The sequence below is a fragment of the Rhodnius prolixus genome, unplaced genomic scaffold (genome assembly GCF_049639745.1).
Source record: "Rhodnius prolixus isolate KJV_2025 unplaced genomic scaffold, Rpr scaffold_1, whole genome shotgun sequence".
NCBI lineage: Eukaryota > Metazoa > Arthropoda > Insecta > Hemiptera > Reduviidae > Rhodnius > Rhodnius prolixus.
Genome location: NW_027411581.1, coordinates 26,226,579 through 26,298,667, shown reverse-complemented (window position 1 = coordinate 26,298,667; position 72,089 = coordinate 26,226,579). Strand labels below are relative to the sequence as shown.

Sequence of the window (72,089 nt, the reverse complement as noted above, 5' to 3'; positions counted from 1 at the left end):
TCGACTGTATCTATAAAATCGTATTGAAACCTGCATAGATACTTGCAGCAGAAGCTAGGGTACTGACAGAGCAGGCTGAACACCTGTAAAAATAAAAGCAAAGAAGATAACAAAGTGTTTTTGTTGCGTAAAAGAATTCACTGTGCCCAACTGGGGCAATGACGACTTCGAAATGAGGTGCGTAGTTCAGTGATGGTGTTGGTTAAAGTTCAGTGTCTTATACCAGGAGTACATTCTATTATAGTCATTTATTCTTACATTAAAAAATCTGATTGTTCATTGCTACATTTTTCACAAAAAAGCTAGCCACAAAAGTAATGATAATTTAACAACTTCTCCCATCTCTTAAAAAGTATTATTTTCCGCGTTCTTCAGCTTCTTGTATTACGAACTACATGATTAGCATCAAGCAAAATTTTCCCGCTTAAAAAGTTAGATAAATAAAGAAAGAGCTCGAAGAGAAAGAGCGGATATTAAAAAATAAAAAAACACATTATTCTTTAACATCAGTTCTTTTTCATCCTTTGAGCTTCCTTACCTTAGCGAAGGAATTAAATTTCCTTCTGTTTTTTCTTGTATCAATATGTTTACGATGTCTCTCTTTGATCTGTCTAAATAAACTTTCTACTAGAGCAACTGTGTTTACTTCGAGTAACCTTTGGTAGCTCTTTATTTTTCACTTAAAAAAACACCAACTGGTAAAAACCGGCTAAAGTTTTTCATTAAGAAAAAAAATAATACGTTACATATTTTATTGACTAAAACCTAAAACTTGCAGAAAACCTGAGGAATATAGAAAATGTTACTAATCCATAAATCATAATCAATACATTCCTTTTGTTCTAACGGCGAATTAATGTTCGCTCAACCTGTAAAAAGCAATTGATAAAGCTTGCTGTGGGAAATTCCAAATAATTTTCTTTTACTGATCGAAAGTAAGATATTACGCACTCTAAAATTTGCAGGCCAAGTTGTAATCGTATAAGACAAAGATCTGAATATTCTTATGGGAGAGTTCCGGAAGGGTTTTCAGCTTAAACGTTTATGATTCTTATGATGGGAATGGTTTTTTAGAGGCCCTGGAAGTTGGTCCATATCGGCCAGTCTCCAATTACCCAGAAGTGCTGCTGAACCTTCTTAGTAGAAGCGACAATGTGACTTTGCGAGCAAAAGTGTACAGGAAAGCAATTGAGGCAATCTCTTATTTGAAAAAACACTAGTTACTATAGAGACAAAAAGAAGCTGTAACTTTTTCTATGTGATCTACAGCTGCAAAATATGGACGATGCCTAGGCTAATTAAGAAAATGCTGCCTGCCGCTGAAATTAATTTTTGGCGTAGGAGATGACGGGTGGCCCATCTTCCCCATAAAGAAGTGAGGCGTGTGAGAAAGAGTATACAACGTGAAGAATAGTGCTGCACGAGAAACGAGACAAATCTCGGTACCGAGACCGAGACCGAGACCGAGACGAGACTTGAGCAACCGAGACCGAGACCGAGATCGAGACATGATATATATCTCGTCGAGAAATCTCGGTCTCGTCTCGGTTTTTCAAATATTAATTTTTAGCTACAAAATTATAAAATTGTGTTCTTTATTAATAAATAATTATTACGGGTATTGAATTAATTATTAAAAGATACGATTTTATTATATATGTTCAATATTACTACATCTATTTCACTTCGAATTACATAAGTAAAGTAAACAAAGTAAAGAAATCGCCTATTTTTTCAGGCGGGGCTTTACGTCCAACTACCAATTAGGTGTCGCGGACGGAGGCGACTAGCAAACATATTTTACTATAAATTTCTCGTATTAAACATTAAATAAAATCCAAGGCCTAAGACCTGGAATCGAACCCAGTACCATAATACCCATTAGCTTTGCAGGTCTCGCACCGCTCGGCTGCCACGGCCCCCTTCGAATTACATAATTTTTACATAAATTCACTAAATTTCACTATTCATATCATTCATTCATTCAATTTCATAAATTTCACTATTAATAATCTAATACTTTGAACTTTGATATTATTTGAATTATATTTTAGAATTTTGGAATTAGTGAATTTGAAAAAAAAGACTATCTATGCACCTAAAAAATATTGCCACAGATTTTCGTTTTTAAGATACACTTTGCCCAAGCATTGATACATAAAAGAGCTTTTACTGAGTCAGAAGTTAGAGAAGATTTTCTATTGGTCATTATCATCGCAGCTTGCGAAAATAATCTTTCCGATGGCACTGAAGTTGCACAGATACTAAAAATACCTTTCGCCATTCTAGACAAATTTTTGAAGGAATTCTCAAGTGTTTTCCACCATTCTAAAATGTCAACGTCTACTGGTGCTTGGTCTAATTTGGTGTAATTAATTATTTCTGTCATCCATGCTTCGGTGATATTTGCTGATTTTTGAGCAAATGGTGCAAAAATATTGATGCAGTCGTCGTCGTCGTCAAAAGGTGAATCATCAGATTCTTTATCTTCACCAACAGCCATAACTAATGGAGCGGGAAGTTTGTTGGGAGGTGTATTTTTTATTTCACAAATCGACTTGTTATAGGAGGCAGATATGTTATTTTAGTCTTTCATTTGGCGCGTTTTTAACATTTTTTTGAAATTATATAAAGATATATAACAGTAATAGTAATATATGATGCATTGAAGTGTAAGTAGTTGTCTTCTTTTACACACATTTTCATTACCAATATATAAATTAAAATAATTATTAGAAAATAATAACATTTTTTGAAAAGATTATTAATAGCAAACCGCTTTTAATACTTAAACAAAAATTCAAAAAACCGAGACCGAGATATCTCGACGAGACCGAGACCGAGACCGAGACTTGAGCGACCGAGACCGAGACCGAGATCGAGATTGCATAAAGTCTCGCCTCGTCTCGGTCTCTTGCAGCACTAGTGAAGAACAATGTCTCTTGTCTTCGAGACCGTTACCAGCTGGATGAAGCAGTACGATGATGCCAAAATAATAAGAGCAGCTTTGATCTAAGAGTCAAATCTGGGGGAATTCAATTTCCGATTAAGCAGGAAAAGAAGACGTTCGCTTATGGGTGTGTTGTGCTATGTACAAGAGGCAAGTGAATGGTAGTGGTCTTCCGGGGGGAGAAATTCCTAATACAAGAAGAGTGGGCGTCGGTGATATCAGGATCTGAACAGAGGGCGCCAAGACGCCGAAACAACCTGTCGGTAATGTGTTCCACATGGAATTTAGAGAATCTACTCCAGAAGTTGTTCTGAAAGTATGACTTACTGGTGAGCACTCTAATTCCTTATTTTAGTAAACATTCCGAACAGTCTGAAAGTTAATCTGATTAAAATTAATTGGTATAATTCGGTTATTTTCCTGAAATTATTGATTTATAGCAACAAATCAGTTAATAGCGATTTATTTAATTGGTGGAAATTATTTAAGACCCTCTTAGCGTAATAAAGTGGTAAAGTTGACGTTAATAACGATATTTGGAATGTTTAATGATTCCATCCCTAAATTAAGTGGAAAACCTCTTGCAAATTAGGATGGGTAGAGAAAAAACGAGTTTGAGGAAAATATATAGGAAAATGAAATGGGTAATAACATTCAATTGCGTGAAAACCGCTTCAGCTGGAAACAAGGAAAACGTTCCTCACCAGTGTACCCTATCAGAATAATAAGAAACAATGGAGATTTTATCTTCTCACATCAAAAAGCCATCCTCAGGGTTCAATTGTAATAGGTAATCATTGTTTTATTTTAAAATGATAATGTAAAAAAAAAAATTTAAATTATGCTTTTCTTCCTCCTGTCTTTTACAATTTAATTCCTTTTCCAGTAGTCAACGTAGTCCGCTACCTTGGGCTTTACGTTGACAGAAGACTTACATGGAACCCTCATACTCGACTTAAGACAACAGAACTAAACAGAGAACAGACACTTCCGACAACTGAAAAGACTACTCGACAACAGATCAAAACTCACTCTGGACAATAAAAGACTTATATATGTAACTATATTAAAGCCAGTCTGGGCTTATGGCATCGAACTGTGGGGTTCAACCAAACGCTCAAATCTGCAAAGGATCCAGGCCTTGCAGTCTAAAATTCTTCGCTCTATAGTAAACGCTCCTTTCTACGTCACCAATCAAACCATTCAGACAGACTTGAACATTCCTTTCGTCACACAAGTTGCTAAAACACGATACAGAAAATTCCTTCTTAACATTCAATCTCATCTCAATCCTCTTGTACAACATCTATCTTCAAGAACATTTCCAGACGTCTTAAAAGACAGTGGCCTCGCGATCTCCTCTCTGATGAAGAGAGTCAGTAGAATTTAGAATGTTTTTGGAGTGTTACCGCTGGGTAACTTCTCCACTCTGATATGAGTGAATGTTATTTGTTGTTACCCTTGTTGCTTATAATGCAAAATGCGTTGCTTGTAACTAAATAAATGATTTTTTTAAAAAATTATGCTTTTAGATTAAAAAAAAAATGGAATTTCTGGTAGTTGGAGAGAAAAAATAAACTTTCCTAGCCACCCGCTAGATAGAGTTCCATTTTTCGAAAGAATACATTGTGAATAAAGCAGAAGCCCGTTTGAACAACCAATATAATTGTTATCTAGTTTTTTATTTTATATTTCTGGACAGCTTGTATTGTTCTTGTCATTGCATTAGTTATTTTCAAATTTCTTTAATACTTTACTCCTACGAACTAACTAACAAACAGTCAAACTACAAATGATATATTGCGCTAAAATTCTGAAAACTATTTGCCATCTACAGCAACGATTGGCGTAATAAAAAGTCATGTTAGCTTTTCAAATAATTTTTTTTACTTTTGAAAAATAGTTAACTAATTTTTATTGAAATGAAGTTTTTTTTCGATAATCGTAAAAGTTTGTAATTAATAATTAGTCATCCAGTTGGTCTCTTAAAATATCTAAAGGGGTGCGACAACAAAATCAGGCTTGCTGCCTGCGGCTAAAAGTAACATATGGCTCTTGCTACCCGGAAGCAAGATATGGCTCCATATATAGGAAGTCGGCTGTTACTGAAATGACAAACTCGAAATTAATTTTACATTTTCCCATCACGCCTCACATTTTAGCAAATTGCCAGTAAGAGATTAATAGCTACTCTTAAATTGGGGTGTAGTCCCTCGAAGACCATCTTGTACGTATTTTTTTAACTCTTCAAGTTCTAATCCTCGATCCATTCTCGCAATACATGATCTCGCCCCTGTGATCTCTGTATTCCCTCACACCGTACTTCATCCTTTGACAAATCTTTCTTAATTCTTAACTACCTCTCTCTGGAACTCCTTACCATCATCTGTCCGCCATGCTCCTACCATTTCCATCTTTAAATTCCATCTGTTCAATTATCTCCTTTCTACTCAGCTTCCTCCGAAATAATAATTGAATGCATTTATTTTTTTGATTTTAATTCTTATTTTTGTAAATACTTGCTTATTCTTTGTATATAAATATCTACAACCACTAGCGCCTCCAATTGTACATGTATTTATTCTAAGGGGACAGTAGTCCCAGGATAATAACTCTTATTTTCATTCATCCATTCCAAAGTCAGACACTGCTATTCTCGTCTTCCAGCACAGACGAAGTTCGTGCTTCTATTGCTGTACTCTTTAAATAACTTATTTGGACTGTTGTAGCTGCAAATCAAATTTACACACCCTAAAGGAAAGGGAATTATCTTTCGCAGTGAGAGATCCAAAAAAAAAAAAAAGGCAATTTAAACGCGAAAAGAAGTTAAGTTGATCTAATCCAAGTCTCCTTTATTTTGCATAACTTCCTAAGGTTTAATTCTTCTACGTAAATCGAAGGATGACAATATATTTGTTTTATTTTGCAAAAAATCTGCTTTTCTCTTCTTTTTTAAATTAAAAAGCGAAAATAATTTCCTTATTTATTAGATTAAAACAATATTAATTTGTCGCTAAGCCCATTATAGCAATGGACAGTTTGAAGTCAGTCTATTTATCTGGAGTGGCAAACTTTCACTAAGTTCTGTTGGCTATCTCCCTTACAATGGTTCCCGGATATTCTGTAATTTTCTTTTCACTACTCTTTGTAACTTTATCGTATCACGCCATCTCCCTTGTGTTCAACACGCTAGAAGCTTTTTCTTAACTACAATCAAAGCTCTTTCCAAATATTTAATCTTTCTTTCCTTTTGTTTGAACAATATATGTTTGTTATTTTATGCTTCAACTTTTTTCGACTAAAGATTTTCTTGTAATAATTTAAGTATATATCTTAAACTATATTAACTGCCCGACGAACTTTAAGGAAAGCATAAACATGGTTCCCTGCAATAACAATAGTAGAACGAAAATGATTCACTGAAGTTATGATTGGGTAGTCATTTTCTTTTCAGCATTAGCCTGGATTGAGTCAATTGATTGAGCTAAATGATTAGAGATTATTATTTCATTGTAACTTACATAATATTAATTAAAAACATCTCACCAAGAGGAATAGAGAAGATTGACCAAGAATAAACTCCACCCACACTACCTCTTCATGTCGTAACAGATCCACTTAGAAGAAAAACAAATCCATGTCGAAATATTTGCAATTTCGCAACCATAATTCATTCTAAAGATATTGCATAGTGTTTACCCCACAGCTAAAGGGTATGAAGGGTACTTTTTTAAGTCATCAACTTACTTTTTGCACTAATATCAATTAAATACGAACATCTGAGCAAGAGTAATTGATGTTATGCATCAAATTAAACTATCCTTTTATTTAGTTCAATTCGCACTGCTATAGAAACATGAAGATAGGTTAGAAGTACTAACTAAGCTGAACAATGCTAGCCATGAAAAAGGCAGTAACACTGAAAGGCACTCAATATCGATTTGCTGAACCCAAGCCCCAGGTAGTTAATGTGAAAATTTACCTGATCAGAGGCGACTTACCCTTTTGCAGGTTCACAGAGTGACTGAATAACTCTGTACCTGATAGGGGTAAGGTGGAGCCTGTAATTTGAAACAAGCAGTGCAGTTTATGCTAGAAATCTATTGAGTATCGCTTTACAAGTGCAGAACAGTGACCACTGCATTCTAGTGAACAAAGGTAGTTTAATTTTATTTAGTCCGTGAAAGGCAACAGTTTCGGTCAAGTGATGTGTTACTGAGCAAAAATATAACTAATTGTTTGTAAATTGTGTTCCCATGCAAAATATTCTTAACCGCAACTGGGGGCTTTAATTAATTTATTTTATTTAAAACATCGAAGAAACTTAAGTTAACATAAATTTTATTTTATTTATTTATTTTTTAATTGATAGTAATTATTAGCAGACAGGTTACCGCATTGGATTTCCACGCGGATGTCCTGAGTTCCAATCCAACTGCCGGGGCCTTAGATTTTCTTACCTCTTACAGTTCACTGTCCGGAGGTCAGCACTGAAAAATACTCCGGGTCTCAATGTCCTCAGATGTTGACGCTTCTTAAATGAAGAGCTAATGAGCTTGATTCTAGCTACATATTGAGCATGATTATGAGTTAATATTTAGTACAGAATATAGTACTGTTGGCTTCCTAAGTCTAATAAGATTTATGTCGATGACCCAGTATTCACTGGATATTGACATTTGCGATTTTAATTCACTAAATTTGAAACAGACAATACTCACCTACCGAAACAATTTTTTTTCATGTCACCGCATGTGAACGAACGTTATTATAGTGTACGCGTGTGTAAATTATGTTATATACGTAAATGTGTGAGTGATTTAATAGCGGAAGCGTGTCCGAGATGAATACAAACGCTCCACACTGAGTTGTCTCCATCGACGGGATTTAATGCTGACATTGGTTTCAATATCCGAGGCTATGCCCGTCGTAGCTGAAGCCAGAAAAAAAGAAGAAAAAAAATCTAATTGTGAGGTTTTATAAGCAGAGAGATATTTTAATATAAAAGGATCGGTTTATTAACAATGTTCACCAGCTAACGCTGGTAACCCACGGATAAGTTTACTTTATATCAGGTTATGTTCTATTTAAAATAATTATATTTTTTAATTATTTTTTGGTGCTAGGCCTTTGACTAATGTTGCAATATTCTACACTTTCTTCACTGATCACGCAAATAACCAAAATTATGTTTTTCCGGTTTCTGGTCGGTAACCATCAGAGGTTGGTCGATCCGTCTGGTGTAGAGAATTTGATTTCCATTTCACTGTTTCTTAGTGAGAAATAATATTATTAAATGATTATTTTGCCATTAACTCAAACCTAATCATTTTTTTTAAATACTAAAGCACTACTACTCTGATAAAATAGAAAAAGGAGAAGAGAGTGGTTACAAGTAACCGCACTGTTTTTTACTAAGGTTCAATTCTACTCCTTATCTCGATACTATCGATTGAAGTGCAGCCTTTTGTGAAGAAGTTTGAAGTTTCGAACTCTTTTGGGTTGCAAGAGCTTGAAAATGAATTTTATACTGGCTACCTCAAGTTTGATTAGATTGCTTCCTTGATCAACGATTTAGAGAAATACACCGTATTCTTGGCTAGTCCATTTCTACAAGTGTGTACAATTAGCTACGCTAGTATGTTCAAAACGTTCAATGTATCAGATCAAAATTTATTACTAATCATTCAAAATTCATATAGTTGCACCGAGTATTGTAATAGCAAAAGCTGAAATTCCCAAACATCTGAATAGGCTTTAAAATGTGTCTACTATAGTTTGTCAGTTTTATCGGCTAGCTTCCGCTTCTGCTAGTTGCCATCTTCAAACTGTGCTAATAATGGTTTACTGCTATCATTAGCATATTCACCTATACCAGAGGCAAATTTAGCAAAAGGGAATGTAAACAAGTTTTAGCTTAATGAGACTGTTGAGGGCAAAGCCATCCTAGAGCACGATGACAGCAGAAGCTGGTCTATTCGCCATCATGCTTTATAAAGACTAATTAACTAAATGGAAACCAAAAAAAGAGAAGATAAATAGAAAATACCAAAATGATTTGGTTAGTAGATAGACTCTGACTGCTCGGTACCAACTTCATAACTTTATTTATTCTTGAGGTCCTTTTAAAAGAGAAATTATCAGTTATGGTTCAATCATAGTTATGGTTCAACCGGTGCAGGGCAATTAAAAAAAAAAAAAAAGAACTCGCTATTTATTGAAAAAGAGTGAAAAAGTTGAATTCACCAGGTTTGGTCTGCCCGAGTGTAGCTACTTGACGAGGAATTGTAAACACTTCAGTCTAGTGAGCAATATTCAATTTGTATCAATAGTCAATACAATAATGGATTCTTTATTGCAGAAAACAATGTTATTCTAGCATTTGCAAAATTCAAGCTTTTCGATTCAATTTTGAAAGTAGTGTTATAAGAGCAGTTTTTGGAGCTCAAATCTAGGAGGTCGAAAATTTAGAGAGGTTCTTAAGAAAATTATTTTACAGCGCTCCCTGGGTGCTAACTATATGGTATTTCAACAATCAGGTTAAACTTCGGATGTCACTCTACAAATTCTAACTATAACGGAATTATTAAAACTGTCCGGTAGGACAGTTGTATAAGGGTTGATCGTCAAAAAGTGCACGAAAAAGCGTAACGTTAAAAAACACCCAACTTTGACAATTTTTTTCTCTTTTTCTATAAAAGATAAAATTCCCAATTTTTCTTTAAAATATAGGGCGAACCCTCCTTTATAACTGTAATTTTTTTGCAACCACCCAGACCTAATAGATTTCGAGAAAAAAGTTGCCGAAAATGAGCAAAAACGGCATTTTCAGAAATTGTTGTTGTTCTTGTTCTTCTTCTTGTTGTTGTTGTTGTTGTTACCTTTTTTGTAAACTACGTAGCGCCTAAACGCGTGAACCGATTTTCATGAATGAGGTGTCATTCGATTCGGAATTTTATGTAGATGTGCCTTTTGGGGGTCTCGACGCTGTACACCGAATGGGAGAGGAGTTAGCCCCCTTTATGTAAGGCCCCCTTCAAAATTATTATTACTAATTACTCTGTAAATCTTAGCCCGATTTTGATAAAATTTGGTAGGATGATGGGGTTAGGGCTCCCCTATGTAACATTAAAGCGACGATCTGCTCTTACACTAGTTAAGGGGAAGTATAGCAATCGTTTCAAATTATCGACACATGAACTGATTTTCATGAATGAAGTGTCATTCGAATCGAAATTTTGTACAGATTTGCACTTTAAAAGTCTCGTCGCTATGCCTCATATGGAGGGGAGTTTGCCCCACCCAAGTAAGGCCGTTTCTAAAACTATTATTACCAATATTTCTATAACGCTTTGTCCGATTTTGATAAAATTTAGCACGAAGAAGTGATTAAAGCTCCTCTACATGGCTGTGAAGTGCCATCATGCTCTTACACCTACTAAGAGGAAGTACTGCAATCGTTAAAATTATCAATGGGTGAACCTATTTACATTAATGAATTGTCGTTCGATTCATAATCTTTGCCTCTTTGCCTTTTAGGGAGAAGTACTGTAATCGCCCGTTTATTTTTCTTACTCCTCTTAAAAGGAAGTTCTGAAATCGCAGTTTAAATTTGCTTTTTACGTACAAATACCTTCCTATTTTATATAAAAAGGCTTTCTCAAAAAAATTGTTATTGAGGATGGTTTGGGGACCGCAACTATAATCATTCTTTAAAAAGATCTCTCCAGTGGTAGTTACGGTTCCTACTTAACACCTTATCAGGTTATAATGATAGAATTGCTTATTCCAAATTTAAAAAAAACAGTAAAGCAGATATGTAACTTAGCAAAATAGACAAAAAGGAAAATCTATCCAAAAGGTACAAAAATCTCCTTAACAAAAACTTACAGTTTAAAAAGTTAAGTATAAGGGTTGATTAAACCCCAAAAGGTACACAAATCAGCAAGTACCCAACATTTCATTCAAGCTTAGTTGATATAATTTAAGTAATTTTGCTGCATTAACTTTTCCTTCACATTTTTTAGAATTTATTAGATGTCACAGACCCTTATGCTGGCCATTTTCATCTACAAAATATTTGTTCAAGTAGCACTGTAGATTGACTTTAATATCTATTAATCTATAATAATCAAACTATTAATTACACGTTAAAAAGAAAACGGTATAAAAAATAAAAAAATTACGAGGCTACAAAATTTAAAAACTTTTTTAAAAAAATGCTTACACCAACATACATCAATGATTTTGTTTATTTTATTTTTAATAAAAATCGTCGGTTTAAGTTCATTCTTCGATTAAAGTAATTGTTATTTTATGTAGTAGTCAAACGTTTATTACAATAGGTAATAATTATCTGGCATTATCTCAAATAATATAGTTTTCTTCAATTACATTCTCCATCTAGGTGTTCTTCCCACAATGTTGTATATATGTAATATAAAGTAAATAAGATATGCATATATTTAGGACAGCTAATTATTCCAGTATTTTACTATAAGTAAAATTAGGGGGACTAAATTAAATTACAATAGAGAAATGAATAATTATTGTTTAATAATCTACTTGTTATTAACTGTGTGTTATTTGTGCTCACGAATATTTCGGTAAGACGAATTCAAGTCTGAAATATTGTTTTAAATCCTCCGTGATTCAAATTTAAACAGTAGCCGACTCTAACTTTGTCTTTTTCTACTTTAACATGCATGTATAAGATGTGACAACTTCAGAATAAAGGGCATATTAAAGATAAATCAGAAGAATAATTTGGAATAGAGTTAAAATAAATTACCTATTTAAAAACGAAGATATAATATACATTTTATCATAATTATAACCAAATAATATTATGAACGAACTGGCCAGCATAAGGGTCTGTGACATCTAATAAATTCTAAAAAATGTGAAGGAAAAGTTAATGCAGCAAAATTACTTAAATTATATCAACTAAGCTTGAATGAAATGTTGGGTACTTGCTGATTTGTGTACCTTTTGGGGTTTAATCAACCCTTATACTTAACTTTTTAAACTGTAAGTTTTTGTTAAGGATATATATATATACAGGGTGACCAAAGTTATATGCTCCACCTACTTTTTTTTTAAACGGCGGGAAATTTCGAAAAAATAAAAAACACGTATTTTATCATTTTTAGTCTAGTTTATTTTCAGTGATTGACCCATTTTTTAAAACCCTTGTATCTCGAAATACAGCATCCAACTTTTGTTATTCAAATGGAACGTTATATTTTTTGTTTCATATTTTTGTAGTATTTGAGCTCCTAAAAACAACAAAAAATTTTTTTTTGAAATCGGTTAGGTTTTTCAAAAGTTATAGTAATTTAAAATATGAAAAACAAATTTCAGTTTACTGTCAAAATTACCTTGTTTTTTTTTTTAAAGAATCTATTCAAACTGGGCACAACCAACGGATAGGCAAGCCAAAACTCTAGACTCCCACGCTTTGCTTTTAGCAGCACTTGTGGTGGCAAAGTCAAGTTTTTCATATTTTAAATTACCATAATCTTTGAAAAACCTAACCGATTTCAAAAAAAAAATGTTTTGTTGTTTTTAGAAGCTCAAATACTACAAAAATATGAAACAAAAAATATAACGTTCCATTTGAATAACAAAAGTTGGATGCTGTATTTCGAGATACAAGGGTTTTAAAAAATGGGTCATTCACTGAAAATAAACTAGACTAAAAATGATTAAATACGTGTTTTTTATTTTTTCGAAATTTCCCGCCGTTTAAAAAAAAAGTGGGTGGAGCATATAACTTTGGTCACCCTGTATATCCAGAGCCATAAAGAGGGCGAAAAAAGAACAACAAGACAATCCCTGCAGCTGAAGATGGAGAAAAACATTCTGAAGAGATGAATATAGAAAGGATACAGGAAGGCAGTTGATGCTCCTTCTTCTTTCCGATGAACGAGATGCATTGTCTGCTAGCCTGGAAAGAAATGAGATGAAACACAGCAAAGGTTATAGATGAGAGGCCTCGGAAGTTTGGCGGGAACCAAAGGTGTAAGTAAATACGATGGCGGGAATGAAGCGCGGATTGATAAGTAGCGCGATGGCGGGAAAGATAAGCCGCAAAGAGAAAGCTGTTTACGACCGCATAATAATAATTAATAATAATAATAACAATTAGCAGTAGCAATCGTCTCACATTATATTTCTGAACAACCAAGTTCGCTTCAAAAGAGGTATGTATTACTTTATATATTTTTTTATTTTTTTTCTGGTTAATAAAATTCCAAATAAAGTAACGAACTTTTAAAAATGAATATTAGTAAAGTGGGAAAGTTGTTTGTGTTATGGAACATATTTCATTACATTCAAAGCAACTGTTGAATGTTAGTTAATAAAGACTGGCTATAAAGACAGTGTTGGTAGAGCGGCGCAATTTTGAGGAACAATATGTTGGCGGGAAAAGGAATCACATTCATTTGAAAACAATTTCCAAGGGGTGCCTGTTGGGAAATTAAATTTGCAACATTGGCCATGTAAAGAAACTACAGAGCGACCAAGACAGTTGTGGAGAACTTTGCACGCAAGTAAGAGCATTGTGAGTGAGCAACACTTGGGAGAGGAGGGAGAACATGTCGGAGCCAACCTTCCCCAATTGACATTCTAACAGCCAGCATTCTCACTGGCTCACTTTATCATCCTATCTCACTTGCTCGTCTCCGAGCCGCGCTCGACTCGCTGCTACACTCCATCGCTATCTCTTCCCTCTGCCAATTTTGTTTCCTTCAACTCGCCTTAAGCTTTTTTGATCCCTTCCGCTCGCTCCATCGCTTCCAGTTGCCTTGCACTCATCTGCTACCCAACATCACGTTAGCTTGTTTTTACGGACTATTGCCTTCAATTGCGTCAACTCGCAAAATATTATTATTCCTCAACTTATGGAATTTTATCGTATGTGATGTTACATTTATGAAAATAGAAAATACAATTTTAAGAAAAATGTTTCATTTTACATTTCATCCAAAAATCTGGTGGCACACTCACACGACTTTCCCCCGCTATCTTCCTTCAAGGTCAAACTAACCAGTTCGAATATTTCAATCATATTAGAGAGATTAGAGATTAGATTATCGGGGTGGGACCTATGCCCCACGGCACCGCAGCCAAAAGAGGCTTATTGTGCCATCCCCTTTGGATCTAGTAGACGATACTTCCTCTACTAAGGAGGCTGAGGACTTACCCTACAAGTTTTTTTTTTTTTGGCGCTACTATCTCCTTTGGTCTCAAAGATCTGAAGGTTTTAAAGCGCAACCACTCGATTGCAACGCAATCGAATAGCAGTTGAGAGACCGTTTCCACCTCATCCTGACACAATCTGCACATCAGTTCCGAGCTAATAAGCCCCACCTTGTACAGATGACTATGCCCTATGTGTATTGTGTAAATGTAAGGGTGTAACAGTATATGTTGCTTATGTTCATGCTGTTAGGCTGGGATACCCGCAGGGACGCCAATTATCCTGAAGAAGTAGCTAATCCTCTTCCACGGGGTCAATCATATTAAATCACCTCATACATTATATGTTACAGTCTATAACGAACATTGACCTGAAGATTAAATTCTTACTGGGAAGCCTGTCTCTGAAAATGAATAGAGTTGTAAGAAAAATGAGCAAAATTTAAATGAAACTGAAAAACAGAATAAGTGCATTCTCATGATTAATTTTTCAATTATGTATTTTGTTAAATTTTATTTACTAATTTTTCATCTACATTTTCAGACAATGTTGCTTTAATTGCCCTGATCTTCAATTACCTCTCGTCGATTTTGTCCACATTAACATCGTCATTTCATCATAAATATCATTACATTAACTAATGAACTGCCTACAATATTGGGGTGACTAATTCGCCCATTCTGAGCACTGGAGCTGTGATTATAAGACACATACATACTCAAGCCGAAGCACTATTTACACACATATTTACACTCACGGGCACTGTATCATTAATTTCATTACTCAGGCCGCCATATTGTGCAGTAACTCAAGCTGTCACTTTTTTTTTTTGAGGGGGATTAAATATTAACGTAAATCAAATTTAATAATATGCGCATTTTTTTAATTTAAGGCAGGTAAACATCTGAGGTTATTGTTACCTTGTTATTGTTATTGTAGGCCAGAGCCTCTTTCAGTGCAAACCCTGCCTCGGTGCAGTGTTCTCACGTCACAGACTACACTTTGTTTCACCGGACATTGAGGAGTGAGAGGCCGTCTAAGAAGAGAAACTCAAAGAGCCGCATCTGGATTCAAACCGGATATCCCCTCAGAGGGGATTCCAATGCACTAACCACTAAGCTAATCTGTTCACAAACATATTATGTAAATATATTAGGTCCTCATAATACGATTATAGTAATGATGTATATAAATACAAATCAGTTTTTAAATAAAATAAAATATCTATCATTAATCATTATGTACTACAAATCACATTAATTCCTATAAAGATCTACTTCGAGGTTTATACAGAAAAGTGGAAAGATACGAATACAGCGGGCTGGTGTTATCTATTTAAATTAGCATTTGAATAAATTATTTATTCACGACGTATTACTCGTGAGTTAGTTAAGAGAGCGAGTGACGGGAGAGATGGAATGCTTGTAGTAAACTTGCAGAAACTGGAACACCAGGATATTAGTATTCCAGCATTCAATTTTACACGGATTATGTATTACAATGATTAAAAATTGATTACATGAAATTTCATTCATTATTTTAGCGTAAATTTGAGATAAATGAAATTTTTAGTAAATTCTTGAATCGCGCAACAAAATTCCTGAAGCACTATTATACATTTACAAAATATAAATATTATACTATATAATTAATATATTAAATTTTTATATTTTACCGGCAGAGTATGGAATTCTGTCATTTTATCTACTAATTATTTATTTCTGTATTATACGAAGATAGCAGTTACAGAAAGAGCCTTTTACTACAAAAATATAAATACAAAAATAATTAAAATAAATAAACTTATAAAAACCGTAGGTGCTTATAAATACTGTACTTATAAAATACAAACTTATAATAAAACTGTAGCTGAATTTAAAAAGAAAAAGGAAAAATGACACTCAATAGTACATAAACTGTTCTTTTTTTTTGGTCATATACGAAAGGAAACAAACTAAGTGTTAGCTCAGGGAAACAACGTAAACCTATAATAATAAATAGGAATCTAGGCAGTACAAAATCACAAATTATTCATTCACATTACCGACTAAAATAACATTATACATACAGCTAGTGAGCACAGACTGGACATTACTCTTGCAGCAAAGCACTACGTAGTCTCATTGCATTAGTAAAATAGTTATACATTAAATACTTGAGTTTTATTTTCACATATAAGTATGTTTATTAAAGAAGTATCTGAAGGACTATTAAGGTATTTATTTCTATATAAACTGTAGTAGGGGCATTTTAAAAATATGTGTTCGAGAGATTCTTCGCTTGCTCTGCATAATTTACAAGATTCAGATAGTACAACGCTATAGCTTTTTTTTTTTTTGTATAAATAAACTGCTCCACAAAAAAAGTGGCGCACTTTGAAAAAAGCGTTTATTTTTTGTTTTATCACATTTTGGGGAAAGATTATTAGTTTTAATTATTTTCATAAACTGTCAGGGAACAATTAATCGAATCAAGGCCCAAAGTTTCTTGTAAATAGAGAAGCAATTCCTCGTTTAATCCCCTTCGGTCTTTTTGTGTAAACAACAACATGAACTTTACCTCAACAGTAAAAAAATTTATTGACCTCTACAGTTGCGTTTCGACTTTTTTCAAGCTGAAAGCATTGCAAACTCTCAATTACAGCAGAGCAAGTGGCCCGTATTATTGCATTAGTTGAGGATGGACGGAGTCAGCGGTACGCAGCACGAACGTTAGGATTGCCTGAGACCACCGTCCGTAGAGCCATCCATCGTTAACAGGAGACAGGCCTCTGCACTCGCAGACAAGGTTCGGGTTGACCAAGAGCCACAGAAGCACTTGATGATCGATTTATTAGAATTCACTCTCTGAGAAATCGTACATCAACTGCTTCTGAAACAGCTCAAACACTGTTTACTGTTCGTGGAGTTTCAGTCAGTGCCGAAAATGTACGAAGAAGGCTCGCTGAAATAAATTTACGCTCTAGGAAGCAAGCCACAGGACCATTGCTCACCGTTGACCATCGGAGAGGCCGTCTAGAGTTCGCTAGGGAACACTGCAACTGGTCTGAGAACGATTGGAGTAACGTTCTCTTTTCAGATGAGTCCCGTTTTGCTCTCTACGCACCTGATGGGAGGCGACGAGTTTACCGAAGGCCTGGGGAGCGCTACGCTCCGTGCAATATTTCTGGTAGACTACCATTCGGAGGTGGTTCAGTGATGGTGTGGGCTGGGATTTCTATGGGGGCTTATACTGAGCTCCACGTGTTCAACAGGGCAATCTTGAATGCAGATTTGTATGTGAGGGAAATTTTGCAGCAATATGTGATATCCTATGCACCATTTATTGTGGAAAATTTTATTTTTATGCAAGATAATGCCCGACCACACACTGCCGCCTGTGTTGTTCAATATCTCTACGATACTGGCATTCGTATTCTGAGATGACCAGCACGCAGCCCGGATTTAAATCCAATTGAACATCTTTGGGATGAGCTGGGTAGGCGATTAAGATGGAGAAAGAATCCTTCTAGGAGCTTAAAAGAGTTGCGAGGTGCTTTGGTGGAGATATGGGAGGAATTTACACAAGATTTCGTGAGAACTTTAATAAGGAGTATGCCGAGGAGGTTGGATGCAGTAATGCGAGCAATACACGTTGCTAAAATTCTTTTTCTCTTTTTTTAATCGTAAGAAATACTTTTTTTTCCAAATTCATTTTTTGCCGAGAAGTACTTTTTTGTTAAATTAAAGGTTTCTATTTCTTTTAGATCATTTTTTATTTTATTTTAGCCCTCACGTAACTTTATACTTCTTATATTTGCTAACTAAAATAAAATGTAGAACAATAAAGTTACAGAGAAAAAAAAAATAACGCATTTTTAAAGTGCGCCACTTTTTTTGTGGAGCAGTGTAGTACATTTTTTAGCAGAACTAATCCTGAGTTGACTGAACACTCTGGAAGCTATAGCTTCCAAACCAATATTATAAAATAAGCAATAGTTCTCATATTTTGCGTGCAGGATATCCTTATGCAATGAACTATACGAGGAAGAATGTGCTCTCTCCAGGGCATTTGAAATAGATTTCTGCCTCCAATCACTTAACAGTTTGTTTTTAAATGTTTTCATTAAATCTCCCACAGCCAGTCATACCCTAACGCTATGAAATAGCTTTTTATCTGAGATACCCAAAAGTATTTAATGATATTACTAGAAGAGCTATCTATATCTTATAATTTATTTATCTACAATTTAATTACATTATAAAATTCAACAAATCGATTAAAAAGTTAGTTACACCTCTTCTACCATTCGTTTGAAATTAAACAGAAAGCGGGTTATTCTTTTTGACTAGATAATAAGGTGTCTTATAAAATCCCAGAAAGAGGAACAGAAAACATTTTGTGAAACATTTTGGCATGCACTGTTTAAACACACATTCAATAATTGAATAGCTCCAATTATTGGAGCTATAAAAAGCGTTGACAATATGGCGAAAAATTGTAGGTTAGGATTCGATTATCTGGATGTTCCTCCTTAAATCCAGTTCTGTCTCAGAAGAGCTTTGTACAGAGTTAGTTTGTTAGTAACGATTTTCAATACTAAAAACATGTTAAGCGCCCAAACTTTAACGCCTTTTATCTCCTACATAAATACAGCTAGAAAGCTGTGATTCTGCAGCACTGAAGAGGTAGATGAGTACTATAATTGTTTATATTTTCGCAGAGATTACACCAATAAGAGAGGAGATACAGCGATTCGAAATATGAAGGAAATGTAAAAATCCCAAACTCTAACTCCTTAAATCTCCTTCATAAACGCTGCTAGAATGCCGGAATTGTGCACAATTGTAATGGTAAATGTGTATACTATAAATGTACATATTTTAGGAAAGTTACTAGTGTAACATTATGCTTGGTAAATTTCATTTTCGAAAAACGATTCGCAATTATAATTTGAGCCAAATGAGCTTACAACTTTTAGTTTCAATTTTCTCAAATTATAAAATTTTTCTTTTATTGGTGTTATAAAAGTTTTTTTTTTTTGGATTCTGTTTCCAAAATGTGTCTTAGTTCATAATTACATTAAGATAATCAGTTCCATTTGGAGATAATAAACAAATTTTGTAAAACAAGTATGAATCACGCGGGCCATAAAATTATTTAAGGCGGGCAAGATCCCGCGGGTTGGCCGCCCTTGCTCCTAAAGTAATGTAACTGCTATTTATATTGTAAGAGCCGGCCATATTGTACTTATTTGAAATAATTTCTCAAAATGGCGACTTGGTGGGGAAACAAATCATGGAATAAAGTGAATGAAAATAAATTTTTGAAAATTAGTGATTTAGTAATAATCATTTGCATTTCTGATCTTTACTGATCGTTAAATAAATAAGCAGAAAGTCTAAATAAAATGTCAAAATCAGATAACTATTAAAGGACAGCTTCTGGTGCTGTATGTACGTGTGTCAAACAGAATGGAGCCGTTTGGTACGTGTTAGAAGCACCTTTAAGGTGCACAGAACGAGCCATACAAGTTGGCAATCTGCCATGCCAACACTTGTACCTCATACCTCTCCTTTCTTACAAGAAGCATTTATTCTGACACTTCCTATTCTGATATATATGTGTTATGTTTGCCATTAGTCAATGTACAACCGTACAATATAATCAGGCTTCTAGGATAAGCATTCAGCACCGTACAACAATGGAAGTTATTTGTGGTCTAACATGTTTACTATCCAAACATATTTGCTTATCAGTTTATGTACAAAGTATAAGCTAATTGTGTTGTACGTATGTCATTATAATAGGGGCCGATTTTGATGTAGTGGTTACGAGCGTAGATTAGTAAACTGGGAGATCTCAAGTTCAAATCCCGCGATTAGCTACTTTTTATTTGATGGACAAAAATTAGTAGTGAAGTATGAGCTTCCGCCCCCGTCCAAGTAACTGGCGGTTTTTCCCTGCCTGAAAAAATAGGCGATTATTTTACTTATATGCCGCCATAAATTATTTAATTGAATGAATCGTGTTTAATTGATTTCAGCTATTTACTGGAAGTAGGACCGATACGTTCAGACGGTGAAATAAGATACTGATACTGGCGGTGTTCCGTGCACAACCACTTATTGCTCAGTCGGAAAGACAGATCTCAAGTCAATGGGCGAAGACAATTAGGGAAGGAGATCCCCAAAGCAAACTTCTTAGTTCTCCAGGATCTTCAGTATAAAGTAAGCCTCAATATTATTCGCTTAAAAAAAAAAAAAAAAAAAAAAAAAAAAAAAAAAAACCTTCAGGCTATCCCAGAAATGATCTTCAGAAAACTGAAAGAAAAAGATGTTCCATGCAAAATACTGTGACAATTGCTCGGCACATAAGTACTATAGTTCCTCTTATCAAACTAACGATTCAAGATTGGCGAGGAATCGGTCAAATAAAAAACAACTCGTCTCTTTGTCAACGTTTCGACAAATATATTGACCTCTTCAGGGCGTGGCTATGCGGGTTGGTTGAGTTACAGAAACTCCTTTTATCTGCATTATCTGAAAGATACATAACGTAAACACTACTCAAATCAAGGTTGTTAATCATCTGTCAAATGATTCCACAACGACCAAATGGCTGCTGCAACGATATAGAATGAGGCCAAATCTATTCAAGGTCTATTTAGAGGTGAGGCTCTGGAACTGAATGCTGTAAAATGGGATCCGCTTTGGAAAAATCTTTTGCAGATAAACAAGTCATAATTGCTCAAGATTCAGAAGTCAATAGCTACTTGCTCCTAAAATTGAAGAAGGATTAAAAGCACTGGCAATTTGAAAATGGCCTGGGAAAAAACTGCCAGAGAAAAAGCGAACAATTTGAATCCTGATCGTTTCTTTACTCCAGCGACTTAGAAATTTGTACAGGAGTTGATGAAGGTTAAAAGTTTTCAATCTAATTTCATCACATCAATTGCAGTAAAAGAAAGACTGAGTGGGCAGACTAGAATAGTTGTGTTCATCAGGTGGATGATTATGACCGAAGTTACCTACAGCTTTAATTGAAAACCAAAAATTTGTTTTCCTTCCTATACATTGTCTTCTTTAAGATAGCTTGATTCAGTTTCCCATGTATTTCTGTCAGTATATTGGTATATTTTACTAAGATGTGATGGTTGAAGTCATTTTGATGACGATTAGTAGTTTCTCTGCTTAAGTGTAAAGTCGCCATTGCAAGTCTAGTTGCTAAATAATTACTCCCCGTGTACTTAATTACCTTTTAAGGTATTTTAACCTTTTCAGTCCTTCACTATATTGCCTTGTATATTTTGACTTTCTCAGACCCTTCGTGATTCATACATAAGGGACCTCAAAACCTTCATCTCCAGAGTAAATTAATTTCCAAAAAACTTGACACGACAGCAGCATCACCTGGGTGCTATTTTTTTTTGCTTTTTGTTTTTTCTTTTTTTTTAATTAAATGAAGAAAATGTTGTAGAGAAAAGATGTTCTGTCATCCTGTCGGTTAACAGGAGAATAACACCTTTTTCATTTAGAAAATAGTAAGAGCCTTGCTTATGCTTGACAGCGGATGTAGTAAAGGAAATTGTAACAAGAAGATCTTGACTGGGACATTGAGCTCCACCTTTCCTATTTTCAAGCTAGACAGCCATTCATTCACTTTTCTGATTAATTTTTTTGTTTACAGGAAATAAGAAGTGTAATTTCTGAACATTTGTCCGTCTATTCCTGACATTCTTTCTCACAAGCAATTTATGGTTCATGTTCCGTTACCGTTTTTCTTTAAAGTATAGGTTTGAAAGTTGTAATTTGTTTTATTGTTAAACAGTAACAATAGTTGCAGAATTTAATTATTTTATTACAATTTCAGGACTATGAAGACATGATCTGTACAAGCCAGTATTTTACAAATATGTCCATCGATTAAATATTAAAATTTGACTGATTGAAAGGTAAGAAAGTTTCAGCTAGACCATAGCTATTTTCCGGTTGTTATTAGTACAATAAAGATCAGTACCTTGGTACTTCAATCCAGCTCATAAGCGGCTCTCCCTCATTTCGGAATAACTTACTTTGCCTGGGAAACCAGTTTTCCCAATGATTGTTGAATTTAAATTCCAACAATTTCCACGCTAACTGATTTTTCCGGTACTTTAACCACATAATATGCTCTCGCCACGTTAACTAGAGTGTAGTTTGTTTCACCAAATAAGTTCTATATTTTTTCTTATTTGAAGACTACACGGGAAGAAAGGGTTAAGTCCAGTTTGTAGATTTTTCAGGAGAGCAACTTTAAAGTTCGAAACGGTTACAGTTTCAGTGTTTATTGAAATATGCTTTTGTAATTTACACAGTATATTGAATGACCATTCTTTAGTATTCCTTAAAAGTATCAAGTAATTTTCCTCTTTCTCTGTGTCTATTTTCCCGTTTCTTAGTATAACAATAGAATCAGATTGTGAAAATAAAAATATAATTTAATTTAGAGATCATATTTCACTATATAAACTCCATGCATCTCCCATGACAAAATTTCTATTCATCTGTGAGTCAAGTCATCTATCTTACAGGGTGTTCAAGACTAATTGAGTTTCAGGAAATAATAATATTGTTTACAAATTTTCTGCTTTTATTTTGAATGAACTTATGTAAATTATAATATATAACTTTCATAAATAACTTTCATAAAACCAGACAAAATAATACAGCTTAGAAATCCACACCTGCAGGACTTCACTCTTTCTGTCCGTGTTTTGGGCGGACTTCACCAATTTTCTCAGTGTATACTATATACAGTCGAGCCCCCCATAAAGGACCCTCTCACTAGCGACCACCTCCATTTACGGACAGTTTTTGGATTTCCTCGTTTTACCCCTACACACTTTCTTTATAAAAGAACCTCCGCCTAACAGACAGACACTCTACAAAGCGACGGCGGACATTGATTTTGGGGATTGGATTAAATGTTGCACTTCCCACTAACGACCACCTTATTATTAAAAGTTCGTTTGACGCGGTGATCAAAATAATTATCCCCTCTCAAGTTTTTCTTTTTTCCTAAAGTTTCCTATATAAGCTCATACATCTTGTACCATTTTAATCATTTTTCAATATTACTTTGGACGAACAATATTTTTTTTTCCGATATGTCTCCCAAATGAAAGTGGTTAACTCTAGAAGAGAAAATAAATGTATTGGAAGATTTTGCAAAAACCAAATCGAGCCATCGGTAACTTGCCGAAAGGTTTGTTCTATTTTTCTAATAATAGTAGATGATAGTATGATGATAATTTTACCATAAATTATTACTGTTATGAATAAATGTGATGATTATTATAAAAATTGTTATAAAAATTATTAATTAAGTCAATAATATGTAGTTTTTTGATAAATGTTTTGGATAATTAAGAACAATTTGATGCATATCATATAGCTAAATAATTATGCAATTATGCACGTTTTTAAATCTATTAATAATAAACAATTTTTAAATAGATCTTTGGAAAGAAAACAACATATTTTTTCATTATGAAACTTGCCTACCTCCTTCTAACGACCACCTCCAAACAGCGGCCACTTTGCTTTCCCCCGCTAGTGACCGTTATTGAGAGGTTCGACTGTATTCATCTGGATACAACCCTGAGGCTAAAACCATTACATTCAACTAAGTTGACCCATCTGAAAGATTGTGTGATGAACTACATAATGATGCCAAAAACACATTTTCGTCAAAATTGGACTTTGACCCGTTTTTCCCGTGTAGTCTTCATTTATCATTAATGCTACTTTCAGAAAAGAGTGGATAGCATATCTTTCCCATATATATCAAGGAGATACGGGAAGATTTACAACTTTAAGCAATTGTTTTATTGCAGTGTCTCTTGAAAACGAATCCTGGTATAAAAAAAAAGTCACCCAGAATTAAAGAACAGGACAATCATTCCTCACCCCCTCCTTTAGTTATAGCCTACGCCACACGATTTTAATAGCCTAATATTTCACAATGTCACTGCCGTTCACTGTCATTGTTGTTATTTCTAAAAACTTGCCATGCAACGTGGGGAATGAAGGCTGAAAATATTTCTGAGTTATTTGACATTTCCTCGATCGTAGTAGCTTCAACGTTCCTTCAACGTTTTTTTCTTTTAAAATAAATATTTATAAATAATTAAGTTTCGATTCAAACATTTTCTTTGCTGCATAAATTTTGTAATTTCTGGCTATTTTTTTTATTTGTTTTTCATTTGGAAAAAAAATATTCATAACGTAAATTACAGTAAGAGAAAGTCCTGTAAGTGTTCACACCTGTCTTTCTCCCTTATGTATCAACATATATCACTGTGCACAGGTCTTGTTTGGCTACTTAATAACTGATACAAATATTTTATGTTTACATCAAGTTTAGTGGTGTCAAATATTTTAGTCTGATTCTCTTAGTTTCTAATATAGCCCAATTTTTTTTATTTTAATTTTATCGCTGTGTCACCTTATCATCATCTCCTAGAAAACTTGAAACTTGGGTAATGATTGTTAGAAATAAATGGCTCCCTCATTCAAAAACTAAACTCAGCATCATTAAAGTTTACTACAATGCTAACCACCATGACTCTAATTTTTTAAAATGAACTATTTTTGAAAAGACCTAATAAATATAGAAGCCAAAGTATTGGCATTAATAATAATCCAATAAAAAGCCATAATTGCACGCTTCTTTATGGTAGTGGTAAGTGGGGTTGGTAATAAAAGTGATAAAATTGATTTATGAAAGGGTAGCAACAGCATAAATTCATTGTAAAAGCATGATGTAAGGTAGACAGAGGTTTATGGGGGCGTGGGTTCGATAACTTCGTTAGAGGGAAGAGTCATAGTGAAAATGCGTGCGAATATATATATAGGGGTTGCATTTGTCCTCGGCCGCCCAGGTAGCAGCACAGGTAGTGCTAGTATTACCAAACCTGCTCCTTTATCTTCTCTCCTCAAGCTCCCTTTCAACTTAAGGTGATTACCTACCAAGGCCTTTTACCTAGACTTTGTCTCTCTCGTCCTACCAATAACGCTACATCTCCTGTAGAATCTCTCGCACGTTCTAACAACCTTAACTCTCTTACCTGTATCCTATCTCCTTCGTGCACTTTCTACAAATGAGCATTTTCTTTAGCTCCACTTATCTTTCTAGTTAGATACCATTATACACTGAAACAATCTACTACATTACAATACAGTAATAAACTTAAATAAAATCTAAAACCAATAGCCATTTTTATCTTAAGAACTAATCAAATTTACAGACCTTAATAATAAGGAACTGCAATGTAAACAAATAGAGACAGAAGCAAATTACAATTTAATCAGAGGTAATTCGTTTATACAGGAAACGAAATTACATTTCCTGTAAGCGTAACTCCGCGACACAGTATATAAAGTTGGTGCTTATTACCGAGAAAATTACAAATGGAATTACTATAAATGTTTATTCGATCTAACAGACCAACAAAGGGTTGATTTATACACACCACCTAATGTCCGGCCTGTGAAGGCCATTATACTGTAATTGTTAGGTCAGCATCTGCTCTGATGGAGGTTTTTAAAGTGGTAAAGCGAGGAGTTACAGGCAGAAGGTAAATGCGGAGCAAGCAAAGTGTATGGTTATGTCGAGGAGAAGGAAATGATTTTGGCGATTTTTATAGTGGGGGGAGTACTATTTATGGTGACGGATCGATTTAAATACTTAAGGTCAATTATGAGAAAGAGCAATGACGGCGTGAAGATGTTCGCAACAGCCAGCAGCCGGAAATAAATATTTCGCTGCCTTAAGACATCCTCTAAGGAATAAGAATATCTTCGGACGTGCTGAATTAACTGTACTGTATTAATGGTACTGTCCTGCATGGAGCAGAAACCTAGACACTGACTGCAGGCGTCTAGGTCCGGCTGAATTATTGAAAGAGGACTAAAGACTTGTTTGGTCCAATAAACAAGTGTATGGCCAAGGAGAACCTTGAAGGAAGCAAAAAGAGTTTCTTAAAGCGGAGAGTGCTAGGACAAGAGACAAAATTTCTAGGTTCCGTTTGTAGAGATACTTGCCTCACATGAAGAAAACTCATGGTCATGGTCACGAAGAACTTCCAAAATGGCCTAATGGTCGGGCACGCCTTAAATTTTCCCCCCAATTCGTCTATGGTTGGTTAGTGTATGGCAGTCTTTATGGTGATCTCAAAGCTAAGCTCAAGCGCCTCATGAACTGCTACGTTCGATTTATTTTCAGCATTCCCAGAGACTCTCGCATTTCACAATACTAGTTGAAGTGGCTTTTTCCTGGCCACCGCCGCCAGTATTTTTTGGCTTTATTCTTTTTCGAAGCCATCCAATATCAAAGACCACCTTATATTTTCAAACTCTTCAAGTTCAAATCCTCGATCCATTCTCGTAATTCTAGATCTCGTTTCTTTGATCTCTATATTCCCTCACACCGTACTTCATCCTTTGACAAATCTTTCTTGATTCGTGGCTACCTCTTTCTGGAACTCCTTACCATTATCTGTCCGCCATGCTCCTACCCTTTCCATCTTTAAATTCCATCTGTTCAATTATCTCCTTTCTACTCAGCTTCCACCGAAATAATAATTGAATGCATTTATTTCCTTGATTTTAATTCTTATTTTTGTAAATACTTGCTTATTTTTTGTATATAAATATCTAAAATACAGGCCAAACCACTAGGGCCTCCAATTGTACATGTATCTATTCTAAGGGGACATTAGTCCCAGGATAATAAATTTATTTTCATTTATCAAAAAAAAATCTATCTTTAACTCTATAATTTATTTCAAAGTACTTAATATTATGCAAACATACGCAATACATAAATAATTTCAATAACTCATTAAATTCATGTATTATTATTATTGTTATAGTACTATCTAAATATTGTTTTACAATTGGATATAATATTATTTGATGTTCGTCTATTTGTTTGTCTTGTCTGTCTATATGTTTGTTAGTCTGATCTTGTATTATCCGCTTATTTTCATAGCAAATAAACTGTTGAATGAATATGATCCAGAATAATAGAATTGCAATTGGCTATTAATTTAGCTAACCGATATGGGAGTATCTCTTCTAACATATTCCAAAATACGCTTAGATGACTATCTAGTACCCGACTATTTTTAGCGAATGAACTTGTTTTCAAGTCTGGCAATAATAATCTAGATAAATATTAATTTCTTTTTGTCAATTTCAAGGTGGTGTAGGCACTTTCAATAGATTTTAATCAATTTATTTAGTATTTCTAAAGATTTAAGTTTTATTGTATTTTCAAAACAGGCCTTTTGAACATCTTTTTAGCAACAGGAACGAATATTTATTGTTAAAAGAGGGTGGTATATAATCGTTTAGATAATTTCAAATGCAATTTAGCTTTACTTGAAATTCTAGGCAAACGTGCTGTTCAATGTCGGGGTGAGTAATTAATTGATCTTAGCCCCAGATGATGGGTGCAGCATCTTTAATTATTGAATGCTCTTTTTCTTATCACTGTACTATGTGTTCTTAACCCTCCAGTTTTGCTAAACATTTGTGTTAGTTATGCCTTACGAAAGACGCTCTTCAATCACCACTCCTCTCGGCTTTTGCTAGTTAATTTCCTGAACGTTGTTACCCACTGGACTAGTCCGAAGTCACCCTATTCTCCTAGATAAAGAAACTCATTCGGGGTGTAGACCACTCTTTCCACCAACTCAGCAGCCTTTGACAAATTATATAACCCTTGCGTTTGCTCTCTCATTCTACTCTTTGCTGTTCTTCCCTTTTCATTCCAGTTCTATTCAAAGTTTTTTTTAGATTCCCTTCGCCTCCTGTATACGCAGAACTTCAAAGATAACTAAATATTGTAGAAGGTTGGAATTTCAATCGCTACAAGTACGCTAGTTCTTTAGACGAAAGATTCAAATTTGCATTTTCTCTCATACAGATGTAAATAAATAATATAAATAAAAAAACTCTTAATAAATATATGAAGTTTGTATCCTAGGTATTTATATCTCATTAATTGGAATGTACCTGGACAAGAGACTTACCTGGAACCCCCATACGAGACTTAAACGTGCCGAACTAAACAAACGATACAAACTTCTAGCCATACTACTCGACAAACGCTCAAAACTCTCACTACAGAACAAACGACGACTCTACACAGCTCTTCTCACTCCAATATGGACTTACGGACTCGAACTTTACGGAACAGCTAAAAAATCAAACATCAATAGACTGCAAACACTCCAATCCAAAATACTCCGTCGCATAGTAGACGCTCCATTCCATGTTAGTAACCACACAATACATACAGATCTCCAAATTCCACTCATCTCCGAACTTGCCAAAATCCGATATAAAAATTTGCATCAAAAACTCTCATTTCATCCCAACCCTTTAGCTGCAAACTAGTCGTCAACTACGCTACCCTCTAATCCTCGAAGACGGCTGAGGCTGGAAACATAGTGGAGCGGCGATGATGGCGAAGAGTAAAGCGGCGAAATCAAACACAAGTTAGCATATGGGACCGCACATAGTGGGGAGCAAGGCGAAGATAGAGCAACGCTATCTATAGAGAGTGGAGCAAAGCGTTATGACATGTTTGATTTCTTCGCTCTCATCGCGCTCAATTTGTAAAGGTTATTTTTCAAAGGTTATGGATATTGATACATTTATTGGTTTAGTTTGTTTAAAGAAACCTCTGTGGGACCACAGTATTTGCGAAGCTACAATAGTTTTTAACAACTAATAATTAATAGTTAAAATTATTTAACAATTAGTAATTAATGGAGAATTCAGGTAATTTTTGCTACATTTAATTTGGTTCTCAATCCCTTAATGCTAACTTTCACGTCCTACTACTTCTGATCAGAACGAATTCTCCAATCCTTCTGTAGCGTCGTACTACTCTAGTTTTTCAGATGAACAACATTAATTTACGACAAATAATGGTGTAGTGATTTAATAAAATTATTATTTTTTTTAATTGACCAATTTCTTTTTATCTGTATATATTTCTACGTTTTATTTATTTTTTTTCTAACCTTAAAGTAACTGCTAGGATTAATGGGGTTACACAGATATGTATTTAGTTAATTTTTCTATATTGTGCCTAACTTTTGTTGTGAGTTGTATTATTCAAAAACAATAAAATTTGATTTTGATTAATGGGGTTACACTGGGCTAGTATGTAATCAAATGTTGACATAGACATTCTAAAATACGAATGAAACATGCCAGGATGCTCCCGAAGTTGTTGGTACAAGTGATGAAATTCACCAAGTTCATTTCTAGACTTATTTATATCATGTACACTGCAGCTCCTACTACTAAGTTGCTTCAAATACCAAATTTTCATATAGAAATAGTTCCTCATCTTGTTTCGTCGAAAGGAGAAACGCGACTAAACTCGTCACTATGTACATGCGACTCTTTGTTCGCTGCTCGTCGCTCTCTTTGATCTGAAGCAGCTATCATCGCCGCTTTGCTCGCTGCTCAACTATGTTTCCAGCCTGAGGCGCCGTTGGCCCCGTGACCAACTGGGTGACTAATGGCGGCCATCACTGGATGACCGTCATTCACGTCTGCCACGCTAATTATTTATACACTTATCGCATTTACTTAATGTACACTTTAGGTACAGGTGTAAATTTCATTAAAAGGATAAATAAATAAATAATTTAATTATAGGGAAACATATTGTAAAGTTTTTCCCCTATCTTTCTCTATTTGTAAGAAAAACTTCACCCCTACAACTAGTGACTGCCACTAGTTATTAATAAGTGGGCTCGTAAATAATAAAACTCGCCAAACTTGTAACCAAACTGATTTATTAACTCAGTAACATTACTAACATTATTAACATTTACTAGCGACTATTACTATTCACTTCATTTATCATTCCCTACAGTCACAACAGTTTACTGTTACTTACATACTACGTAAAATACACTACAAAAACTGTTCCACGACTGACTCTGGTCCGCACTGCACTGAATTGCACTAGACTCGACTGCACTAACAAAACTCATCTCTACTCGACTGCTTACTCACTCACTAACTGACTAAACCGCTTACTGCTAACTCCGAAGAACCCTGTAAAACTGACTCACTGGGGCCGCTCACTTGGTTTTTATACAATAGTGGAACATTCTAGAGTTCGCCAGAAACTTACAGAACAATCTAGGCCTTTCTGTCTGGCCCCGGTAAAGTCTGGACTTCCGACTTTTGTTAGCCCCTCCCAGCGGCCCCTCAACGAACCATAGGCTCCATCCCCTCCCAAGAGTCGGCGCCAAGGTCACTTCGTTACAATATAATTTAAACGAATCCCGAAAACCGTATGTTCCTAGAAAGAGATGTACATAAAAAAATCAACTTGAGAAATAAAGTGTTAAAAAAATATTAATCTTTATTTCTTGGTTACTATAGTGTAAAATTTTCAAATTGAAGTTTTTATTAAACATTCTTTGGAGGCCTCCCTGAGTAAAAAAAAAAAAACAAAATTGTTTTTAAAAATATTTTGCCTATGTGTAGACTGGCGTAAGCGGAAGGTGATATTTTAACTCAACTACGAAGAGTTGCAGAAAGAATATTTGAAATAAAGTTTAGCGTAAACCAGATGAGCACAACCTACATCCCGTCCGCTACATCTCTCGGACCCGATTTCATCAGATTTAAAACCAAATCAGCTTTCAATCAAGAGATATTCTAAAATATTAGTTTCCCTTATTTCTAATTTCCTAATAAGTGCAATGAATGATAATTTAAACTTTCCGAAATTAGGATTTTAAAAGGAAATTGCACATTTTGAGGAGGATATGAGGTCTCCAGAAAAGTAATAATAGAAGTTTAACTGCTTGCAAAGGTCAAAATATTTAAAACATTTAAAGGCAAAGGAAGTTTTAGCTTTGTAATGCATGTACATCTTTATGGATGCAACGTTTCTGTGTGTTTCTCGCCGGATTCAAAACTGAAGTAAATTATTTTGAAATTAGTATTTAAAAAACCAAAAAACGAGATTAATTTAAGGTGGTAAGTAAATTAGTAAAGTAATTGCCTATTTTTTCAGACGGGGCTTTACGTCCAACTACCAATTAGGTGTCTTGGACGGAGGCGACTAGCAAACATACTTTACAGTAAATTTCTTTTATTAACCATTAAATAAAATCCAAGACCTAAGACCGGGAATCGAACCCAGTATCACAACTACGTATTATCTTTACAGGTCTCGCCTTTAACCGCTCGGCTACCGTGGCGCCCTGGTAAGTAAATTATTTTTCATCAATAACTTTACAAAACATCTTATGGGAAATAGGCTTATACCTACAGAATAGGTAAATGCGGCACTTGAGTACCTTCAGACAATAGGATAACATCCGCCAACTGGCAGTGCCACTTCAATGAATTGATAATTTTTTGGTTTTTGTTTTAGTTTTTTTCCCCCCAATGCCGCCTGCGATTTCATGAAACTCGCACATTAATTGCATCTATGAACAACAAGTTTTCCATCCAATTTTATTTACGCAGTTTCTCAGGGAAAGGTTTTCCTCTAATGCATCATTTCAGTTATTACTACTTTTTTATACATGATCATAAAATTGATTAAGACGTCTAATTAAGCACTTTTATAGCAGCACATTGCAGTTAAAATGAAATTAAAAAAACAAAAACAAAAGCTGCAATTGTTTAGTGCATACATGCAAGATCTGGGTGATTGAAATCCAGTTGGACTCAAATAACTTTTTATACATAAAAACCAAAAACACAAAAAACCACTATTTTTCTTTTCTTAATTAAGAGATATGAAAGACAAAAGAGATCATGGCCGCTATCATAGTATCTTGTACTAGGGTCATCTGCGGTACAGCCACCGCTCTGCAAAACCATTGTTGTAACCATTGCGTGCCGTACAATTGTTTCAAGTTAAGCTTTTTGTATTTAATATGGGACAAAGGTAAGGTAGTTGTGTATGAGAAGGGAACAGAAAATTAGAATTTAATTCCAAACTATTAAATTCATTTATGACTAAGTTATTTTTCATTTCGTCTACCTACATTTACTTTTTGTATTTACTAGAATTTTTTTCCCCCCCCCCGGCACTAACTAGTATTGAAATTTCATTATTTAGCAAATATAAACGTACTTTTCTACTTAGTTTATCTATGAAAAGTGCCGGCGATATAATAATTTGGTTTGCATTTTTTTAATTTGATTAAATTTGAAAGGGACAATCCCAGGAGGTCCAAAAAATATCAATTGTGGCTCTCTTTAGTGACAGTATTTATCAGTGAATTGGGACGTCAGTAAGGGGTAAAATGAAGAAGTGATGAGCTAAAGTCTAACCAAATAGTTGTTCCTATCAACTAACCATCTTGACAGGCACATATGTATGAAAGGCAATGTTATCCTTAGGACACGGCTAGCACCCTTATTATAGTGTCCGCAGAGGAGCTGTGATAGTCACAATAAGGCAATAAAAGAGAAGTTATTCAATCTACAGAGTATAGTTTCACAGAAGAGTGTATTTCGAGTCATCAGCTCTGTTACTACTTTAGTCTTACAGACCTAAATATTAAACTGCTTCTTATCCAATTAATTCAAGATAATGCCAAATTTAATCTCTCTCTCATCCCAGCTGGCTCTAACGTTACAGTCTCTCTTAAATCCAATACACAAGAATTAGTTTGTCCTCGCTGAATGTGTAAATAGTAAATTATTGTAAACAGTTTATTCGTTACGTTTACGGTAATGCTGTTCATTTTCTAATCTGATTCTAATCCAATTCCTTCTCTTCAACGTTTGCCTAAATGCCTTGAATTTAAAGAAATATGTGGAGTTGCTACAAGTAAAAAAAAATAGAATCAAGAAATAGATAAGCATTCAATTCTCTGAAAACCACACATTCGTAAACTCAATTTTTGAACTCGGAATAAAAAGAAAAAAAGGCAAACGTTTAATGACTTAAATTATTCGCAAACTACAGAAACTTATTGGTGAACCATTTACAATATTTTACTAAAATTACTAAGATGTATTTTAATTTTCTATAAATTATATTGGTTTTTTAATATTCTTATTTTCTATTTCAGGCAGAGAGAGGTAATCTTGATGTTGACTGGTTACTTAAAATTTAATAAAGAAGTTTTAAGTAAGCTATTGATTAATTTTTTCACCTTCAGGACAATTTAGACGTGACGGGTATTTTCATTAAGATATTGTTCTTTGTTGAGTGGAGTTAGTTACTGGTTAAACATCATGATTAACCTAATATAAAAGAACAATATGTTAAAGTTTTGGTAAGTTATTGAATTTACAATATTAGAAATGTAAAAATAATTAGGCAAATTTAAACGTTAAGATATTTTTACAAATTATATTTTGTATATTGAAGTTTATGGCGCTTACAGTGAGTGATTGGTCACCTTGGTTAGTTACTTTCTTTCTTGGCATTACAGCCCTTGAAGTGTCCTAGCCACCTCAGTTTTCTAATTGAAATTCTGAGACTTATTAGGTTTCGCATGGTAGGGTTGTGGGTCCAATCCCCGATACAATGGAGGATCTTGGATTTAAAGGGTTTACCCCCTTTGCCTGAAGCTATCTCCAAGGGAAGGTAGTGAATGTACCTAGATGCGCTTGTTTACGTGAATTTAATGTATTGTGACCCTATCGTACAGTGTAGTGCTTGGAGTACTGTGCTGGGATTGAAACACCCAAGAAGCTGCATGCAACAGCGACCCCTTGCGGCCGTTTAATGGGTTACTAATTTCATATTAATATCGCAGAATACAGACATAGCACCACGGCAGAGTTTTTCTGAAAGTTTAACATTCCTGGAATTGCGCTGGTTTCTTAAGCTAAGGGGAGAACTTCTCTACTTAAATTATAGGCCTTGGATAGACAGAGACCCTGATTTGGAAAAGTGTTCTCTGTGTAACTGTGGTACGCGAGAGGAGGTGTATCACTTTCTTGGAGAGTGTCCTTTGTTAAGAGAATTTCGCCTTGTTTATTTCCGTAAGAGTACACTCTCCAGAGAGGATATTATTTCTTCTTTAACTGGCCAATCAGATCCTCGTCCAATTATCCGTTAGCTCGCCATGCTTGGAAGGCAAAGTACTCCTGGATTTCCGATATGTAATTCTGTTCATTTTGTTTTTACCCACTCTTTATTTTGCGTTTGATTGAATTTGATTTAATATAAAATTGTACTTTATATCTCAGTGGAATGGAAAGAAATTATTAATTTACTTTATTTTATTTAAATTTTATATTAATTTACTTTATTTTATTTAAATTTTATATTAATTTACTTTATTTTATTTTAATTTTATATTAATTTACTTTATTTTATTTTAATTTTATCTTAATTTACTTTATTTTATTTTAATTTTATATTAATTTACTTTATTTATTTTATAGAATATTTCGTATTTTTTAATTTATATGTAAGCAGTGCACTCAAGCGGCTTTGCCATTGCTTTATTTATTTTTTAAATCTACTTTGCCTATGTGTATATATGATTTCTCAATAAAATAATAATAATAATAATTTCATATTAATAACTTTCAAGTGAATAATTTTGTTAGTTTTCTTAAATTTTATTTAATTTTAGGTGCAACACCTTCAGAAAAATATCCATCACTATCGCGTGAAATCAGCCACAGCTTCGTTACGTTAGATCTGTAGGTTACTGAACTGGGGTGTCTAAAATATTACGCAATATTTTAAGGAATTGCTAACGTAAAAAGTGAAATTTAATTTAATAATACTGAATTTAAAAATCTATTGAATTTATATTTCATAATTTTATTCGCTTGATTAATGAAAGAATGAGAACTTACTAATTTAGGCACTCATAACAATAGCGCAAGTGCACCAATTGGGGTTTGAAAATTCATATTGATTGAAATTTGATCTTCAGTCACTAAATTAATACAATAATTAGCCTATAATTCAGCGGTTACAGGAAATTGATATTTATAAACTTGAGGTGGTTTTAATTTTACCGAACAATAAATATAATCAAGAGATTTTACTTAAATATCTACTAATAATGCGATTAAATTTTTGTATAAAAATAAAAAATGGGTCAATCTGTTTTTTTTTTTTCTCGCAAAATTGGCAAAAGATGGAGGCCGACATTCCTGATCTCCGTAGTGAAGTAGAAGGGAGACTGGTAGACATTGTTTCCACCACATTGAGCCATCCACTTTTCAAACATAAACGCCATCTTTTCCTTCACGATCAAACAGTTACACCCTTGTTGTCCCAACATAAGATAAGAAGATTACTATGTGGAGGAGCAAGCTCTTTCAGACAGTTCCCTAAATCGGCAGGTGAATTACCCGCAGATGTTTGGCTTCCCACAATTTCTGTCTTTAAGCCTTGCTATTTTTTCTCCTCTTCTTCGTCTTGTTTTTAATAAGATAGAATAACCTCTATTTATCAAATAAATTTCTCCGTTCACAGAAAAGTTTCATACAGTTATAATTCAGTAACTAAATATTAAATATAATCAGTCTATATAATACATTGAAAATATGAACATAATGATAGTAAAAATTTTAAACAATTTTTTTTTTTTGTTTAACATTTATTTAGTGATTTACCATCTATGTAAATATATAAACAATGAGTAAATAGGAAGTAAATATGATGGAATGGTGAGGGAAAGGCAGAAGGAGAGAAACTACCCAGCGGTAGCACTCTCTACAGGATATTAGTGATGATCATGGTCTTCAGACTGCAAGAATGGCGGGGCCATTGACGATTCAGTCGGCATGGAAGATTGTTAGGGATGTCAGAGCAGGCGAGAGACTGTACGAGAGGATTGGAGCAATTAGAGAGGGCAGTAATGGATCTTTTAATATTTCGTCTTGGCAAGTTGGTGTACGAATGGGATGTAGAGGTCGTTGTAAAGAGTGAGGTTAGTCACGTAGAAAGGTGCGTCAGCTATCTGTCGGAGGAGTTTTGACTGAAAAGAATTTTAAATCGAGGGGTTTAACAATATTCTGCAACTTTTAGGATTGTGTACTCCTTACTGGGGCCAGGAGAATCATCCCTAGAGCCCTTCTTCAGTCCCACAGTGTAGGGTAAATCTTAGGATCTGAGAGGGTTCCAGGGAGGGTAAACCTTCTCCATCACGTGGCGATTACCCAGGTGTCTAAATGTTGTTTGGAAGTTTTTTTTGGGAATAAATTTCTCTATCTTCCCGCAAAATCTGAACGTGCCATCACGTACATGGAACTAGCTTCTTCAGGAGCTCTCTGAAACGTCAATGCCTTGTGAGGAAACTTGACATTTTCTAAGGATGGCTCTCCAAAATTCTTCCAGCTCTCCATTCATGAAGATTCAAGAGAAGTTCCAGGAAGAGAGTATATAATAATGTAATATATAATGTATAATTATATTATAATATAATATATAAGTAGTAGGGAAATGGGGGTTCTGGCGCACCTAAAATGTGCCAGATCCAAACACCTCCAAATCTGACCGGGTAATCATCGAGTTCAACGAAGCTGTAAGCCATACCCATCAGCACCATTCTACCCCCACCTATCATCTAATTTAACGAGGCTGAAATCCGCACCCTCACAAAAAAAGAGGAATCGTTTTAAAAGATCTAGATTTAAATCGTATAGATATACTCAGAACTCAGAACTGTTAAATAATAATTTTGTTCAGAATAATGTTTGAAATAAATAGGTTTATGACAGAGAAGTTTAAAATAAACAACAGACTAAAGGGTTTTTTTAAGCGTATGATTATTTTTTTCGAAAAATGAGTTTAAAAAAGCACTCACAGAAAACAAATAGGGTGAAGGGACCGATAATTTAGAGCTTAAGAAAAAATTCGAGTTTCGTTTAGAATATCTTCCGTTATTTTGGCTCCAGGTGTTGGTTGGTACAATTGTGCCGCTCCATTAGATTGTATTATGTATTCAGTAAATTCTATTTTTATGTCAACCAAAAATTATTACTTTTTTTTAAAGTATTTCAATGACCCGGTGATTGACATACCGAATTTTCACTGGTACCAGTGTTTGACATGGGGTGGGACCAGTGATTGTCAACAAGTATATTCCTGAAACGACCTAAAAAATTCAAAATACCGAAATCACTGTTCCACTTAGATTTTTAACAAAAAAAATCAGTCTTATTCATAATTAATAACAATCGGATTTTAAATTGGCCTACATAAATAATGTAATATTTTTCAACTTTACACTTTTTCATGCAGTTATTGACGATCAACCCTTATACAACTATCCTACCGGAGAGTTTTAATTTCATTCAAACCTTCTAGGGCATCTGCGTCATTCAATTATCGAGAAACATCATTATACAAAACGTTCAAACAGTTCGCTTATGCTTCTTGCAATGATAAGATGACGGTTCCGGAGTGCATTCTACAAAGATTTACCAGGTAGGTTATTATTGAAAGGGTTCGGTATATCTAGTTTTTTAATAAGTTGCCACACACTCATCAGTAGAAAGCTTTTAGTGATGGGAAACCCAGCTCTAGCAAAGGACGTGATCCACAAAACTAAAAAAAAAACACTTTCGCAGAGGAGAGTACTGTACATGGCTCCATTCGTCTGCTGACTGTAGATTTACCTTTCACTTTGTACAGTAGGATAACTCGAGGGACTGTGTGCATTTTTAGCAGCTTTACTAATTGATGTTCCTTGACCTACAACTACCTCCCGCAGTTAACAACACATTATTGGCATGAAATATTGTTCACTTATATACTACCCCTTACAGAGTTATAAGTTATAGGTTGCAGTTACCTTGGGTACAGATCCATAAATTGAGAAGATATTGAGAGTTGAAATTTTTTTGGGTCATGGTTTTGCTGTGAAATGGGGCCCTTATAACTCACACAGTAAACAACAGATTATTCGTATGGAATTTTGTGCTCTTACACACTCTACTTTACTGAGTAGTATGCTACAGTTTTCTTGAGTACAGATCCCTTACTTGAGAAGATATTGAGAGTTGACAATTTTTTGGGTCATGGTTTTGCTGTGAAATTGGGCCCTTATAATTCCCACGGTAAACAACAAATTATTCATATGAAATTTTGTGCTCTTACACACTCTGTTTTACTGAGTACTATGCTATAGTTCTCTTGAGTACAGATCCCTTAGTTGAGAAGATATTGAGAGTTGACAATTTTTTGGGTCATGGTTTTGCTGTGAAATTGGGCCCTTATAATTCCCACAGTAAACAACAGATTATTCGTATGAAATTTTGTGCACATACACACTCTATTTTACTAAGTAGTATGCTATAGTTTTCTTGAGCACAATATTTGACAGGAATAATCTCTTGTTTACTGTGGGAATTATTAGGGCCCAATTTCACAGGAAAACCATGACCCAAAAAAATTTCAACTCTCAATTTCTTCTTTACTAATGGATCTGTACTCAAGAAAACCATAGCTTACTACTCAGTAAATTAGAGTGTGTAAGAGGACATAATATCATACGAATAATCTGTTGTTTACTGTGGGACCTATAAGGGCCAATTTCATAGCGAAACCATGACCCAAAAAAATTTCAACTTTCAATAACTTCTGAACTAATTGATCTGTACTCAAGAGAACTATAGCATACTACTCAGTAAGACAGAGTGTGTAAGAGCACAATATTTGACAGGAATAATCTCTTGTTTACTGTGGGAATTATTAGGGCCCAATTTCACAGGAAAACCATGACCCAAAAAAATTTCAACTCTCAGTATCTTCTTTACTAATGGATCTGTACTCAAGAAAACTATAGCATACTACTCAGTAAAACAGAGTTTGTAAGAGCACAAAATTCCATACGAATAATCTGTTGTTTACTGTGGGAATTATAGGAGCCCAATTTCACAGGAAAACTATGACCCAAAAAAATTTCAACTCTCAATATCTTCTTTACTAATGGATCTGTACTCAAGAAAACTATGGCATAGTACTCAGTAAAACAGAGTGTGTAAGAGCACAAAATTTCATACGAATAATTTGTTGTTTACTGTGGGAATTACAAGGGCCCAATTTCATAGCAAAACCATGACCCAAAAAATTGTCAACTCTCAATATCTTCTCAACTTATGGATCTGTACTCAAGAGAACTGTAGCATACTACTCAGTAAAACAGAGTGTGTATGTGCACAAAATTTCATACAAATAATCTTTTGTTAACTGTGGGAATTAGAAGGGCCCAATTTCACAGGAAACCATTTTTTTTTTTGTGATGGTGCGGATTTCAGCCTCGTCAAATTCGATGATAGGTGGGGGTAGAATGGTGCTGATGGGTATGGCTTACAGCTTCGTTGAACTCGATGATTACTCGGTCAGATTTGGTGGTGTTTGGATTTGGCACATTTTAGGTGCGCCAGAACCCCCATTTCCCTACTACTTATATGGATAATTTCCCTCCTTGTGTCCTCTTTTATTATTACTCAATGCCTGTCAACATCTGAAGTCAATGACGGCTGGAGCTTATTCCAGCGCACTGCAGATCAAACAGTGACCTGTTAAAAGCTTCAAGGAAGATAAATTCTAATGGCCAGCAGCTGGAATCGAACGTGGACACTCTTTGTTGGAATCCAGTATACACTAACCACTGAGCAATCCCTTCCCTAGATGTTTCTGATGTTTGGCTAGGTGTTCGCAATTGTCGCCGAGCTCTCGAAGAAGTACCTATCACCACTTTCCCAAAAGCCATCATTATTGTTGCTTAATTATTTAAATGGAAAATTAGATACTAAATTCTGAGAGAAGCGAAAGTTTTACTTGGTAGTTCAAAATTTAAGTCATATTTTGATGAATCATATAAAAAATGTAAGAAAAGTTGCTCGCCTATTTTGCAGGCAACTACCAAATTGGTGTTTTGTACGGGATTGCAAAAGTTCATACTTTACTATTTACAATTTAACCAATTAAATAAAAAGTAGTTACACACTGGATTCGAACTGGGTATCTCCCACTTACAAGTCCGAACTTATAACAACAACTAAACCAATCCTACCATCTGATGAAACAAGTATTCCTGCTAAAATATGACAATCGATCTTAATGATAACGTACTGAAATCAACGAATTTATCATAAATCAGCCATTTACTGAACTCAAATATTTAGTGTTTTTCCCACTGGTATGTAGTAGGAATATTGTAAAATATTTTCATTTTGATTGTGTGGTTTGAATACATAAATTGTTTAAATTGCTTGTTATTGACGTATCGTGCTTGGATTCTCCTCTGTGATTCTCTAATTGGAATGATTGATTCTTTTACCGGTATTTTTATTTAAAAACTTTAATGGAAAACTTTTTTTTATGGATAATTTAGGGCTGCGAACTCTTATTGGGTCTCTCCCCACTAGTGCCAGGAGAGGCCAACATCCTCACGCCCAAGGGACAAGACTTATCATCCAGGTTCCATATTTGGGAAGTTTACTGTAAACTCAATCCTTACCCACTTTCTACTCTAATAGGAGTCGGCAGAAAGTAATAACTACAATCCCTCAACAGGTATAGGTTATATTCTATTCTGACACTAGAATATTTCCATAATCTCCGGGTTGTGTAGGTTTTTTTTTACTTATACCGAGCCCACAATATTCCCCAAATTCTCTAAGATTGGTTCCCATAAATCAAAAAGTGTACTAAAAGTGTAATAAGCTCTCCAGCAAGATTCTATGAAGAGAGCAGACCTGGTGTCCCATTTTAAGCTTAAAAAGGTTCAAAAAATCAGCGGTTACCTAATATTTAATTTATGATTCCTTTTCATCGTGTTACTTCAGCTTTTTGTATTCTTTTGAGTACTTTTAACTTGCGAGCGATCGAAGTGAACATAGTTTGCTCTAAATTTCACATAAAATATTAAATAAAATCCAAGGCCGAGACCGTAAAGTAAAATCCCACAGCACAATAATATGAGGCTCAAATAAACTCATACGAAAAACTTACATTTCTAGATGCATGATTGGCAAGTAATTGGTCTTAATTAATACAATAGATTACAAATATCATGAAGTTGTAATTGGCTATAGTGTCAGCTGGCAATTATCATCTGATGATCCCAAACACTTCTAAAATAAATTTCTATAGTAGGTAATATATACTCGTAAAAGTATTTGGTTAAATTTTGTGCAGTTAACATTCCATGATAAAAATAAATAGAGCTTTCCAAAAAACATTAAAAAATAACAAAACCTACTCAGAATTGAAAATATTATTATTCAGAATTTTAAAATAAATTCTCTTCTCTTCAACATCAGAATCTCAAATTTGACTCAAGAAGAAACTTTACTAGATTAAATAAAATCGCTGGTGGTTTTTTTACTATCAAGATAAGCCGGCCAAGTCAAATAAAATTTAGTTTTTTTCCGTCGAAGAAGCCAAACTACGCAACTCTTCCCCACAGTACGATCAAGTCCAGACAGACTGTAAACAATGCAAAAAGATTTCATCCCTTATTCTCATCAAAATCTACAATTGGTACAAAACGCTGTCTTTCCTATTGTGTTTGACTTTTCAAGTTAAATATTTGTTGAGTCAATATATATAGTTCTGACAATAATATTGGTTTGCAAATCTTTCTTTGATTTCTCTTTTAGTTGGCTATGTAATTATGTTGGAAGTCATACATCTATTCACGTTGGATTAAAGAACTAATTACTTACAGCTAATCAAATAAGTAAAACTTAATAATCTAATAATCAGATTTATAAGATAACAAGGTACAGTAGGATGCAAGTAGATGCGCCATCATGCTTTAAAACAAGAGATGGGAGATCTACTAGACACGCCCCCTTTCTTAATTTGTATTGAAGAGATTAACAATTCTCTCTTTCTATCTTTAAGAACCGTATTTTAAGAAAAGCGAAGGAAATTGGATTGTCAGTGAAGTGAAGAGAATAATTTAACATTACTTTCCCAATAACTTATATTTGGATGTGTTTCAGAGGGGAAGGAGGACAAGATTATGGTGTAATCAAAGAGCTATTTAATTTCATTTGGGCAATTCCGCCCTAATTGACAGAGTTCATAAAATAGACAGGAATGATAACGTAAATCGGCCAATCTTACTGAGTTTATCATGGCCTTAGACATTATTAAGACGCTGTGAACAGCCTGCAAACTGAAAGCTACTGGGGTAAGCTCTTAGGGATTCGTTACAAGATAACAACCAAAAGCTACTGTAGTTAAAGACAGACATTTTATTGTATGACAACAGTAAGTTTTAATGGATGTAAGATGCTTTAATGGATTGATAGCGGACCGTCAAGAAGGGTACAAGAGGAGAAGATTAATTAGTGCAGCGAGAATTTCGAAATTTGGTAGAACTAGGGAAGTGAATTTCAATTTGGGGGCAGGATGCGTTTTTAGCAAAGTCACGTTCTTCGTCAATCAATTATGACAGTTCCTACTGGACTACAGAAACTAGTATGTTGTAGATTTTAAAGTTCTGGTGTAAATAAGTTCAGACCAAGTGCCGATAGAAATGGCATTGCTTCTTTTTTTGCAGAGAGTAGCCACTGTCATTGCAATATGGACAGAAAATGATCAGCGGTACTTTAGGGAAAAATTGGCTACAATTAATGAGTTCCCAGGGTGCTGTTCGCTTTTTAAACGTTACTTGAGCGACGTCAGAGATAGGTAATAAAACTTATATAGTTGCTTAAAGAACTATACTTTAAGAAGCAATGTTAATCAAATAGTTTAAATTAAAGGAACGAAACCATTATTCTGATTTATTGGAAACGTTTTGCACTATAATAAAAGATAGTAAGTTCTACTAGGCGTTAGGCGTTTCAGAAAACGAGATTTTGTCACTGGCGGCGTGATAAATAGTGAGGAATGGGTTGAACATTTTAATAAATTACTTAACCCTCCTTGGTTCGATAAGCGTATTTCATATGGCCTTCCGTTTCATGTGGTTATACTTCTAGATATACCATTTGTCTCAAATACAATTTAATCTGTGCTTAATAAATCTAACTAAGCTAAGGAAGGGTAACTGACTTTGTCGGCGTCTTCATTGAGTTCTATAAACATGTCGCAAATTATTAATTTTTTTTTTTTTTTAATCCCTATTACATTTTTTCTTAATTTGATTTTTAACAAGAATAGCCTACCAAACAATTTCAGTAATCTATAATTTTCCCACTGCACAAAAACGGAAATCATTAGCCTAGTTGTAAATTATACCAAGGTTTCTTTTTTAGATTCTACTTCGAAATTATTTGTGGTTTGTTATTGTTATGACGAAGCCCATCTAATTAATTAGCACTATAATGAAAATGTGAGGCGAGCTATTCAGTCATAATTACAATTCAAGTTGGTCCAAGGATGCTCATATATATTCGCTGTTCATTGCAGGAGTGATATTAAATACACTTCAATTCATTGGAAGTTTTCCCGTTACTCTGAGAGCTCCAAATTAGCAGGTAAGGCTGTCACTATTTAAATTAAAACTGTCCGGTAGGACAGTTGTATAAGGGTTGATCATTAAAAACTGCACGAAAAAGCGTAACGTTGAAAAACACCCAACTTTGACAATTTTTTTCCCTTTTTCTATAAAAGATAAAATTCCCAAATTTTCTTTATAATATAGGGCAAATCCTCCTTTATGACTGTAATTTTTTTGCAACAACCTAGATTTGATAGATTTTGAGAAAAAAGAGGCCGAAAATGAGCAAAAACGGCATTTTCAAAAATTGTTCTTGTTCTTGTTCCTTTTCTTCTTCTTCTTGTTGTTACCTTTTTTGTAAACAGCGTAGCGCCTAAACGCGTGAACCGATTTTCATGAATGAGGGAGATGTCATTCAATTCGGAATTTTATGTAGATGTGCTTTTTGGGGGTCTCCACGCTGTTCATCGAAAGGGAGAGGAGTTAGCCCCCTTTATGTAAGACCCCCTTAAAAATTATTATTACTAATTACTCTGTAAATCTTGGCCTGATTTTGATAAAATTTGGTAGGATGATAGAGTTAGGGCGCCGGTACGTAACATTAAAGCGGCGATCAGCTCTTACACTTGTTAAGGGAAAGTATAGCGATCGTTTCAAATTATCGACACGTGAACCGATTTTCATGAATGAAGTGTCATTCGAATCGAAATTTTGTACAGATTTGCACTTTAAAAGTCTCGACGCCGTGCCTCATAAGGAGGGGAGTTTGCCCCACCCAAATAAGGCCATTTCTAAAACTATTACCAATATTTCTATAACGCTTAGTCCGATTTTGATAAAATTCAGCTCGAATAAGTGGTTAAAGCTCCTCTACGTGGCTGTGAAGTGCTATCATGCTCTTACACCTACTAAGAGGAAGTACTGCAATCGTTAAAATTATCAATGAGTGAACCGATTTAAATCAATGAATTGTCGTTCGATTAAAAAATCTTTGCCTCTTTGCCTAGAAGTACTGCAATCGTAGTTTATTTTTCTTACTCCTCTTAAAAGGAAGTACTGAAATCGCAGTTTAATTTTGCTATTTACGTACAAATACCTTCCTATGTTATTCAAAACGCTTTTTTAAAAAAAAATTGTTATTGAGGATGGTTGGGGGGACCGCAACTATAATCATTCTTTAAAAAGATCTCTCCAGTGGTAGTTACGGTATCAATATGTTGGTGTAAGCATTTTTTAAAAAAGGTTTTGAATTTTTTAGCCTCATAATTTTTTTATATTTTTTATAACGTTTTTCTTTTTAACTTGTAATTAATAGTTTGATTATTATAAATAACTAGATATGACAGTCAATCTACAGTGCTACTTGAAAATATATTTTGTAGACGAAAATGGCCAGCATAAAGGTCTGTGACATCTAATAAATTCTAAAAAATATTAATGAATATTAATGCAGAAAAATTACTTAAATATCAATGAAGTATTAATGAAATGTTGGGTACTTGCTGATTTGTGTACCTTTTGGCGTTTAATCAACCCTTATACTTAACATTTTAAACTGTAAGTTTTTGTTAAGGAGATGAAAATGAGAAATTATTAAATATTTTTTACGGCTGGAATAATGTTTTTACGATTTCGTACCACAGGTCTGGCATAAAGATCGCTACTTGTAAATAAGTTTAATTTTTAATGCATTTCTTCTTAAACCAAAAAAGTTCTTTTATGCAACTATTTGATTAAACTTACCTCTTAACTTCACATCATTTGCTGAGAAATATATCGTTTCTATTTCGTTCTTTAGAAAGTTTATACAATTTGAAGCATTTATTGCGTCATTTATTATTTATTTATTTTTTAATCTTTTATTCTTGGAAAACATTTGAGAGAACTCGACAGACAGCCTGGTCCATGACCTGTCTTCAGTTCATGGACAATAATTTTGTATCAATAATACTTAATAAAGCAACGTTGTTATTATTAATATAAGCTGTTCTTCATCCGATTTAGTTGCCCATTTAACAAATGTTAGTCTTTTTGAGAAGAGCCAGTCCAGTTTGGTTTATTGTATATCACTAAGCCTCGTCAGTGACCTTATATTTTAATTGGAGATTAGGATGCTTTGTCAACAATGTAGCCAGTTGTTAGACTGATTTCTGAAGATTTATAAACCGCTCGTCTTGCTTGGTTCATTCTTCAACTAGCGTCGAGTGCTTCATTCGCCAAGGAGTTGCTAATATTTACCCAGATAATACGGTATTCTACAGATAGGAAAGCTTCAGCTTTAGTTATTTTACTCTTTCTTTGTATCTATAATGCTAGTTATCATGATATTGTCCAGAATTCTTTCAAGAAGAAGTTGGTAGCATTCAATAACACACGAGAATTCAGTATCAAAAAATTGGGCACTATTACAATCCTAATCTGATGGTTTAGAATAAAATAGATACTAAGAAATAAAAAATAAGTAGAAAGTTTATAAAAGAAATTAAGGTAATAAAACTAGAGATATTAACTATTTTATTTATTCAATTTTGCAACGTACACGTACTAAATATTATTACATTTAAATATCCAATTAACGGTGCTAGTGGCGGGCAATCATGATAATACAATATTCATTTGGTAAAACTTAGGTCTGTTTTTGTTCATTTCTGGATTGAAATCATAATTGACCTCGGGAATTATTAATATCCTGAAACGGAACTCTGGATTCAATTTACACTTTGAAATGTAAAATAAATGTAATTGGTTTATCTCAGTCTTAATGGTTTTTTTAATTCATTTTGAATCATTAAAGTATTTTAGCTAATAAGCGCCTTAATTATAAATGAATTTTATCTTCTTTTCCATCAAACACTTGCTAAATCAATGAAAATTATATAAAGATTATTAACTAACAATTAGGCTTAAGCGATTTGAGTGTGATTTTACAGTTTAGTGTTTTCTACTAATCTTCTATTCTTTATCTTTTAGATTCTTGCCAATAAAATATTTGAAATGGTGTTTGAGAAATGGTATTTGTATCCAGGGTTTGCAAAACGTTTGGTTGTACTGCTGTCCGCTAATTTCTATCATTTACACACTTTCTAGTGGTACAATAAGTCCTCTTTGTGCTGCTATCTTTGTATTTTATTATTACTTTGTATTGTTATTTTGGTTCTATTTTAGGTAGATATCCAGAATTATATCGCACCCTTACCACCGTTGAGACCTTCCATAGTCCGGGATTTTAAAAACTTTTCTCCAATTTTCTCCGTTTTACTAAGGGAAATGATAAAGGAAAGAAGGTAAATAACAGGTTTTAAGGAATATGAAAAACACCAAAGGGCTATTGATGGACGGTAGCTGGGAAAATAATATTTCATCGCCACTGAAAGCTCCACGTAATATCTATCCTAGTTTGTTTACCTCTTGGCAAACTGGCCAAATTTCTAGGTTAGTATTTCTAAAGGAGGTCGCCATTTGATTCTCGTTAAAAAGAGATTATTAAAGAAAAATTCTTAAATTATTTTTTGTTTCTCTTTTTCTCTTCTGTATCATTTATTACTCTCTCTTGCACTACTTCCTTCCCTGAAATCTATCAAAATACAATAAACTCAGACGTGTACTTTAAAAAAAAAAGAAGCTAGTAAAGGATCTATTCGTCATAGCTCGCATGTTCATTGTATCCTTGACCGGTTTTAGACTTTCGTCCATCATTAGAGGTAGAATAATTTCGGTGCAGAGATTTCGACTTCCCTCATGTTTCTGTCACGCACTACACCTGTTGACTAAAAGTTACATTAGGTTTGAGAAAGAAAGAGCGAGTGGAATTCGAGACGGAAACCTAAGTGAAGTCAAAATCGCTAAACTGATTAATCCAGCTCTGATGGAAGTACCGAAACCGGGGTAAGGGATAGCTCAATAAACAGGCGCGCTATGGGCCAAATCCTGTAGGTAGTTTTTAAATTTAGCACCAAAATTAGCTAAGTTTAACAAATATTTCAAATAAAAATATATGATTACTATTTTTTATGAGTTAAATACGCATTAATTCTTATTCTTTTGATGCTCAGTTCTATTCAAGAAGGATAAGTACCGAAAAGAGGCGCTCCTGAGAAGATCTACTTTGAGGATCATCTGCTTTAACTAATTTCTGAGGGAGTGGCAGAGCAGCAAAGGTGACCGTAAAGAAATATACTAGGCGTACCTGGCGCAGCTGATGTTTTGGAAGCCGAGCAAGAGTGATCTTCAAGAATAAAGCCGTAATAAAAGGGCAAGCAAGTTAATTAGGCTTTACCTTCACCAAGTATCTTGCAGAAGGCGGTGTATTGTATGGCAAAGGTAGAAACAAGGACTTCTCATACGTTTTTTGATACGTCGATGATGGCTTTATTCATTTTTTACATTTAATTTAGCTAGATGGCAAGAGATTTTGTGGGTGACGTTTTAAAACAAAATCAGCGTTTTGCTTCCTAAAAAAGATCGCTATGAAGGAATAGCAACTTTCATCAAAGCGCAGCTATAACAGGAGATGTAGGTGTAGGAGTTAGTTGTAAACCTGGAATGAGCCTACTATGAGAAAGGTAGGTGAATTATGAGCTGCCATCCTGATATAAGGTAATAAGTTATTATAGGTGCTTTACCTATAGTGCAGAAACTTGGACTTTTTAGCAGATATGAGCTCCATCCACCCGGAGACAAATTTGCTACCATCCGATAGATCTTAAAAAAATGTTTCCCCCTGGAAAAAAATAATTTAGAAGCAAGCATTATAATAGCTTTTACATAACTTTAGAAACAAGACTACGCAGAAAACGAAGTATATGTAAGTGACAAACAAGAATATTAGATGTTATGAAATATAACATTACATTATATTAAAATTAATATCAATTAAAGTGCTAAACATGCAAAGGTATGGAGATGGAGTATCATAAAAGAATGTCCCATGGGTTCAGCTTCAGTACTAAGGGAGTTACCCTTTGTGCTGACCACTGACACGTGATATGAAAAATTAAGAAAATCTTACAGCCTGTTGCTCTAGAATGACTGAAAACCTAAATATTCCTCTGCAATAAAGTTCTTACTAGTCCGGAAGAGGTGTCGCGCACTTTTGTACCTCATCCGGTGTTCCCGTGATGAGCTTTCCCACACGATTTGATATCCCTTTATGTTTAAGTACTCGCTTTTTACTTTTAATTTTACTTTAAAGGATTAATAGTTTAGTCTTGGTATTTTATTTTTTTATAATGCAGTTTCATTAAAAATTTCAGAAGTTCACAAAAAAAAGTTACATCACTTACTTAAATTAAATTCTAAAGTGATCCCATTTCCAGCTTTCCAATTTCGCCATCGTTTATGCTGTCAATATGGAATATTGTTTCTAACAACAAGCCATCTTAGATTTGTAAGAAAAAAGTATAGTAAATTTTGAAAATCCAAACATCTCTTATCTGTTCGCTCATTTATACTCTCTTTTCTACTTTCCTAAAATTACCAACTGTAGTCGTAGTCATTTGAAGCCAATCATAACACGAGACTGTCCCTGAGAGGAAAACACCTCAATAGAAACATATTACGGGAAAAGTGTCACTGTGAGTGTGTATTTCCCTGTTTGTCCTGTCAGGATCGTTTCAGCTGACGCTAGCATCAAGTTCGGTCTCCCTGGTATGGCCACTTTGTTTTGCTAATAACTTCCGTAATTTAGCGGCACAAACGATAAAATTCGGTGAATCGCCAGCACAAACGATTGGTAAAAAGAAAATGTTAAAAAGTTGAAAATAAATTGGTGGCCATACAAACTTGACGTCAAGTTGGTATGGCCACTTTGTTTTGCTAATAACTTCCGTAATTTAGCGGCACATACGATGAAACTTGGTAAATCGCCGGCACAAACGCGGCATAAACGATGTGCAAAATTTGGTTAAAAAACTCGGTGGTGGCCATACCAACTTGACGGACGTGGTCTCCCATTGTCTAATAGCATCAGCCACAGAAAGTTATAAACATCTGCTTTCCACTACTTATTTCGCTCAAAGTTATTAGAATTACAGGAAGGTGGAAATCAATATGTCAAAATTTTAAAAATTCTCATAACACGGTTTTTATTTAACTTTCACAAAAACGGTTATATGTAAGTTAGGCAACAAGCTCCAGAAGCTAATACTTACAAAGCATAGGCAAGCTACAGGGACAGTCTACTTTAGTATGTGCTTCTACAAATACTGCGCAGGTTTTAACAACATTAATTTGAGTAGTGAATAAACAAAATGAAACTTTCAAATTCATTTTTAAATTAGAAAGAAGAAAAAACAAAAGGATATAAAAAGGACAATAAATTTTCTGTGTAATAATTACAAAATTAATGAACAGAATTACTAATTACGCTAAAACATACTTAATGACAAGTTTTGTAAAATCGATTGATCAGCTTCAGACAGCAATTAGCCCTCAAAAACAAAGTTAGAAAATAAACTACTTTTTATAATAAAACAAAAAAAAAATCATCCTTTTAAAAGAGGGGCCCTAGTTGCTTTAGTAGACAAGGAGAAGGTTAAAGTGGGGTTTTATTTAAAACTTGGACAGACTCAGAAAGTTGTTGACGTTTCCTGATAGAGTCTGATAAACTGGAGACTGAAGAAGGGTAGATTAAAACGCTTTCCTTTCAGTACATCTGCAATTCCAATTTATTTTCTTAATTAAACGTCAATTTGGAAGCTAAATGAATGTTTTATGATTCATTCTTATTGCATTAATTTATTACCTAATTTATAATAAATCTATTCCACCTTTTAGTTTGCTTCCCTGGCTGATTAACTCTTCTGAAAAGTATTGAAAGCAAATAATTTTAGTTTTTAAGAATGTAAGGAGAAAAAACAACAAGAATCTGGTGAAAAATCTATATGACTTTCTCTGGCCGTCTCTTCTAAGTACCCTCTAATGCAGTGCTTCCCAACCTATGCACACAACTGTGCGATGGCTACGGTAGAAGTGTGCCGTGGCAAAAAATTAAAAAAAATTATAAAGTCGTTGCATTAAAATTAATTATAAGTTATTATAATGATGCGGAAATACCGTTAGTTTCTAAACAAGACAAACCTCACTTCATCAGTTCTGCTTGGTGGTGGCTCTCCATAATAATTTCAATAATCAATAGTGGGTGGTGTTACAGTTCTTTCGTGGCTGCGACGCTTTATTTTCTGTGATATGATGTCACTCGATTTGTGGCTGTAGTCCGCATGTACTGCTAAAACGAGACTGTGTTGTTGTTTAAGTATAGTTTTCATAATATTTAAAGTTAATGTGGTTGATTGTATTGGTATTTTTTGTAACCATAAATGGCAAACGTTCTTTAGCTTTAGAGGAATAGCTTTGGTTCTTCTTTATTGACTGTTTAGTTTTTGTAACTTTAATCTCATTTAGAGGTGCTTTTAATCACTTTCTTTTAGTTAAGGATTTACAATTTTACCTGAATTACAGGCACTTCTTAACATCAATAATGTAATCAATAATGGAATATGACATCAATAAAGAATTTCAAAATGCTGCAGTCTCTCAATAATCTCTAATAAAAGCAGACAAGAAATGAAAAGTGAATCAGTTCAGAGAGATGTTTAAACTGCAGCATGTAGAACTCTAAAGCGACTGGTTATAATCTTGCTCTATCTGGAATGGCAGACACCGTCAGTGGATGTTACTTTTGGTGGTCTAATAAGTGACAAATATCTTTAATTAATAGAAAATTACTTGCGTTTTTAAGGATTTGACACAATTCAACCCTATGATCCTTTTATTAATTTTCCATTAATAGTGGACGACCTACAGTTTTTAGGCACCATATCAAGTCACGCAATTACCAATCTATCGAAGAGTGAGGCATTTCGAAACTGCTTACAAGTTTTCTAGTGCTTATTTGAGTATCAAACTAGTTTATTTTCTCTTAAAACAGGCGATTCAATGGACCGCCGACGCCCCCTACTAATCTTATTTTCAAGTTTCATATCTCCTTCTTTGAAATTTTTGAACACTATTCAAGAATTAACAAAGCATTGAAAGCCACCAAAGTGCATAAGTCGTATTACATGAACTGTTCAAATAAATAAATGAAAGAAAAAACAAAATGACAATTTTATTCTAGTTAATCATATTCGTTATGTTTAAAGAATTGGCAACGAGAAAAATGGGATCCCTCTTCCATCAGTTTTAAGGAGATTACTGATCTAAAAAGACATTTCTAACATTTATCATAGTTTATCGACACATAAATAATAGGTTCCGGGTGATCTGCGACCTTAGGTTAACTGCCTAATACCACTATTCGTATAGATGTTTGCAATTTAGGTATGTATTAAATTCCGAGTTTACTTTGTTTAACCGCTGCTGAGATTTACCTTTATTTATTTTCACTAACTGCTAGTGATAAATATAAAAACTATTATATTCGTTTAAATTTTCTATTTGGAGATTTTCGTCGGTATTTTCCGTTTTGAGTACTTCTATTGAAGAACAAGTGTAGTAAGGGGTTTGTGGTTAAGGTGTTCTTTTTTTGGTCCGAATCCACAATAACTCGAAACATGTCACAAATTTCACTTTCATTTACCGCTTTGATGTCAACATTATCAAAATCATCTAGAAGCACCATTTTACTAAATCACTTCTTTTTTTTTAACTTTTTCAAAAACGCTCCTTTTCTTTTTCTCTATAGTTTTATAAATTGTTTATCTGTAGATCTATAAATTTGAAATTTATTATTTCGCTAAGTATCACCAGTGTTGCCACAATAAATTTTTGGTCAAAATCGGTCTACCGAAGGTCTATTTAGTGAGGTATAATTAATGAGATTTGATACGGCTTCCAAGATTTTCGTTAACCTTGGTGCACCAACTTGATCCATATGAAGGTATATAAATTTGTAACATTTTCCAAGAAAAACTATATTATGGATAGTTTTGGATCCCACTAAAATGGAAAAGTCGTGTGAGGATTCACACCAGATTTAATGAGATATAAATTTTTATTCCTGAAGGAACTATTTATTCATTTTTCCTGCAAACTACATTAACAAAGTTTTAGTAAAATTGTTCAAGAGGCTGGACAGCTGGGGTAAGTGAAACCAGTATTTCGTGCTGTTCAAAATGTACTCAAACACACATTAATTCACACTTTAAACTTCTCGGACAAGGCTATGATAGAATTTAGGAAGAGCTACAATTGTGCACTGAATGGCCACAGCTGTGACACATCAAAGGGCTGCTGGAACTAGTCCGTTTGATTGGCCATTAAGTAAGTAGCATACAATTTCCTCTTTTAACAAAAGTCCCATCTACCAATCGTACCATCTGCCCAATCGGAATTTATTGTCTATCAATTTTTTATTATCTCTCTGAATTTCATTTATTTAATTAATATAATATAAATTTATTTGTTTTTTTTAAAAATACAATTTTTATAAAAGCTGGAGTCTAGCCTAGGTTTAATAGTCAATAATCATACAAGATACAAAGAAGCCACAAATAAACAAATTAATTCTAATATACAAAACAAAAAAGTATTCTTTTAATTAATTATTAATTATCTATATATTACACTATTTACAGTAATGTCGAACAAAATTATAGCCAACGTTGGAGTTCTTTTATTATTATTCATTTTTTTATGAACACAGCAACAGATTTTAATTGTTTTCCAGTTACACAATTTAAGAAGCGATCTAACTGGTCTAAAAGACAATTATAAGGCAAAATATACTGGCCAATGTACTTTGTTCTGAAACTACTGAAGAATTTACATTCAATCAGAAAGTGGGCGTCTGTGTCTCGCAAATTTTCTGAGCAAAGCTTGCAGTTAATTTCAGGATTGAATTTGTAAATTTTATTTTTTAAAATAATCCGTGGAAATTTTTCATTGGCTACTCTAATTTGTGAAAGAATTTTAGCAAATCCAAACTCTGCATTTAACCTTAAATACGATTCATCATCTTGAAAACTACTGATAAATCTGATGTAGCTGTTATATCTACAATTATAGATTTTATTAATGTCAATACTAATCAAGTGCAACTTATATGCATTAATTAAATTCTTTTTACTCTTTTTCACCTGATTAAAGTTCATTTATTTAATTAAAAATTGTTAATATCATTCTCTAATCAATTTACAGCAATGTATGTATATCTTATTTAATAATATACGTTTTGCAATAAACAATAACATCCAATATTGGCATATAATTACAGGTACCGGTTACAATTTGATGTGATGTAAGCTGCATATTAATGGAACGAGAGTACACCAATTGTTGTAGAATTATCTACTGCATCCACTCTACCAACTTAGGGCGTTCAGCAAGTATATCATATCAATACAGTGATACATATGTACACCATTGTATATCAATTACATCAGTGATACTGCCTTCATTTCAGCTTCATTCATCGAAGTTTCAAAATATTCAATATTTCTACATATATTTATTTTAACAAAAAGTTTGTTCCACATCTACTAATTTCAATATGATAAAATTCCAATTATAGGTATATAATGTGCGTATAAAATTAGCCTGCAGCGAACAGAAAAAACGCAGATGTTGTCGCGCTTAAATTAAAAATATATATCCATTATATTTTCTATCAGTTTGGACTTGGAAAATTATTTACCATAACTCAAGAAAATCGAGAGCCGATTCATTCAGAAACAATTCTCGACAGTTGTATCAGTAGACTTAGTTTTCGCATTGCGGTACGGCGGACTTCCCTAAGAACTGCCCTCTATACAAGCCACCACTACCACTTTACAAGCGATATTTCTTCATTGCTTCGTTTCTATAGGCCATAAAATTTGAGGTAAAAATAAAATCGATGAACAGTACTCGGATGAGTTGTCAAAGCTAGGGTTCTTGAGGGATCAGTTCCTGGTCCCTTCATATTCACACAATGATGCCGCATTCAACACTAAGGTTCTTGTAAATTACGCAGTCGATATCCTCTTTCTCCCATGAAATATTCAACTTTCGAATTTATATTTTATGACGTCATTGGACAAAATAACAGACGGAAGTGAAATACAGAAGCTAAAATCAGACTGGAACCTACTCACCATCATCAATTAAAATTTAACAACAGTAACCTTGCAATGGAAAAGACCTAAGGAAGCCTTACGACATATAGCCTTTCAACTCGATTATTGAACTCCACTCATCAAACTGAGGTTGAGATAGGCCTTCCAAATTCTCAGACAGCTCTAACCTCTAATCAACACCAACGTACAGCTCTGAAACCGCAGTTCTGCTATCTAGTAAACACATCTGAACTCAGACCCTTACTGACCTATGCTTGAGCGGATGGAGGCTACTAATGCTGCAAAGTATAAGGTTTTTCAAAATAAAGTAATAAAAATTTTCTTGCCAAAACCGTGGTTCATGCAGGATGAACAAATCCTCGTGGAACTGGAATTACTCCAAATAAAAGACTTCACGTTCAAGACATTCGTGAGAAACTTCCAACTATATTTCTAGCAGAAGGTGGACAACAACACCAATTCAGGAAACAACGAACGAGAACGAAGAAGACCCAAATTTTCTCAGAGCGTTCTACAGAATTTACAGTCAGTCACTTATAATTAAAAAATCTGGAGATTCATAGCACTTTCTTTTGCTACTTTTTTCAAGGTTTTGAAACGCTCAAATTTTCTTAAAAATCTGAACATCTACGATATACCTATTTATATTAAATTTCGTTTGTTTTATTCGTCGTAGCACGCATGTTTAATGTATATCTGTTCGACTTCCATCCATTATCATTTATCAGAGGTAGGTTAACGAATTCGAGGTAGAGATTTCGACTTCGGTTATGTTCTTGTTCACGCGCTTCAATAAACTCGCTGGTGTCGTTCAACTGTAAAATGTAGGATAAATTCTTTAAGTTGGTAAACAAAACCTATTCACCCTCTCTAAAACCTTTTTTTTGTAATTTATTGAGTTATTTACAATCTTTATATACATATATAATAAGTAAATAGAAGGTGGACGAGATAAATTAGAGCTGGAGGAGAGAAACTACCGAACGATAGCACTATCGCTAAAAACATAGATTTTGTTAAATATTGCATTGAAATCGCCAATGAGAAGTTCTTTGAAATATGCAAATTTAGGAATAACGTTCACTGTAATGAGGTTTGGTGAAATGGATGTGCGTTTGGACTAAATCCACCAATTTGAAGTGCCACTTTACTGGATCAGATTTTGGGAATATTCTATTTAGAAAACGACGCACACTGAAGACCTGTAACTCTTAGTACGAACTATTTACCAAAAAAACTATTTGCAAAGTTACAATAAACAGTTACTTTACAGCCACACTATATGTATACATTTTTTAACTGAATTTTACGTTAAAATGGACTCCTTTTGTACAACATTATGATTAAATTTATATACTGAATAAGCTAAAGGATGAAAGTTTGTAATTTATATTCAATAATGTGTCGACTACACACATGTAACATATAAGTACTGGCTGTTAATTAAAAGCGGCCGGCTATTTAAAGGAATAGCGATCAATATAGCCGAACTTAATAACAAGACATCCCATTACCTTCAGCCGCATTCAGTCGCAAGATTAATGAGTTACTGGCGAGATACTTGTACAGAAACACCACTGCTTCACACTACTTTTCAATAAGGAGTCAATCCGACTCTTACCTCCTCCTCAACAAAAAAAAAAAAGGAAGAAGGAACTCTTGAGAAGAAGGAATGCTATTAAAACAAGGGTATTAATTAGTTCTGTGGCTAGCCTACAGGATGCCCTGACAGAGACCCTGGGTTTGAATCCAGATGCTGGCCTTTAGACTCATCACAAGGGTATTAATTAGTTCTGTGGCTAGCCTACAGGATGCCCTGACAGAGACCCTGGGTTTGAATCCAGATGCTGGCCTTTAGACAATGCTGCCTGTAACGAGATAACACTGGCAGTCACTGGAAAAAGCTTCTGAAGCTCATATGTTCGGGATCCTCATATGTTGACGCGCCTTAATAGGTCAGGTTTTAAACATTTTTATTATCATGAGAACAATGCTCCGATATCGGCAATGCATTAAAAAGAGCATGTGATGACCATACCTTAATTCGGCCAAAAGTAAAGTTGCTTCCAATTCCAAGAAAGAAGAGACGTCCTGAAATGAAAAAAAAAAAAATCTAGATCATTTCTTAAAAATTTTCCAAGGTGAGATAGATATGAGAAGGTTCGACAGAAGTAGAGATCACTAACTCTAGAGAATGAAAGCGTGGTAAACTAAAGTGGAAGGAAATCGTACAAATCATGGTGCGATCACGTGGAAAAGCTCTTCTAAAAAGTAGTAGAAATTGGAGCGAGAGACCTCAACTTTCTTGCAACAATCTCGAAACTTCTTGGAATGCTGGAAAGAATTGCTCCTACATGCTAAAACATCAGTTTCTGGCAGGGTTGTTCAAATCCTTCGAGTAATCAATAAATTTTTATTCGCTAATCATTTCCTTAGAAATTCCTAGTCGCAGTTAATTAATCGAAAATTTTCAAATTATTCCTGAGTTTTACTTACAGTCGTAAATTTTTCTTACTTTCTATTTTTTCTTGTCCCATCTTTAATAATTCTATTTCACAACAAATCTTTGCCATGAAAAAGCGTCGGTTTTAGTTTCTATTTTTTCTAATCTATTTTGTAGATTGAGATGGTCGCCCCTTAGTACTCCAGTGTTATGATCACCCCAAGTCTGGAAGTTTCATAAGAAGTTCTCATTGAAACGCTATAACTTGCGGCAAGTTCAAGGCAAGCTAGGCAATAGAATTCGAGAATGCTCTCCATAATTCAAACTCGTACTGGTACCTGCATCAAGATACTATGTCCACTTCGGTATCTAAGGCGTTTAAAATATAAAATTAAATGTAAAGAAATTATTACAATAAAAAGTGTTTTTTGTTGTTCAAAATTGAGTTATAATACACGTAATTTAAATCTTATTAACAGAATACACAATTTAATCAACAAAACAAAGTTTAACTAAGATTAATGTGGTGAAATGTTTTTTTTAGTGAATTCCCAGTAGTAATGTAGAGTGAAATGGGGATTTTAAAAATGTTACCTAACCAAGCTCGCAGGTGACGGGGGCAGCGGACAGACGGAGGTCCAGCGAGCACTGACAAAGAGGCAAGCCGCTCGTATTAATCACCAACGTGCCTGCGTTATAAAAACTTATTGCGCCCGTGGTGTGGCCCGCTAATACGGATTCATTGTACTAGCCCACTCGCTGACACATTTACAATTAGAACTAACACCCTGGCCGAACCATTGGAAACGGTAACATAGGTACGGTTGCTTTGCCACCTACCTCGCCCTGACTCACATATCACACATGTCCTATACGGCGAGGACGAGACCTAGTGGTAAAATAGTGCCGGCCCAATCCCCAAACCAGGCCGCCGAGCGTCAGTTTCTCGACTGGATGGACACAACGATAAAACTCTACGCGCATTCTAGACGTACAAACAAACCATTACTACGGTAATAATTACTAAAGCACCTACCATCTCCACACTTTGAATTGGCGATCAACTGCACCTAACATATGGTATGTACACAAGCAAATAATCACCACATGTATCTACTGGCATTTTTTATACATTTCATAACCATTGCACAAATTATTTTTAAATAGATAATTAATTTGTCACGGAGAACAGTTGCTGCATCAAATTAACTTTTTTTTAACATGATAACCATCTTAATTGGAATTTACAAGTGTCCAAAAAACTAATCTGTCCCTATAAAGGTCTACTATACTCATCTGAGTCTTGGACATTCAAAATCTTAAAACCCATTTACAAGCCATTGAGATGAGATATTTGAGAAAAGTTGGGAAGAAACGAGTCAGGGTGCGAAACTCCAAAGTGTACACTAAGTGGGTCGGAGTGTACTGAGTGGAAGAAAAGAGACAAGGGAATTGTTCAGGATGGTTTGGGTATGTGCTACACATGGGACTTGGCATGATGGCCAATGTTACCTAAGAGAGTGACAGAGTAATAGGCCGCCGTCCAGATGGGAAGAAAGCACGTGAGAAGCATTGTATGTTGCAAGAGAAAAGCTTCGGTGGCGGATAGGTAAAGTATGGATGAGATGTTCGCTAGTCAAGATAACTACTATGATGATGGTTATTATTCTAATAGGCCATTTTAGCCAATGATATTTAGGAATCATTTGAAGCTACAAGAATTGGCAAGATAGCCGAAGTCCCCGCGACTTAGAGATGGCTATAGTACTCAATAGAATCTAAATTTAATTGTAAACAGATATACAAATTTATTTAGATTGTTGTAAATACTTTTAGAAACAAATACATACTTTTGACGCGTAGATAACAACTTAATCATTTGAGAGAATAATAAAGGAGTTTAAAGCATTAAAGGAGCATGTAAAGAAGATAGACCCAGTTTTGCTCAAAATGTTACAACTGTATTTCTTTGTTCCTAAATGATAAAGAATAGCAAGGTCGTTCGAACATGATGAACATTAAAATGATAATTGTCACGATTCATGAATAAATAAATGAAGGATATAAAGCACTGGGTAGCAGAAGCTTAGTCTAATCAACTTAGTGAGATTGGAAGTACTTTTTGGAGTGAGTACGACAGATATTTAGACTGAGTACACTTCAAAAGAAGCCAACATTACTCGTACTGATGAAATCTGATAGAGTTAGATGTTAATTGTTAAGCCGAGCAATGTACTTAAGTGGTATTTTAAATCTGAAGTTGCAGTAAACCTCCATTAATTCAAACCTTTTTTGCTGAAAAATTATTTTGTCCAAAATCTAGTTAGATATAATTTTCGGTAACTCCCAGAAGACAAATAATTCTCTTCCTGCAGTTGTAGGTTCTCGAAGAAGATTGAAAAGATTTTACTAAGCATTCTATTCGCTTACTCAAGTTAATACCAGAGCTATTATATGCTGTGTTTCTTGACAGTGGCGAAGCTCGTCTTCTCTCTGTTAGAGTACATTTTTCCTTAGATTTGAGAAACGAGGCATCTGTCGCAGGCAAATGTCTGCTTTAATCAGGTGGTTAGTAGCTACCCTCTTCTTGCTACTGCGAAGAGCTTATAAGGAGTAGTATTTAGAGAAGGATAGATTTCTAACAAGGTTGTTTGCATTTTAGTCCGATGTGGAAGGTAGCCTTTAGGCGTCCGGCATTGGACCCGGATATGCATTGAATATGCATTCTTTCAAGTGGCGAGAACCTGAAGGTTGTTCCAAGAGTTCTATCCCCTTTCAACTGGAACTCCTGGAACTTTTTAGCTAGAAAGGTATAGGAAAGTGGATCGTCTTATTACAGATTTTCATGATTGTCTAATAAATTTGTTTTTAATAAAACCCGTCTCTCCAGATCAGAATGGAAAAATCATCTGCTGTTAAACATCAATTATACCCCAAATGCATGGTGTCCCTGGAGTTCGACGTGATTTATGTGGTGTTAACCTCTTCGCCAAAATGAGATGGAAATGAGATATTTTCCTATGAGTTAGGAGCTGCCTATCATATTGTTTGAGGCATGCTGTCTCCATAACATCAATCCCAGAAAGATGAATGAGGATGAAACAACTCGCTTTGCTGACATAATAGCGTTTCATCCCAATAAGAAGCTTCTTGACTGGATTATAGATCCAACTATCCAATGATGAAGGTCAGGCTAAGAAAACGAACAAAGAAGAGAAACTCACAGTCAGGGTGCAGGTTTTACGTAACGAAAGTTTCAAAACTCTTCACAGTAAGAATACAGACAGTAATTGGCTTTTCGGTCTCGAAATACCATATCTCAACTGACTGGAAACATTTTTTGTTGAGTTCAGAATAAACCAGAAAAATTCTACTACAATTGTACAGTCTATTATTCTGGATACCCCTGGGATTTTAGATCAACATTTGTACTGTTTGTTATTCTCCAGTTTTGTTTGATTACGCTATCTGTTTAGGAAATGGGAAAATTACATTTTATACGAGTTAATTGAATTTTTTGTGTAGTTTATGTAACTTGATTTATTTTTACATGTATAGTGTTAACGAATTTTTAATTACGGATATAAAAACATCATTAAGACTGATCAGATTACTGTAGCGCAATAATGTAGTTGTGGATCCATAATTCAGTCAGCAGCTGTTTTCTTCTCTTGTTTTTGTTAAAAATTAAGCCTTTACGTTTTCAACCAGATTGTTTCAAGTTCTAAAGACACATGTTCACTGGTATTTTTGAAGTTTTTCTATCTATCAATTACCTTTTTTTCCAACAAATATGAAAAGAATATTTTTGTACAAGGACATTTTTCACATGCGGAATATATCACAATGTAAATGAAAGTCTAAAATGTAAGTAAGTAGTTACTTATGCATTTACCGTCCCGTCAACAATAGGTTTTAACAGCTCATAATTCTGTATTAGTACATAGTTGGTTATATTTCTTAGCATGGCATAGAAGTTGGTAACAAAGTTTGTAATTAAATTATGTTTTGGCCGGAGTTTATTAAGTTAGTTATGTAGAGGTGCTAACTTGCTACTCGCCACAACAGGACAACTTTAAAGGCGCATCTTCTCACACTGCAAAGCTTTCCATCACTTTAGGGTATTCGTTAATTAATTTGAACGGAAACCCGTCTATTAGAATTTGTCACCTTTTACAGTTCTCTCTTATCTAAGTTCTAAGTTAATGCGATTTTCCTTTTTATCTTTTTGATGGAGGGAAAAAGGTGGGAACTTTAGCTAATATAAAAGCAATTTGAACCAGCTATTTGCTGTTATTGTACAAAGAGAAAAGTCTTATATAGTTAAACAAAAGCTGCAACTGTACCATTAGCAAAGTGAGTGCACTTCTACACTTTACGACACTTCTTAGCATTACACTGCTCGTATATAATTCCTCTTCAGCGAACAAGAATATGTTTCTTCATTATTACCAACCTAACTTTTAATTTAATTTTATAGGTATTCCCGTTGTTTAATTAGAAAATAATGATACTCTTTTTCAGGAATCAGCTCACATAATCTGGCAGCACTGAGGGTTATTTTTTTTAAAAAGTTTCCTTTATTAAGAATATAAAGTGAAATTAGTAACTTATTTTTCAACTTTTTATGAAAATCAAATTTTAAAAAATGTAGTTTTGGGAAACATTACAGAGATAACTTTTACGAAATTTCTCTATAGTGCATGGATTATGCAACCGTGTATTTTGGATAATTGGGTACATGTTACAGTTGAATGTTCTCCATCGTATGCAATTTTTAACGAAAAGCTGTGGCTCAATAACATAGTGCTTTTTCATCACTTTAGACTAACCGTCTTCTTTGTTTACATTTTCTTCCTTGTTCAGTACTTCCATTTCTCTAATTCTGATTTTATAAAAAATCTCCTTCATATTTTCTTTAGGAATGGTATCTTCAGATATTTTTTTTAACACGCTCTAATGTTAATTAAAAATTGTCTTGACAAAATTAAAGGGAAAGGGATAAAGCTATGTGGTTAGTGCAGTGGATCCCCACGCGGAGATCCCGGGTTCGAATCCAGCAGCTGGCTCCTTTAGATTTTCTCTCCCTAGGAGCTTCTAACTGCTTACTCTCCAATGATGGACAGTGTTGTATGGAATGAGAGAACAGTGAACGGAGGCAGGCAGTGCACTGAAAAAAGCTCCGGGCGCCAATAACCTTAGATGTTGACGCGCCTTAAATCATTAAAACAAATAATTTTTTCCTCAATTTTCAAAAGAAATAATAAATAAGTAAATGAAATGTATAACACATGTAAAATAATTTAATAAAATAATGGAACAACAAATTAAATATTTACTTTTAATAAAAATAATAACACAGATAACTATGTTTAAAACTATTCATTTCTTATAAATGCTCTCAATTTGAGCGACCCTACAAATATACAAATAAATACTCGTATTATTCGCCTGATCTTTACCTCCAGCAATTTCGTTATTTTGGCCACTTTGTCATTCACCCCATTCATATATTTTGCCAGATACTGCAATCTTAAAACTTCATTGAAAGGGCATTCTGTCAAATAATGTTCTAAATTCTCTGGTAATTGGCATTTACATATAGAACAGTTCTCTGACCCTTCAAATTTATGGAGTACCCCATTCCAATATAACGTAGTTCAAAATATTTATAATTATTTACCCTCAATTGACTAATCAACCTCCTTTTGACTATATTTTGAACAAAATGAAAATATCGTCCTCCCAAACCAAAAGTTGTTAGATTTCGATAATAAATTAAAACTGGCGTTAAAAAGTGCACGAAAAAGAGTAACGTTCAAAAACACCCAAATTTGACAATTTTTTTCTCTTTTTCTATAACAGATAAAATTCTCAAATTTTCTTTACAATATAGAGCAAATCCTTGTTTATAACTGTAATTTTTTCATGATAACATAGATTTATTAGTTTTCGAGAAAAAGGATGCGAAAAATGTGCAAAAACGGCTTTTTCAAAAATTGTTGTTATACTTGTTGTTGTTGTTGTTACCTTTTTTGTAAACTGCGTAGCGCCTAAACGCACGAACCGATTTTCATGAATGAGGTGTCATTCGATTCGGAATTTTATGTAGATGTGCCTTTTGGAGGTCTCGACTCTGTACATCGAATGGAAGAGGAGTTAGCCCCCTTTATATAAGGCCCCCTCCAAAATTATTATTACTAATAAAACTATTATTACCAATATTTCTATAACGCTTAGTCCGATTTTGATAAAATTTAGCACGAAGTAGTGGTTAAAGCTCCTCTACGTGGCTGTGAAGTGCCATCATGCTCTTACACCTACTAAGAAGAAGTACTGCAATCGTTAAAATGAGTGAACCGATTTACATCAATGAATGACCGTTTGATTCAAAATCTTTGCCACTTTGCCTGTTATGGAGAAGTACAGTTTATTTTTCTTACTCCTCTTAAAATGAAGTACTGAAATCGCAGTTTAATTTTGCTATTTACGTACAAATACCTTCCTATTTTATTTAAAACGCTTTCTCAAAAAAATTGTTATTGAGAATGGTTTGGGGACCGCAATTATAATCATTCTTTAAAAAGATCTCTACAGTGGTAGTTACGGTTCCGACTTAACACCTTATCAGGTTATAATGATAGAATTGCTTATTCCAAATTTTAAAAAAATCTGTAAAGCAGATCTGTAACTGCAAAATAGACAAAAAGAAAAATCTATCCAAAAGGTGCAAAAATCTCCTTAACAAAAACTTACAGTATAAAAAGTTAAGTATAAGGGTTGATTAAACGCCAAAAGGTACACAAATCAGTGAGTGCCCAACATTTCATTAATACTTCATTGATATTATTTAAGTAATTTTACTGCATTAATTTTCATTATTTTTTTAGAATTTATTAGATGTCACAGACCCTTATGCTGGCCAGTTCATTTATAATATTATTTTTTTGATATAATTATGATAAAATGTGTATTATATCTTCGTTACTAAATAGGTACTTTATTTTAATTCATTATTTATTATTCTCCAAATTATTCTTCTGATTTATCTTTAATATGCCTTTATTCTGAGTAGTCACATATATATGCATGTTAAAACAGAAATAGACAAAGTTAGAGTCGGCTACTGTTTAAATTTGAACACGGATTTAAAACAATATTTCAGTCTTGAATTCGTCTTACCGAAATATTCGTGAGCACAAATAACACACAGTTATAACAAGTAGATTATTCAACAATAATTATTCATTTCTCAATTGTAATATAATTTAGTCCCGCTAATTTTACTGATAGTAAAATACTGGAATAATTAGCTGTCCTAAAAATATGCATATCATATTTATTTTATATTACATATGTATATACAACGTTGTGGGAAGAAAACCTAGATTGAATATGTAATTGAAGAAAACTATATTATTTACGATAAAGTCAGATTATTATCAACTTTTGACTACTACATAAAATAACAATTACTTTAATCGAAGAATGAACTTAAACCGACGATTTTTATTTCAAAATAAAAATAAATAAATAAAATAAACAAAATCATTGATGTATGTTGGTGTAAGCATTTTTTTAAAAAAGTTTTTGAATTTTTTAGCCTCATAATTGTTTTTAATTTTTATAACGTTTTTCTTTTTAACCTGTTTGTTCGTTTATTATAGATAAATAGATATTTCAGTCAATCTAAGTTAAATGGTGTGCTACTTGAACAAATGTTTTGTAGATGAAAATGGCCAGCATAAGGGTCTGTGACATCTAATAAATTCTAAAAAATATTAATGAAAATTAATGCAGTAAAATTACTTAAATAATATCAATCAAGTATTAATGAAGTGTTGGGTACTTGCTGATTTGTGTACCTTTTGGCATTTAATCAACCGTTAACTTTTTAAACTGTAAGTTTTTGTTAAGGAGATATACTCGTAATTTGAGTTTATAACCGCTTCAGTATCTAACGACTTATGGTGGATCACATACCATTCAATTACGTTCGAGGTTTCCCTTAGTATTGTCTGGATATTCTGATTCAAAACCCATCCGGATCCCACCGTATCTAGTTTTTTTTTAATTTGACTGAACCAGTTGTAGCATAGATCATTACGCCCCCGAGACGTCTGAACATCATATCAACCTCACTTGTTGCTAAATCTGTGTGGGTATGGAAAAGATAGATGAGTGGGAGATAGAAGGGTGGGCTAACAGAGGAAGGGAGAATCTGGAACAAAATATTATAACAAAGGCAAATTGCAGGAGACTGAAATCCAGGTCACCAATAAAACCAAGAGGAGTAATATTTCATTTAGGTTAACCAATTGACAACAAAATTCATCCTTGTTTTACACGCATTTAGTTAATCTGAACATCATATACATTTTTCTTTATCTCAATAGTAAATAACCCTATAAATATATTTGTATTATCTTTCAGAGACCGTAAACTATTAATATCTAGGATTGAAAAAGCGAGGATTCGGTCAAATCAACAACTCCGACTTTACGCCGTTTCGACGTATTTATTATCTTTTTCAGGGCAAGATTATGGTAAACGTTGGCATAAATACACAGTTGTTGTTCTTTATTTTGACCGAATCCTCGCTAGTTAAACCCTAAATATAAGTAGACACATGTTTTATCTACAAGCACCACAATATTATGTAACATGTAATGGATTATATCTAGGGAACGGATTCGTATGTATTTACATATTTTTTTCTAGGCAATTTACAGACGTTTTTCAACTAGAAGTATTCATACTGACACTTTTTAAGCCGTTTGAGTCTACTTTTATTTCACATATTTCCACATCTTTGGATGTTATCGCATATTTGTACATATTTGATTAAAATAAATAAATATTTCTACATATTTAATCAAAATATGTACATATTTTTTCACATTTTTCATTTTGGGCATATTTTCATAATTGGGAGGTGGTTGACAGGAACTGTGAACCACAGACTGTAGGGCTGTGAATCACAGTGGGTACAATGGTTATTGTAATTTACACAGAATGCTGCAAAACAGTGATGGGCACTCGTTAGTTCTTTGAAGTTGTCTGACGTTGTCTGTTCTTTCAGCTCGTTCATTGAAGTGTCCAATTCATTTCGTTCGGTCACTTAGTGTATTCTTTTTTGGGTGAAATGCCACGAACATCGGCCTCAAACAAACAACTGGTTGCTAAATATCTTCGCGAGTTTCCAGCAGAACTTTTTCGAAGTGATGGAGACATTTTGTTCTGCACAGCTTGTGACAAGCGCGTTTCTTGCTCTCAACATTCCCAAGTCACCCAACATATTGCCACCGGATCGCACATAGAGAATAAAAACAGAAAGAAAGAGAGGACGTCCTATCAAGCCTTCCTTACATCTCCATCATCTAGTAAGTCTACTCTGAGTACAGATCTGTGTCGGGCTTTGGTTAGAGCAGATATCCCTTTCCACAAACTTAAAAATCCTCATTTCAAAGGATTTTAGTCGTTACAAGTCTATCTTACGCCCAGATCGTCGTCACTTTACGTTCCAACATTTGAAATTTCATGTGGTTGCAAACAATTTCGAAGAGTGAAGTTTTCAAAATTGAAAATTTAACACATCTTTTTATAAATAGTAAAAATGTTCTTTGTTGTATAAATAATTATAACTTGTAAAAACAAATTATTTTGTTCCTAATAAATTATTATAAATTGTAAAAATGTTCTTTTCTTGTATAAATAATTATAACTTGCCCCCCCCCCAAAAAAAATTCCATTTTCATAAAAAAAAATGTCCATTTTATTTAAATATTCCAGAAAATATTTTAAGAAAATCACATATTAAAACTGTCCGGTAGGACAGTTGTATAAGGGTTGACCATCAAAAACTGCACGAAAAAGCGTAACGTTGAAAAACACCCAACTTTGACAATTTTTTTCTCTTTTTCTATAAAAGATAAAATTCCCAAATTTTCTTTAAATCTTACTCCAAAACCTCCTTTATAACTGTAATTTTTTTGCAACCACCCAGATCTAATAGGTTTCGAGAAAAAAGTTGCCGAAAATGAGCAAAAACGGCTTTTTCAAAAAATGTTCTTGTTCTTGTTGTTGTTCTTGTTGTTGTTGTTGTTACCTTTTTTGTAAACAACGTAGCGCCTAAACGCGTGAACCGATTTTCATGAATGAGGTGTCATTCGATTCGGAATTTTATGTAGATGTGCCTTTTGGGGGTCTCGATGCTGAACATCGAATGGGAGAGGAGTTAGCCCCCTTTATGTAAGGCCCCCTCCAAAATTATTATTACTAATTACTCTGTAAATCTTGGCCCGATTTTGATAAAATTTGGTAGGGTGATAGGGTTAGGGCTCCCATACGTAACATTAAAGCGACGATCAACTCTAACACTTTTCAAGGGGAAGTATAGCAATCGTTGCAAATTATCGACACGTGAACCGATTTTCATGAATGAAGTGTCATTCGAATCGAAATTTTGTACAGATTTGCACTTTAAAAGTCTCGACGCCGTGCCTCATAAGGAGGGGAGTTTGCCGCACCCAAATAAGACCCTTTCTAAAACTATTATTACCAATATTTCTATAACGCTTAGTCCGATTTTGATAAAATTCAGCTCGAATAAGTGGTTATAGCTCCTCTACGTTGCTGATTCTCTTGCTCCTACTAAGAGGAAGTACTGCAATCGTTTAAATTATCAATGAGTGAACCGATTTAAATCAATGAATTGTCGTTCGATTAAAAAATCTTTCTTCTTTGCCTTTTAGGGAGAAGTACTGTAATCGTAGTTTATTTTCCTTACTCCTCTTAAAAGGAAGTACTGAAATCGCAGTTTAATTTTGCTATTTACGTACAAATACCTTCCTATGTTATTCAAAACGCTTTATCAAAAAAATTGTTATTGAGGATGGTTTGGGGGAACGCAACTATAATATAAAAAGATCTCTCCAGTGGTAGTTACGGTTCCGACTTAACACCTTATCAGATTATAATGATAGAATTGCTTATTCCAAATTTTAAAAAAATCTGTAAAGCAGATATGTAACTTTGTAAAATAGACAAAAAGGAAAATCTATCCAAAAGGTACAAAAATCTCCTTAACAAAAACTTACAGTTTAAAATGTTAAGTATAAGGGTTGATTAAACGCCAAAAGGTACACAAATCAGCGAGTACCCAACATTTCATTAATACTTCATTAATAGTCAAGTAATTCTACTGCATTAATTTTCATTAATAAGTTATTTTTTAGAATTTATTAGATGTCACAGACCCTTATGCTGGCCACTTCATTTATAATATTTTTTGTTATAATTATGATAAATCACATATATACGTACATGCATGCTAAAGTAGAAAAAGACAAAGTTAGAGTAGGCTACTGTCTTGAATTCGTCTTACCGAAATATTCGTGAGCACAAATAATACACAGATAATAACAAGTAGATTATTTAACAACAATTATTCATTTCTCAATTGTAATTTAATTTAGTCCCCCTAATTTTACTTAAAGTAAAATCCTGGAATAATTAGCTGTCCTAAAAATATGCATATCTTATTTATTTTATATTACATATACACAACATTGTGGGAAGAACACCTAGATGGAGAATGTAATTGAAGAAAACTATATTATTTACGATAAAGCCAGATAATTATTACCTATTATTATAAACGTTTGACTACTTCATAAAATAACAATTACTTTAATCGAAGAATGAACTTAAACCGACGATTTTTATTTAAAAATAAAAATAAATAAATAAAATAAAATCATTAATGTAAGTTTTTTATAAAAAAAAAGTTTTGAATTTTTTAGCCTCATATTTTTTTTTCTTTTTAACCTGTAATTAATAGTTTGATTATTATAAATAACTAGATATTACAGTCAATCTACAGTGCTACTTGAACATATATTTTGTAGACGAAAATGGCCAGCATAAGGGTCTGTGACATCTAATAAATTCTAAAAAATAACTTATTAATGAAAATTAATGCAGTAGAATTACTTGACTATTAATGAAGTATTAATGAAATGTTGGGTACTCGCTGATTTGTGTACCTTTTGGCGTTTAATCAACCCTTATACTTAACATTTTAAACTGTAAGTTTTTGTTAAGGAGTTTTCCACATAATTGACGAAAATAAATGCATATTTTAATTAAATATTTGGCATTTTTAAATACATAAAAACCCGTTCCTTAATTATAACTATATTCGTTTTATTCAACTACAAAAATTAATGGTAACATACATTAATGTAATCAAAGGTGGTCAAATGAATTAAAAACTCTCTGTAAAAAAGAAGGAGTAATAAAGTAACAAAGCCAAATATGAAATTAAAAATTAATTAAATTACCGCTTGAATTCTAAAAGCATATGCAGGATACACTTTACATAATAATGTATTTCATAACTAAATATCTCACTAATGGAATTATTTTCTCAATTTTATATGTTAATTTCATGAAAGTTTATTTTATACAATGTATTTCAAAAAATGATATGTAAAATTTTCTACAACAAGCTGCGATTCTGACATGGGCCAGTTATTAGATCTGTTCTATTAGCTCTAATCCTCTGTTATTAGAGCTGTTCTAAATCTCTCCAATAAGGGACATTAGTATGCAACATGATGAATATGGAAGTGGTGTCTGTGTCCTTGAAGAGGTCACTAGCAAAATAAGAAGGGCATCAGAGCACTGTTCATTGAGATTAATGTTTTCATTCTTTTGACCCAGCTAGACTCATTTAGCGTTCTTATACTTAATTTCCCACTTTTTAGTACCTTCATTTTAAGTGTATTTTTGGGACATTTAATATTTCTTAAATCTGGACTGCAGTCTTCAATGCTTCCTTAGCATGTTTTTCATCATTTTCGCTTCTTTGGAAACCCGCATGATTTATTTTTTTTACCCAAACTGCAAATACCTTAACGCCATTGAGTTTTTTCAAATGTGTTTCTAATCTGTTCACTAGGTATTGATGGTAATGCTGGTTTTTAACAGCGTACAGCTCTGTTATCTGCCATAATTGTATACGTTTTGAAATCATTAAAGTTCTTGCTTCATTTACTTTCAAATTTAGCGTATTGTGTTTCAAATTTGGGTTGAATATTCCAAAATCAAATTTACCTCCAAAAACATTAAAAAAAAAAAAAAAATATTAATAATCATGAATCAACATGAAATTTGGGAGGTTTTTGTGAGAAAAAAAAAATTGACTTTATTGACCTGAGGATTGAGAATACACTGTTAGGTTAAGTCTTCTTCACTTTCTACAAAATTGAGCACTAATTATTGATTTTACATTTAATTTACTCACAATTTTAATGAATTATTGAAAAACTGAAATATGTATGTGTTCTAAGTGATGGTTTTTTATATACGTATTCAATACAGAGGCCTCTTTTATAAGCAATAAATATACTAATGAAATAAGTATTATATGTTAATTCGGTAATTTCGGTTTAAATTGGTGCTAACAATTCTAAAACATCAACATAAACTAAACGTGCATAATCCTTAAACAATTACTAGGATTAGTTTTTTTTTTTTAACGATTTAAGGCGCGTCAACATCTGAGGTTATTGGCACCCGGAGCTTTTTCTAGCGCACCGCCGGCCTCCGGACAGTGTTCTCTCGTTACAGACAACACTTTCCATCACCGGACAGTGAGCTGTAAGAAGCTCCTAGGAAGAGAAAATCTAAGGGTCAGCAGCTGGATTCGAACCAGGGACCTCCGCATGGTAAGCCTATGCGCTAACCGCATAGCTAATCCTCTCCATACTAGGTTTAATTAATTTTTTATTTCATTATTTTTACATAATGTTTAACGAATCATTAACATTTTGAATGAAACACATAAACACCACATAAAACTCCCTCACTAAGTCAGCAAGTGTAGAACAACACAGCAATGTTACTGAAGTCGAAATCACTGCACCTAACTGACCTACCTATGGTGATAGATGAATGTACGAAACCTGTCAGGGATACAATAGGCGTGCTACGACGGATAGAATCAAATATAATAAATACAATGGAATTTAGACAAACATCACTCATGACCATGATGTCCAAGGTAAGTCTGTCGGATCGGATGACCAGTATTTATCGTTCACCACAATGACCATTACAGCCACATTACCACAAATTCCATGAAACATACTTGAATGCCTTACAACAGTTTTCTGGTCAAGTTTTAAGCAATTCTTTCTGCTGGCAGTTTGGGATGGTCAAGCAAACAAGCAGAAACGATAGTTCTAATTAGCTGTCCATTTCAGTAAATAATTTATCGTTTTTCGATTTTTATTTTTATCAACTTCTTTCTTTGTGTTTTTACTTGTCGAGATTGCCTTGAAATGAGAAGTAGTCTAGAGAAAACTTTCCTATCGACCTTTAGTCTAAAAGTCTAATAATAATAATAATTTAAGCGAAGCCATCACGGACTTAGTCAGAATCAAGCGTAGTCTGGAATAGAGTAAAGGTAATATATTGCATTAATTGATTAGAACAATGGCGTAGAGTGTTAGAGAATAGTTTCTCAGCCCGAACTCCAAATACTATCCATTTTGGTTTGGAATGATTGGTACAGTCTACAAAACGAAGCAATTAATTAAGTTCTGGAATAAAGATCCGATTTTAGGAGGGCTGAATGTACTCGTACATCACAAGATAGCAAAGCAAGTCAATTAGTTAGACAACAGGGCAAGGGGTAAACTCACAGAGTAAATTTCCAAATTTGGGAGTTTTGTCGAGCTGGTACGTGTATATAAACATAGCGCAAAGAAGTAGAAGAATTCTCTCCTGAGTGACAAAAGGTGGGCAGTTGAACTGGTCCAATTTATGTTTGAGCAGTCTGAGATCCTGAACGAACTTATTAAATTAAAATCTTGTACCACATTGTTGCAACAATTGTTGAAGAAGTAAATTTCAATTAAAAAAAAAGTCTATATGAAAGTGTACATTGTTTTTGCAAAGAGTGCTTCCGGAATCTAATTAGATACCCACTTTTAGGATTTGCAACATTAAAT

At 33.9% G+C, this 72,089-nt stretch overlaps 1 long non-coding RNA gene across 2 annotated transcripts; it reads left to right on the top strand.

The window, feature by feature from the left end:
• Window positions 1–40,082: 40,082 nt before the first annotated feature.
• On the top strand, window positions 40,083–52,947 carry LOC141451407 (uncharacterized). 2 transcript variants are annotated; one of them, XR_012456749.1, is made up of 6 exons: window positions 40,083–40,311; window positions 42,125–43,609; window positions 47,625–47,892; window positions 47,967–48,134; window positions 48,223–48,376; window positions 51,031–52,947. It is a non-coding gene; the product is annotated as an uncharacterized lncRNA (long non-coding RNA). The 2 variants fall into 2 exon arrangements; XR_012456754.1 differs by lacking the exon at window positions 48,223–48,376.
• The last annotated feature ends 19,142 nt before the right edge of the window (window positions 52,948–72,089 follow it).